General features: G+C 49.9%; 2 protein-coding genes and 1 long non-coding RNA gene across 4 annotated transcripts in view; 2 read left to right on the top strand and 1 right to left on the bottom strand.

The window, feature by feature from the left end:
* Igfbp5 (insulin like growth factor binding protein 5) overlaps window positions 1-14,448 on the top strand; it is a 21,181-nt gene extending 6,733 nt beyond the window's left edge. The window contains exons 2-4 of the mRNA XM_047545620.1: window positions 8,259-8,488; window positions 9,088-9,207; window positions 9,907-14,448. Coding sequence (XP_047401576.1) covers window positions 8,259-8,488; window positions 9,088-9,207; window positions 9,907-10,038 — 482 coding nt within the window. The 3' untranslated portion in view covers window positions 10,039-14,448. The remainder of the gene's footprint in view (window positions 1-8,258; window positions 8,489-9,087; window positions 9,208-9,906) is intronic.
* A 5,112-nt stretch (window positions 14,449-19,560) lies between these two features.
* On the bottom strand, window positions 19,561-44,134 carry Igfbp2 (insulin like growth factor binding protein 2). Its single transcript, XM_047546809.1, has 4 exons — window positions 43,611-44,134; window positions 22,643-22,872; window positions 21,842-21,982; window positions 19,561-20,059 (listed from the first exon to the last, which is right to left on the bottom strand). The coding sequence occupies exons 1-4, from the start codon at window positions 44,029-44,031 to the stop codon at window positions 19,895-19,897; spliced, it is 957 nt and encodes a 318-aa protein (XP_047402765.1). The 5' UTR covers window positions 44,032-44,134; the 3' UTR covers window positions 19,561-19,894.
* LOC124980839 (uncharacterized) lies at window positions 35,336-42,601 on the top strand. 2 transcript variants are annotated; one of them, XR_007107884.1, is made up of 5 exons: window positions 35,336-35,389; window positions 39,360-39,460; window positions 40,990-41,245; window positions 41,803-41,995; window positions 42,490-42,601. It is a non-coding gene; the product is annotated as an uncharacterized LOC124980839 (long non-coding RNA). The 2 variants fall into 2 exon arrangements; XR_007107883.1 differs by having other exon boundaries at window positions 41,803-42,588.
* Window positions 44,135-70,570: the final 26,436 nt, after the last annotated feature.

Raw genomic sequence — 70,570 nt, 5'->3', positions numbered from 1 at the left:
TTGTTTTAAGTCAACATGTTCTAAACATCATTTCAAGATGAACTTAAACAACTAATAATGAGATATTTTACATTCTTTCTTTCATATTTAGTCTTTGAAGTCCAGTGTGTATTTTATATTTACCACATGTCTCAACCCAGACATTAAAGTTTCATTGAAAATACTTAATCTGTATTTGGGTTTCACAAAATTTAGTTGAAAAGAAAGGTAAACATACCCTATTGATCCAAACATACTTAAAACATTTCCAATAACCAAATTGAGTATCGATTTTTAAGTTTAAACTAATTAAACTAGTTGAAATTTAAAAAATCTTAAAATTCAGTTTCTCAGTCCCCCTAGCCATAGTTCAAGTGTTCAGTAGCCACATGTAGCTAGTGGCCACTTAATGGGATAACACAGATGCCACCAGCAAGCTTCTCCCTCACCAGAGAATGGAGTTGCTGCCTCCACTCTCTTTTCTTGACCCCAAAAATCAATCAAGAAGAGTTTGAGTTTTTCTTGACAGACAGGACACCCTAGCAGAATTAGGACTCTCTTGTGGGACCCCTCTGCAAAAGCAAGCTCAGAGTCCAGGGACAGAAGAGTGGGCGCTGCCTGCTCTCTGTTGCCCTCTTCTGGTCATACAGGACTTTTGTAATGTTCTGAATGAGTCCTGAATGGCAGTGTGGTCAAGTCAGAAAAGGCTGTTTGAGGCTTAATGTTAGAAACACTATGAACATTTCTCTGAATATGTTCTTCCTTCCCCAACTCTTAGAATAGTCTGCCTGGTGACTCTCATCTTGGGAATCCTGCGTAAGTGTGTCTCTCCTATATGAATATTTATCACCAACTGCCCCCCACCAGGGACCAACAAATCACATCAAAGTCCTGGCCCTGAATCCTAGTTTGACTTCAGAATGAATGAATAAGTAAATAAATAAATAAATAGCTTTTCTTTACCTCTGGTCCCTGGACAGTGAGGAATTTATAAGTGAGACCTCAGCCAAGTGCAGTGGCACAAGCCTATAATCCCAGTGGCTCGGGAGGCTGAGGCAGGAGGATCACAAGTTCAAAGCCAGCCTCAGCAAAAGCGAGGCACTAAGCAACTCAGTGAGACCCTATCTAAATAAAATACAAAATAGGACTGGGGATGTGGCTCAGTGATTGAGTGCCCCTGAGTTCAATCCCTGGTACCACAGAAAAGAAAAAAAAAGAAAATATAAGTGACACCTCAATCTTCCACTCTGTGGGAAGGAGACCTAGTGCCCTAAATGCAGGATGAGGGAATGAAGTTAGACAGAGGGAAGAACTCCCGGGGTATGTTCTCTAAGTACAGACGGATTCCCAGAGCACAGCTTTCTCACCTGGGGTCGGCAAACCCCTCCCCAGAGATCACTTTCTGCAGTTCCGGGAGCCTTGATCTTGTGGTCTACAATCTGTCCATCAGGTGCTACAGCAACCAGATTTATCCTTGACCGGAATTAGGGAGGCAAGGGACCACGGAGACCTACACAAGCAGAGACCTGTGCCGTGAGTTAATTAGCATGTGTCGACTCACCGAATCCTCATAATCACCCTAGGGAGAAGGGGCTATTAGCATCCTCCCCGCAACTCCCATGAGAGAGGAGAAGAAACTCAGGTCAAAGTAAATCTGACCCCAGATTAACTGCTACAGCCCATTCCTCCTCCCAGGAAGGTGGCTGAAGGTCAAGGGCAGCACAGCTTGATGCAGCTCCTCAGTAGTTCAGCTGGGATTTCAACCCTGGATGTCTGGCTCTGGATTCGAACTGTGCGCCCATAGTACTACAATGGTGTCTGTTTCTCAGGTCAGGATAGAAGGGTTATGGTCCCACCTTGGCCAGTTTTGCATCTCCCTGGCCTGAATGGGGGCTGTTGAAGAGCCCCCACCAGGTAAGCCTCCAGTCCTTGCAATCAGTCACAGGACTCTGGAGTCTCCTGACTCTTACAGTGTGGCCTCCCAGCCTTCCTCCCTTCTTGCGACTGTTCCCTAAGATGACAGCTGTTTGGATCTGTTCCCTTCTTAGAAGGTCAGTACTTGTCTCCTTCTCTGCTCAGAACTCCAGTTAAAAAGAGCTCGGATCACTCGCGTCTGTTACTGACCACAGAGGAAAAGAAAACGGTGTCTCCAGAAAGACTGGAGTCAGCCAGGTGCTGGTCAGAGCTGGGATGGGGAGGAAGAGGGACTTCACAGCTCCTCTGGAAGGCTCCCACCCGGCACCCTATGCCCTTTCTCTTTATGCAAATGCACACACAAGAAATCCAGTTAATTAGCATCCAGAGCTGGGAAACAGTCAGACTTGGGGATGAGACATGTCTTACTCTTTTTTTTTTTTTTTTTTTTAATATAAACAGCGAGCAGCTGATTCCCTCATTCTCTCATAAGCCTTGTGCCATAGCAAAGAGCAGGAGACTACATGTTGGCTGGGAGACAGAGCAAGGGAGGGGGACTGCAGAGCATCCAGCCTGGCTGTGCTATTTTTGTCCTTTCTCAGGCACGGATCAGTGCCCTCGGCCAGCGCTGTCCAGTAGAACTTTCTGTGATGATGAAAGTGTTCTATATCTGCACTGTCCAACATGGTAGCCACCAGCCAGGTGTAATGAAAGAGCCCTTGAAATGGAGCAACTGAGGACTCAATTGCTAATTGGATTTAAATATTTATTAATTGCAATAGCCACATTAGTTGGAGGCTGCCATCTTGGTAAAAAAGAAGCCCAGTAGGCCCAGGGGCAGTGCCCCCTTGCCCACCTTTGTGCTGCCCATCCCCTGCTCCCTGCACCCTTCTGCAGCAGGAGTATCATGCTTCGAGGCAGAGGCTTGGATGAGATGATCTCTCTAGGCATCCACCAAGTTCTGACCTGCCACAGCGTGTTACAGAAATGCTTCCGGACTGCTCTCTGCCTCTCGGGCACATTCATTCATGCATTTAAAGATTATTTATTGAACGCCACCCCACTAGAGAGACAAAGATAAATGACAAAGCTCTGTGCTGAAGAAGCTGACAATTTAAATTTCACAAAAGTAGCTAGAATGAGAACCAGTGGAACCCAGTCCCCATTTCATTCCTTGTAGGGAGATTCTGATTCCACTTTCTTGTCTTCTGACTAGAAAAAGAGACTGGAGAGTCTCCCCAGATGGAGGAGGCTTGGAAAAGCCCTCCCAGGGTGAGAATGCTAAGTATACCTCAGTTTCTGCAATTTCTGTCAAATCACAATATCCGGTTCACCCAGTTTCCTCATATTTTTGAGAATGAGGCCAGGAGAGAGTGGGACACTAACACCAGTACAGGCTCAAGTTGTTAATAGCATCAGGGTGTGACTAAGGGCCCCACTGAAGAAGGTTAGACTTCAGGGAGCAACAGGTGCCCACCTGGATCCATCCATTGCTCTGACCAGGAAGCAAGGTGGGACTGGATCTTCTGAAGTGCTTCCTAGCCTCGGCTGGTGAAGCTCTGTACCCGCGCAACAGAAACGCAGCAGCCAGGGGCTGGGTCAGGAGAAGGTGCTGAGTGTGGCTGCCCACCTTGGCTGCCTCTGAGTCCGTAGAACTGGGCCTATACCCAGGCACCCCCCGTTTTCTGGGTCTTGGAGGATGGCACAGTCAAGCACTTGCCCATGTTGCCCTGGGGAGAATCCAGTGCACCCACATTGCTCTGTGGATGCTACTGCCCCAGTGTGATTGGAGAACTGAACAGGCCACTCTGACATGGATGGAATTGGGGCATTGGACAGCTGGTTGGAAGGACTAGGCTAGAAGCCATAGTAGATTCAGAACCTACTCCAAGGCAACGTCAAGATAATAGGCTTGTTCCCTACTGCCTTGGTCATTGGATCAGATCATGAAATTGAACATCCTGCCTTTGTAGCTTCCATGAGGAAAAGATACCTAGCATTCCGTTTTTCCATCTCTGCAGAATCCTCTCAGCATGGCATCTAGAGGTGGAGGTGTGGGATGTGTCTCTTCCTTCCTGAATCATTTGACAGTTGCTGGACATTATCCCCTCTCTTCCTGCCCCACACCTGCTTTCTTTCTGCACAGCCCTTGCTTTCCATCTCCCTGAAGCTTTAAATGCCTGTTGGAGACACACAAAGAGAGGAAAAGGATTGCTCAGAATGATTATCAGAGAAGTAGAAGGAGATACCCAAATTTCAGATTTTAAAGTTGCTTACAGTCTAGAAATGAGAATAGGTTGTGTAGGCCTCGGCCTCCTACGCCATCTACTGGCCATCTCCAGGTATTGATCAGCTTGCCAAACATTCCAGAGTCCACTGTAAAGCTCCTTTGTCACTGCTCACACACAGCAGCCTTCACCAGGAAGTCCTTCGTCAAATCCCAACTAAATCCCTTCCACAACCTCAATTCATCTCCCTTGATGAAATAGCTCTGGAGTAGCCAATCTACTTGTGCCCTCTTATTTTATCTAAAACTTAAACCTTTTCAAAATTGAAAACCTATTTATGATTCAGCCTCAAAGCAGCTGAGTAGGGTTAGCTGGCTCTGCCATTCCAACTGCAATCTTGCTTTCCAGCCCTTTAATCTTTGTGGCTCTGCACTGGCTCTCCTCCAAGTTTCCACTGTCTCTCTAGAGCCTACAGGTGACCACAAGACCCTGATTAGTATCTTTGACACTCGACTCTCCTGCTGCCTAAGTAATAGGTCCCACGGGGTTAAGTGGCACCAAAAACCAGGAGGCACATCAAAACTTTAAGCCTGCCCTTCAGAAGCAGCCAAAGGGCCTGCAAACTGGGAGGGGGGGGGCACCCTCTCACCTTTGTAAGACCCAAGGTTTGCAAAGTTTTTAAGTGACTTAAAAAAAGATACTGGAGTCTACACTTTGTCTTCTAGTTTCATCATTGTTTAGCTTCTGATCAATACTCGAACACTTTCAAAGACTAACAAAGGTCAAAATAAACTTGCCTACAGTTTATTGAAAAATAGCCCCAAACTCCTCCCAGGAAAGTGACTCAAGGTTAAGGGTGACCCAACGCACTTCTTAGAAAGATCCTCAAAGCATAGGGTCTTGAGAGGGCTGTGAGTACCACAGTTCCACACCTGCCATGGCCTAAGAGAGAACAGACTGAAATTAACTAAGGATGTCTCCAAGAACCACACAGTGCACCATTAAGACTAGTGTGTGTACTTGGATGTGGGGGTGGATTCAGTGGCCTCTTGAAAAGGTTCTGGGAGCTGCTCCAACCAGCCACTGGAGTGTGGCAGCTTCCTGAAGCCCTGCTCTCAAAGAAGCCATTGGTGGGAGCCCACGTCTACCGGGTTCCTGAGGACAGTTTGCCAGCACTCAGGATCAGACTGAGCAGGCCGCTGGTCAGCAGCCAGCCCCCTTATGTTATCTGGTCATATCTCTTCTAGGTATACAGCCCAGCATGTCCCCAGGTCTTTGATGGCAACCCTCCCCTACCCACTTTCCTACTCCCCCAGTGGTCCAGTACTTTTTGAGGACTAGGATATGCCTGGTGATGCCCACAGAGGCTGAGCCAAGTGCCTCACGTTGCTCAGTGAGGTGGCCAGCAGCCCTCCTGTGCCAAGGCTAGCTCTCTCTCTGTCCGTCCACTCCCCCATGACCAAGCCTCAGGTGGGAGCCATCACTCGAAGATGGGATCCTGGCCTTTCCATTTTCAGAGAGTCCCCAGAAACAGCCATGTTCCTCCCCGCATCCCTAACCACAGTCTGATCTCTCCCACGACCAAGAAAATCTGGTTTTATCCCAAGACATTGCTCTTCTAGAGCCCTAGATCACACGCCAGCCTGGCGATTCATCTCACTGCAGTTTGTGACAGAGTAGGGAGGGCACAGGGGAAGAGGGGGTGAGAGGCTGCCAGGGGCACCATGGTCCTGGTGCCAGCTTGGTTTGGGAAAGCCTGCCTTGCTGTGTGCTTTCTCCCCATCATCTTGATACCGCGGTTGATCCATGACGAGTTCTGCTTCCTCATGTTGAAGTTTAAGCATTAGAGAAGCACGTCGAGGCACGCATACAGAGCAGGCTTTATTAAAAGTAGTAACACAGGCTTCTTCCAGGAGGGAGAAGGGGGCCATGGCTGGTATCCTGGTAACCCAAGAAGTGAGAGCGCCTGGTCCCTTTTACACACTAAAGTTTCCTTCGTCCTCCTGCTCTTTCCCCATGTAGCTTTCCCTTCCTGCCTACCTGACTAGGCCCAGGGTATGTTGGTGGGATGGCCAAAAGGTGGAAAGAAGATGGGCAGTGGGCAGGGCCAAATGGAGCGCTCCAGGCAGGAAGCAGGAAGCAGTCCAGGGACATTAATGAACAACTTCCTGTCTGCAGTCTTTGGGGAGAGTTAGTATAGGCAGGTAACCTTGGTAATCACAGGGCTCTGGAGACATCGACATTCCATTTTCCCAGGGGCGATCTCCAACTTCCCAGGTCCAAACTGGCCTCCATTTCCTCAATTTGACCTGATCATCTATCAATCCTAACTGCCTGTCTTTAATTCTAGCTTCAATCTTCCTCTCCAGTGATTATATCCCTTCCTCTCTTGTGAATAAAAACCCAAATCAACTAACCACAATGGCCTCTGCAAACTCCTGGAGGCTCATTCAGGCCAAGAATGTCCCTGTCAGGGCCATATTAAAGAAAGCGTACCTAGTTTATTAAATTCAAAAAGTCAGAGAGAAACAGGCACTTGGATGCTTTCTATCACCTAACCAGGCTTCCAAATGCCCACAAAGCCAGGAGCAATGGTGCACATCTGTAATCCCAGCTACTTGGGAGGCTGAGACAAGAGGATCCCAAGTTCAAGGCCTGCCTGGGCAACTTCGTGAGATCCTGTCTCAAATTTTTAAAAGGAGGTGGGGTGGCTGGGGATGTAGCTCAGTGGTAGAACACCCTGGGTTCAGCTCCCAGTGCCATGAATACCCCTCTGTTCATACCTGAATGTCCTCTGGCTGAGAGGCCAGAGGTCCTGCCCGACACCTGCCACAACAACATACCAAGTGTCTTCCCAACGCCTCTCTTCCTTGTGACTTCCTCTTGTCTCAAGTTCCTTGAGTTCTTCTCCTCTTCTCCCATCCCAGAGGCCTGACTATCACCATTTGGGGGTACTCTGGGGATAGTGGAATACGGTTTATTCCTGCACCCTATTTGTTATTGGGGGTCACACAGAGCCCTGTTACCTTTTTCGAGTATTTAAAAAGAAAAGAGGGCAGTGAAATCAGCACCTCCTATCCTCCACCTGCCCTGGTCACACACCCTGGAAATAGCAAGCTGATGTCTCCCACTCGGGGTCTACTGAGGCTGGGGCGTCCGGTGTCAGGGACCCGAGGACAGAAAGGTATGCACCTCTGAGAGAGGAGTTTACTGGAAATCTGCAGACTGAGAAAGCCTGGGCAGGTGGATTAACAGATCAACAAATACATGAACGAAGTCCTACTTCTCTAAAGGTCATAAGTCAGCTAAGTCTAGACTGTCACCAAGTCACTCCTATATATAACTGCTCTGGTCCCAGCCAGCTGTCGGCCTCTCAGCCTGGAGCTGAGTAATGTCCCAGCTCCCAGGGCCAAGCCCAGGAACATAGAGCCAGTTCAGGGCCAGAGCAGGGAGTGAGGCCCCAGAGTCCATCTGCCCCACACTGTTCCTCTCCTGGTCCCACATTTCTCAGGTCCACTTCTTTGTTCCTCATGATGGTGCCCACCACGCTGCTGCTCCTGCCCCAGGTTCCCCAGGTCCAAATGTCTCTAAATGCCCTGAGGTTTTAAAAGCACAAAGACCCCACTAAGAAAACAGACATGGCTACTCCTCCCCATACCTGGGCTAGTCCATTTTCCTCCATCAGTCCAGATTTCCAGGTTCTTGGACCATGGCCCCCCATTTCATATACTGAGCCCTTGCCCCAGCAAGCTAGCCGCTTCCACAGACCATGGGCCCTTGGGCTGTTCCCCCACCTTCCTGATTCCTTCCTCCTAATGTCTTCTTCCCCTGGTCCCACTTCCCCTCGTGAATCAACAAATCTTTGAAAGGTTCTCCTTGTCCACGAAGTCTTCTTTCCTCCACCTACTCCACTGGATCCCAGCTATGCAGAAGCTTCCCGCCACTTAAGTGAGCTCTGAAATTCTTCTTCCCTAGGTCTTGTTCCCCTGCCCCCACCCCGTCTTCTGGGCTTAGGAAGGCAGAGTCCCCAGCTATCTCAGCCTTCATTACTGTCCCCACTTCAAACCTGCCAGCCCTGGGTTCTGGACATTGTTCCCCAGCCCCTAGAGGCTGACCCCTGGCCCTTTCTCCCCACAGAGAGAGACTCTCGTGAACACGAGGAGCCCACCACCTCCGAGATGGCTGAGGAGACCTACTCCCCCAAGATCTTCCGACCCAAACACACCCGCATCTCCGAGCTGAAGGCCGAGGCCGTGAAGAAGGACCGCAGAAAGAAGCTGACCCAGTCTAAGTTTGTGGGGGGAGCCGAGAACACTGCCCACCCCCGGGTCATCGCTGCACCTGAGATGAGGCAGGAATCTGAACAGGTGGGTCTCAGGGATTCTCTCCCCATCTCTCCCTCTGCCGCCACCCCAACATTTGACATTTTCTTGCATCTACCTGGGCATCTGTGGCAGCAGGAGATACCTAGCAAAGAAACTACTGCTTGCTATGGTAGCTCATTTTAGGATTGGGAGGATAATTTTTGGAACTTGCATTTGGCAGGACCAAGAACTTGTCCAGGTGAGCAGGAATAGAGGCAGTATTCATTTAGCAAAGCACAGCGACCACTGTCCAGGTGTGTGGTCCCCAGAACTAGGTCCATTCCTTCACAGAGGCTGAACATCTGGAGACAGAAACCTCCGGGCTTCGGTATTCAGCAGGGTAGAAAAGCTGAAGGCAGGTGTCCTGGAAGGTGAAAGGGGAAATAGGACTCTGGAACTGCTAAGTGCAGGCTTCTACGCTCCCTGGGCACATGACAGATGACAGGGAGAAAAGGTGTTTGGCAGCAGCTGATTAGAACCAAAGGTGGTAGCTTCACCCCACCGGACCCTTTGGCCCCCCGACCTGAGCGACGTGTCTGTGCTTCTGGGTCCTCTCCAGCTGGGTCCCCTCATGCTACTCGTTCCTCCTGCTATTCACACAGGGCCCCTGCCGCAGACACATGGAAGCCTCCCTGCAGGAGCTCAAAGCCAGCCCGCGCATGGTGCCCCGGGCCGTGTACCTGCCCAACTGTGACCGCAAAGGATTCTACAAGAGAAAGCAGGTATGTCTCCCCAGCTGTGCTCCCAGACTCAGCTGGCTCCTGGCTCCTGGTACCTGCCAGGAAACTACTTCCAGGCAAGTGTCTGAGGTTTCTGCCATTCACTTCCAAGAGCCTCAGAACCACCTCAAGGGCTTGGCAGAAAGCTGATTGCCGGGCCCCCTGGAGTTCCTGATTGGCAGGTCTGGCAAACATCTCAGCCCTACCACTACCCCTCCGCCCCGCCCAGGTGCTTAAAGCCTCTGTGTTTCTGGCCCCTCATGCAAAATGGGGACTACAGAACCTGCTGATGGTGAGGAATAAGAGCTTGATCTTTGTAGGGCTGTAGGGCAGCCCCTACCCTGTGGTGAGTTGAACACTGCGGCGCATGACAAAGCTCACACGGGATGTCCCCTTATTATGACCATCGTCATTGCCCTGGTTATTAGATATGGCTCCTCTCTTGAGGATCCCTGGAGAATACCGGGTTGGAAGACCCCAAATGAGGCACACAAAAGAGATTGCACAAGCTAGCTGAGGGCAGGCTGCCTAAACTGGCTCTGGACTCTGCCATGAAAGGGGGACACCAATCTCCCAGGGTGGGCATGGCCCCCTCAACCCTCTGGGAGCCAGAGCCTCACTTGGGGTGGGGAAGAGGTAGGACAGACAGGAGCAGAGACTGGGGGTGCATCGTCCTCACGGGCCTGTTGCTCCCTTCCCCAGTGCAAGCCTTCCCGTGGTCGCAAGCGCGGCATCTGCTGGTGCGTGGATAAGTACGGGATGAAGCTGCCAGGCATGGAGTACGTGGACGGGGACTTCCAGTGCCACGCCTTCGACAGCAGCAACATTGAGTGACGCGTCCTCTCCCCGTCCTTCCCTCGTCCCCTCCCACTCCCAGCCCCCGCTCCAGCCAGCGCCTCCCTCCACCCCAGGACGCCACTCATTTCATCTCATTTAAGGGAAAATACATATCTATATATTTGAGGAAACTGAGGACCTCGGAATCTCTAGCAAGGGCTCAACTTTGGAAACGGCAACAACAGAGATGCAAAAAGATAAGGAGATCCCCCCTACCCTGAAAATGGTTTTCTTTTTGAGGCAAGTTGAATGGACAGAGAAGGAAAGAGAGAAAGAACCAGATGGAAAGAAGGAGGAAAAGTGTGTAGAAGCGCTGGAAGACAGAAGGGTTATGGAAAGGAAGAGAAGGAAGCTGGGCAGGAAGGAGAGGGCACTGGGCCCAAGGCTGGATCCAGCCCTGACCTGGGCTCAGGAGGGGTTGGGGCACTAGGTGTGACCTGAGATGTGACACCCTTGGAGTTTCCCCAGTTTGGATTGGTCAGTGCCTCTCAGGTCTGTCTCCTCCTCCAGCCAGCAAGGTGGATAGTTTGACCCCCTCCCTCCTCTCCTTTGACCCCAGGAGAGGGTGGTCTTTCCCCATAGACTCACAAGATGAAAGTGCATTCCATTCCCCTGAAAACAAATTTCGTAACTGAGAGCTATTAGATAGGTGTTCCTAAGTAGATACATACATATGAACTACGTGTGCACATTTCACTCCTCATGCAGATTTAATTTTAAAACTCAACACACACCCCCGTATGGGAAAGAATTTTTCTTCCGGGTGACTCAAGATGAGCCGAAACATGGGTTTCCACCCCTTGTTTTTTTCAATTAGCATCTAGCGCAGCAGCCTCTGTGGAGGAGGACAGGCTGGGAAAAAAGTGGGCTTGTATTTATCTACAAGGCTCCGTATAGTCATATATAGGCATATAAATCTTTTTTTTTTTCTTTTTTCTTCCTTCCTCTCTTTCAAGGGTTTGCATTATCTCTTCAAAGTAGTTCCTATGGGGCACTGAGGAGCTTCCTCATTCTGGAAAAACCAGAAAAATCCATATTCTCCTAATACCACCCATGACTCTAGCTTTGCCTGCCTCTGGTCAGCAGTTTCCCATGAGCCACCAGCTCAGCTCTTTGTGGGGCACAGGGTTGGATGATTTCCTGTGTGTGTTCTTAGGGACCCACCAAGCCAGGTGCTGCCAGTACCCCATGGTGCCCATGCTCTGCTGCCCAGCTCACCCCACCTCAGCCTGCAAACCTTCGGTGTGGCCTCTAGACACCACACCAAACGAGCCCAGCAGGTCCAAGTGTGACCTACTGGTCCTGTCCCAGCCTTTTCCTTTTCACCTGGGCAGACCTGCATTTTGAAATCCTCCCTCAGTCTGCCTGCTGGCACAGCAAGAGAAAGACTGACGAGAGAGGGCAAAGAGGGAGAAGCTGGGGGAAGTCTCAAAGGAGGAAAATGGGAGCCGGAGTGGAGAGACAGAGGGCTGAAGCCACAGACAGGGGAAGCCAACAGAACTTTCCTTGGCTGCCCCACTTTATAAGCCTTCTGGGATTCAAAAGGAAGAAGAGAGGAAAATGGAAGAATAGGCTATGAGATAGAAATGAGCCCACGCCAGTCCAAAGAGGCAGGGAAGGTGGGTAATTTTAGGTGGGTTTTAGACCTGAGAAGCTGGATGGGAACCAGGATCAGGTAGACTGGCTGGGCATTGATAGGGACAAGACGTGTGCTCAGATGTCCCACCTGCAGCTCACCAGGAGGGACAATCGAAGAGTCTTTCAAGATCCCGGCTGCTCAGTGGTTCCTCCCTAGAATGGAGGACAGAAGGAAGACCTGGGACAACCTGGGAATTGACACTGTCATTTGTCAGCCAGATTCTGATCCAAGAAAATCCCATTCTCCATTGACTTCCTCAACAAAGGGGTGGCTTTGGGACTGGCCTCTAAGCCTAAAGATAACCTGCCAGGAAAAGGGACTTGGACATTGGTAAAGGAGACCCTTTCTGGCTGTGGACACAGCTCTCCACCCTCTTTCCTGAAGGCATGACACAGAGGAGAACACTCCCAGCACCAAACATGGGGCAACAAAGGGACAGCAAAGAAGCAAATATATTCCAGCTAATGGCAAACTCGTTGCTATGGAACTTGGAGGGGGTCTCCCGCTCCCGGAAGGACAGTTGACTAGGGATGGGAAAGGTGGTCGATCTTCATGAGACAAAGGGCCTGATGGGGCTGGCGGCCGTGAGGACTTGTTGAACCTTTCCGGACAGCACACCCCATCTCTCTGCACAACTGTCCCCAAACCCCCGATTCACACTTCTCTCTACCTTAGGCCAGTATCCTAAAGCTTTTCCATGTCACTCTTCTGCATTCTTTGAATCCTCAGTAGTCATCTGACTGGGATCTGCCAAGGAGATACAGGGGCGCCATCTCCTCTAAGAAAAGACTGAGCCAGGAACTGCCTCCCCTGCCCCATGCCTGGACCTGATTCCTGACAGGGGCTCTCTCTTTACCCCCACTGTTTGCTGGACCTGGAACAGGCTTCTGCCGCTGGCATGATCTCTTTGCTCTCAGCCACAGGTTGCGGGTGATGGCCCAGTTTAACACCAGGACCAGACACTTCAGGTTTTCTGAGTTCACACCTACTAAGCCGAACCTGCAAGTTTCCATGGTTTGCAGGGGTGCCTCTGGGTAGCTGGCCTCTCCCTACAGGAACCTGGACCCACATGGACAGATGGAACTAAACTTCTTAACTGGGAGGTCTGGCTGAGCCCAGGTGGGGAAGACCACAGAAATGGAGTTACTGAGGGCAGAGGGACTATCTTCCCCTTACCACTGGAGTGGGAAAGCAGGTTTGCAATGGTGGGAAGTCCTGAGCAGGGAGTTCTTCGTCCAGCGGTCTGGGCCACTCTCAGTTCCCCTGGAGGCCTTCGTCTGCGGATTATCTGTGGCCCAGGTCTACGTGTGCCTGCCCCCAGCCCACTCCTGCAGGCCCCTTCCCTTGCCCTTTGACTCATACTTCACTCCAGCAGTGGAAAAGATACCTCTGTCTTCCCCCACTATGGCCAGGTAACTGAGGGGGGCCTGGGCAAGACTGAGTCTCCTCCCCCAGCCCGCCCTGACTTACCCAGCAAAGAGGGCACCTGGGGAGGAAGAGACACGAATGTTTCTCTGACAGCCAGGCCTAGCAGACAGGCCTGGGGACATCAGCACCACACTGGGAGGAAGGGAGGCCCAGGAGGCCCTGCGTGGTCCCTCCTCTTCTCCCTCACCCCCTCTTCCCACCACCACCTCTTGTCTCCATAGTAACCCTGCAGGGTTAACCTCCTCTAGGGGAAGTGAACCTCAACCACCCTTCTCCTACCATTGGTTCCTTACAGAGACAGGGCTGCCATGGCAACCGCCAAGCCCCCTGGGGCGGGGCAGCCCCCCACCCCATTTATCCACTCAGACCCTTGAAGGGCTCCAGTTCAGAATGGGAACTTGAGAGAGGAGTGGCCCAAGAAGAAGAGACCCTCTTGTCTCAAAGGAACCTTTGGCTTCCAAGAGAAAACGAGGCCAAGTTATGAAACAGGGTGAGACAAGAGAACAGGGTTTTACCAACCAGCAACCTGGGTGTTGTACTGTCTTTATTTTTAAAAACCACTAAAGTGCAAGAATTATTTTGCACTATTTCTCTACTCCCCCCCCCTTAGGTTTTATTTCTTTTTTTGAAAACATCCTTTCTTGGGTTTCTAATGGAGTTTACAGTTCATCCATTTCATAGACTCTGGCCTCCACTCCTCAAATCCTTTCAGATGGGGAAGGGTGGGTGGGAGGGACAGAGAGGAAGGGGTCCCCGGCCATCCTGTGCTTGTTCACCCCAATTCTCTGGTCCCTGGTCACCAGCCTCAGCCCCATCTCCACCATCACCACCGTCACACAGTAGCCCACACGGATAGCACAGTTATCAGACAAGATTCCTTCAGATTCCGAGTTGCCTACCGGTTGTTTTTGGTTTTTTAGGACAGCAATAACCACAACGCATATTACTGTAGTTCTTTATAGTGTTACATACTATAGACGTACCATAGCTCTGTTCTCTCCTCTTTTTTTTTTCGTTTCAACTTTTTTAAGAAAAAAATAAATGCTCATAATCTTTACTGATGAAAAGGATGGAAAAATAAACCAACAAACAAAACCAGTTTGTGGAAAAAAAAAAAGCAGGAAAAAGATCATCTGAATGCGGAAGAGCTCAGCTCCTGTTTAGCATTTTGTACTTAAGGAAATAAAAAGGAAAAAAAAACAAAAACAGAGAATCTCACGTTTTATTAAGAAGTGAAGATTGCTGTATACTATTTATTCAACTTATAATTTATGTTACTCCTCAATCTTTGTCTCTTGTCATGACAAAGCATTTATTTAATAAAGTTGTGCATTCGGTCAGCCTGCGTCGGCTTCCTCCGGGGGCGCAGGGAAGATAGGCCGAGCGTGAAGCCAGCAGGCCACAAATCAGAGGGAAAGAGAAAGGACCTAGACAGGGTCAGCCCAGGGCCTGCTCCCTCCAGAGGGGACCCCTGAATGGAGGAAGGCTGCTCCCAGCAGACAAGCCCACCCCCCAGAACTGGAGCACCCGCTTCTGCATTTGCCCCAACTCCCTCCACCTCTCCGTGCCTCCCTTTGTGGGGGAACAGAAAGACTCATAAGGCAGCCATGGAGTGTACACAAAGCACTCAGAATTATGGGCATTCAGTACATGTTTGGCTGCTGTTATGTCTGTTACCATTATTATATCATTTCATCTCAGCCATGCTATTAAGTAAAGTGATATCAACCTACCTTAAGCAAATGATAAGCCTTCGCCTTGGAAAAGATGTTAAGAAAGCCATTTCTAGAATGTTCCTCAGTCACTTATTCTGATGCTTCTTAAGCAGTTAGCTCCTGGGAACCTCTGGCCAAGGTGGATCCTACCTCTAAGTTCCATCCAGACCCCAGTGTTGTTTGTACCCAGTGAAGAGGAAAGATATGAAATGGCCCCTCAGATTTCAGCACACACCCTATCTACTGCCTCAGACTCCCAATGACCTCCTTCTTCCCATGCCCCCTTTTCCCCCGAGCTCTTCCCCTGGTTCTCCACAGCCTCTTCACTCACAGAGCTTAGCAGAGCAGGCTGCCTGCCCCTCAGGATCCCTCCAAGGGGGCCCTACAGGCCTCCCAGGCTATCATCACACCTGGGGAGACGGAGGTGGTGGCATCTCCATTTGACCCAGCTCAACGGTTAAAGGCTTCAGGAACCCTGGTGTCTTGCCCTGAGTCATGTGGCGTTATCAGGGGCACCTCTGCCTTGCTGAGGGGACTGGCCCTTCCTTAAGAAAATTATCCTTCTGAGGTCGCTGAAACTCTGCCCTGAGACCTCTCAGTATCAGGTTCCCTCAGGCTCAAGAGGTCAGTCCAGCCAAAAAGGCCCTGCCGGGCAATATGGCAGCTAGTGCCTGGCAGCGGACGTAAGATGGAGGATATATGAAAGGCAGGTGCTGTCGGAGGTGCAGAGAGGGAATAGGCACCTTGAAAGGGGACGGAGGAGGAACCTGTGGGAGGCCTGCCACATGGAGCCACCTCCTGACTGCCTCCTGGAATCTCCCTGGGAATCGGCTGACCCTACTGTCACCCACACTATGCCTGGAGAGGACACGAGCCAGGACACCTCTCCCGGGTCTCACCCTTGGGGCTCCTCTCACCCCCAGCTGTCATGACCTCAGCCCACACCGCCATTCCCCCTTCCTCCACACCGCTTCCGCCCTCTATATCCTTGGTCTTCTGACTCCCTGCACAGTGTGTGGCCATCTAGGGCTTTGACTCTTGGCCACTCCGACTCTTACCCTCCACCTGCACAATTCAGTCTAACTCGAGAGGCACCTTGACAGTCATATGATTCACCTGGGGCTCTTGGAGGCTGAGCTGGGCTTGGGGTCTGCTTGACACCCACCCTCATGCCCAGGGTGTGGTGGCTGGTCCCAGGTCACCAGCTCTGCTACACTCCTTTGAGGGGAAGACAAAGACATCTTCCCACCCAGCGCCCCCCAGGGAACTCAGATTCAGCACATCCACATGAACTCATCCTGCAGCTCAGGTACGCGTCCTCCGTTATCACTGCATCTTACACCACACGAAGTTCAAGTTCAACATCGTCTTCCCTCAAGCCCTCCCTTTCCTTCTTCCCTTCAGCCTCTTTGTTGCCCTGGTCCTGCTCCTCCTCCTGTCTCAGGCAATGGCGCCTCCATCTACCCCGCTGTCTGAGCTGGACCCTCAGGTACCCGTCCTGATGCCTCCCTTAGACCCGCATCCAATATGCTGCCGAGTCCTGGGCTCCAGCTACACATCAGTTCACCTTCTAAACACACCCAACCTGGGTGGGCCTAAATTTCTTCCTTGATGCCTCCCGGCTTCCGCCCGAAGTTTAAAATGCCTCCGCAAGACACCCACTGTCCTTCCTGAGGGGCTCTCTCTGGCTTCCCCTTCAGCCATCAGCAAACAGTCTCAACCACCTGCACATCTCCAGGGTCCTGATGCAGCCCAGGACTGAAGACTTTGCTCCTTGTCTGAACCTTACCCCTTACACACACGCACACCCACAAATTCATACACATGCATACACGCATGCGCACGTGATCCTCTCCCCTAATTTCTGCTTCTTCCTTACAACTCTGCCTCTGCACCCCTCTGAGACGTCTTCCCTGATCACAGACCTGCCCTGCCTGTTCCTCCCAAATGCCTCCAGAGCACCCGCCAGAGAGCACCCCCTCATCACATCGTATCCCATGATGGTCATCACCGATTTATGAAGCTGTTTTGCTCCACTGGAATATCAGCCCTGCGGTGCAAAGGCCAAAGCCTTTTTCATCTACACCCTAACACCCTGTCGCAGAGCCTGGGATACAGTGACAAGTGTGTTTAAGCAGCACCTACTATGTGAGAGAAAAAAATTTCATATTCTCAAAGCTATTCTTTGAGATAGAAATTACCCCAATATTTACAGACGAAAGGAAATGAGGTCCACAGAGGTTAGAAATGTGTCCAAAGTCACATAAGAGTCAGTGACTACAGCAGGGATTCTGCAAATCCAGGAGGCATAAAGAAAGGACCTGCTTCATGGGCTTGCATCTGTGCAGTCGCATAGGGCCCCATGTTGGCTTAATGTTTTTCTGTCACTGTCTTGAAATTCTTAGTGATTTCTAAACACAGGTTTCCATTTTTTCATTTTGCCCTGGGCCCTACAATTTAAGTCTCCAGTCTTACGTACGAATCACTCAGGATTCATATGTAAATGAATATTCCCAGATCCCTTCCTGCTTTCCTAACTCAGGCAATCTGAGAGAGGGTCTAAGATTCCACACTTAAAGAGCATCCCCATTTGACTGCTCCTGGATTCCTGGGGTTGCCTCTCAAGACCCAAGGTAGGCTAAGCTGTAGTTCCTCATACTGCCACACAGTGGCAGTATAGCCCTGGAGTTTGGCATCAGCCAACCTTGAACTTGAGGCAGGTAGTTCAGGTGAGAGATGTGCTGGACACCTTCAAGATCCTTGCCTGGCCAGCTACCTGCCCACATAGATGCAATTAAACTTTCCTCCAGCAAAGGTTTCCTGGTTGCACTATGTTACAGTTAGTGTGGTTCTTGAGGTCATGCAGAGGTGCTGCTTACAACTCAAAGTCCCTCCTTCCTATGGGCAAGGGACATGAAATGGGAAGAATGGCTATGGCATCTCAGGAGCCCTCGGCAGAATGTTACAGAAAGGACCTAAGCAAGGTGGCCACTTTGGAGCCCGGGGCTGGCAGAGGGTTAACCCAGTAACGTCCCATGAGAATTCGTCTCCATCTGGTAGTGCTCCCGTTGTTGAAGCACTTCACACCACCATCTCCCGGGGATACCACCATTCTTCTCTGCCATAGGCAGAGGAGAAAAACTGCAGCTCAAAAACAACGGGACACGGCGATGGGAGCCCAGGGTGGAATCGTCCAAACCAATCATCTCACCTCATCCCTGACTATCCATCAGAACAGCTGGAACCTTGTAAAAGAAAAACACCCCGCCTGACTGTCCCACACGCCCATCAACCCAGCATCTCTGAAGATGAGACCCTGGCATTAGCATTTAAGGGCTCCTGTCCACTCAAGCACAAGCCAAGGCAGAGAATGGCCATGCTCGCCCGAGCAGCAGCCCCATCTGCTGGCTACTTACTCCACTGCAGCTGAAGGGATGGGGGCGCAGGGTGGGGGGAGCACCCATCAGTCCTAACTCCAGAGTGGGGACTGATGACCCGCAGGGCCCAAAACACATTCCAGGCTTTCTCCAAGGGTCATGTCCTACTTCTGCCCACAGGGGGGCAGCATAACTCAGGGCTCAGCAGCAGCCGGCTGTGGCTTTCGGGAACTTCTGAGGACCTTTTCCTCATCGGTTAAGTGAAACTGCTAACAATGCCTTTTTCATGAGTTCATGAGGATTAACGGAATTAATGTACTTCCAGGGCAGCTGGACTCATGCTGGCCTTGGCCTGCTGCAGGCTTCCTGGCAGGGATCTGTTCTCTAGGATTTAGTTTTCTTGCACTCCAACTGAGCTCATGTCACACCTGGCAAGGACCCGTGTCCTCAGCCTCTCCAGGCTTTCTAGACAGAAGGCAGGGAGGTGCCCTGGGCAAGGCCACTAGAGGGGCCTCTCCTACGGCTGGAGGGTCTGACTGCAGACAGGGGCAGGGAGTAACCCAAAAGGTCAAGCCAGCGCCGCGTGCTGGGAAAGGGACAGGGGGCCTTGCAGGGCTTAGCATTCCTCACCACATGGCCCACTGCCAAGCAGGGCGAGGGGAGCCCCCACCCCGGTCTTGGAGGGACCAGAACAAAGGGATAGAGCTCTGACACAGAGCTTAAGAGCTAGCCTCTGCTCCTGTATGCTGCGACTGTTTCCACAATCCCTCAGCCTGTGTTCCCTTACGCAGCACGTACAGTCCTTTGAACCCAGCTGACAGTTGCCGGTCAAGGGGGACAGATATTTGGGCCCCTCAGAGAGCTGCTCCTGAATTGTCAGGGGTTAGACCTTTGCAGATAGGCTGGTCAACAGCAACCCCACTCTTTCCTTGGGGCAGAGTTGAAATGCCTCATCCTGGGGCAGGAGGGACTTCTCCTTCATCTTCGGGGCCCGAGAGCCCCCATTCCAGTGTTTCCAAGCTCCCCACCTCCCACCGCAGTGTGAATGTGGAAGAGAGCAACAGACAGACTTCTGCTCTCTACCTCTCCTCCCAACCACTTGCCCTGCCCCTATAAAGGGTCGCCAGAGGCCCCATGGGGGCAGGAAGCCTCCCCTGAGAGTACCCATAGGAGATAGCAGGGTCCTGGGGCTGCACCCAAGGGTTTGATCTGGATGCAGGAGGCTGCCCTTCCTCCCACCTGCCAAGTCCCACTGGGGGTGCAGTGGGGGGACCGTAGCAGTGCCTTTCCCATTCTCCTGAGGGCGCGACAAGCCTCAGGGTCTCTGTTCCAGGGAGGCCCCAGAGAGTCAGGCAAGACACACTCTTTAATTTTCCTTCCTTTAATCTTAAGCAAAAGAGACACAGGGGTTCAAAAATAAAAATTTCTTTCCCCCACCCCTGCCCAAACCTTGACCCGGCTCCCCCAGCACAACCTCCCTTCCTCCCCAGGGAGAAGCAGGAAGAGGAGGGGGCAAGGGTCTCCAGCCGGGGAGCGGGCAGGCAGAGGGGGATGTGCCGAGCTTGGTGCTGGTCTCTTTCCAAATATAAATACATGTCAAAATGGCTGGAGAATCCCCCACACCCACCACCCAGGCACTCTTCACTTCCGCGGTGTTTGGAGAGGTGGGGGGCCAGGCACCAGCTGACTGTGGCTTACTGTGCCCTCTGGGCATGAGCCCCACCAGCCTCCTGCTGCTCATTGTAGAAGAGATGGCACTCGGGGTCCCCCCGGACGATGGGAGCTCCCTGGATCAGCTTCCCGGTGTTGGGGTTCACACACCAGCACTCCCCACGCTGCCCGTTCAGAGACATCTTGCACTGAGAAGAGACAAGAGGAGACCTTGGAAGACGCCCAGCAGCCACTCACTTTCCTTCCCGTACTTCGGGGGGTTACTGCACGGCTACCCTGAGCTGAGCTAACGCTGCAGGGCGGCAGGTCTCAGCCTCCGAGGTGCGCTGGAAATCCTGAGAATGCAGATCCTCATTCAGTAGGTCTGAGGCAGACCCCAAAGCCTGCCTGGCTCACAAGCTTCAAAGCGAGGCCGAGGCTGCTGGCTGGGGGACCTCTTCTATCAGCCAGGCTGTCTTTTGAGGTTCCCACAGGAAAGACGCAGCTCCCACCACCCTCAAGGAGGTCCCACCAGTGTGAGAATAAAAGTAAGTGTGTGTCACGTGTTATACCACCAGTCACACAATTCTCACAACCACCACCTTGGGAACCAGGTACCATTATTATCCCCACTTTGTAGTCGATGGACTGAAGTATTCTGGCTAAAAAAATTGCCCAGGGTCACACAGCTAGTAAGGAACAGAGCTGAGATTCAAACCCAGCATGCGCCTTCCAGGGTCCCCACTCTAAACCATAAGTTAACTCCTCATGCTGAGGGATCTCTTTAGTCACCCACAGGTACAGCACACAGCCTGTTTTTCATTAGAAGCAATCACTATTTCTCCTGAGCTCCAAATGAAGTAAGAGGCGTACATCTGATGGACAGATATACAAATAGCTCTGAACGCTAGAGTAATGTTTCAAGGGGCGAGATGCCTGTGTGGTGAAGGAAGTGGGGGAGTGAGACCCCCAAGGGATCGGCAGAGCCTTGTACCCCTTCTCCTAGCTCCACACACCCACCCAGGATCACCAAGAGAGCTTTCAAAACCCTGTCTGAGAAAGTATCCCTGGCCCACAGAACCTAAATTTTGGGGGTAAGCCCAGGCATCCATATTTTGCAAGGCTCCTGGAAAATCCCAGTGTGCAGCTGAGAACCTCTGCCTGAAAACGGAATGAGAGCTGCAGACAGCACTGTCTCCCCCTCCCTCTCATCCCTCCAGGAAATGTCTGCATACTCCTCCCTATAAAAGGGATGTGGAGGTGGAAGCCAGGGGTGGGCTCAGTCAACTGACAACTGATCAATGTTTCATCACTATGAAGTGATAAGCCACATATGTGTCTATGTGGAAAACATTTAGAATCTAAGAGGGAAATACTGCAAATACTGCACACTGATCATTTGAATACAGAAAGGGGAAGCCAGGAGGGCAAAGGGCTCCTGGGTAAACTCCCTCCACTTTCTCCAATGTACTTAGAATGATGTTCTGGTACCGTTTTTTGGAAATGTTTTCAATGGTGTTTCTCCATCCCCAATTCTCACCCCTGAGATACCTAAAAACCAGAGCAGCTACTTGGACAAAGGTCTAAATGGACAATTCTGAGAATGTGGTTCACGGACAACCATCAGGATTGCCTGGGAGCATGTAGAAAAGCAAACTCTTGGTCCCCATCCAACACACTGAATCGGTCTCTGGGTGTGGGCCCAGGAATGGGCTTCAGGTGACTGTAAAAACTGAGATGGGTCCTTTAAGCCCTCCCCACCTGGACACCAAGCACCACTGGCTGGTGGCTGGGAGAGTGGAGTCAGCCCCACACTCCCTGGTCTGGCAGCTGGCACTGCCATCGCCATCCCCATGGTTACAGAAGCCTGTGTCATCTCAACTCAGCTCTCAGACCTCAAAGGATTATGGGTAGATGGGGCAGGAACCAGGCCTGCCAGGGCCCCTAGCTGAGAAGCAGCCTCTCTGGCCCAGGTTAGCACTCGCACTCACCTGTTTGAGGTTATACAGGCCATGCTTGTCACAGTTGGGGATGTGCAAAGAGTAGAGGTGCTCCAGGGGGCCCCGGTCGTCTGGAAGGCGCATGGTGGCGATCCGCTCCAGGACCTGGTCCAACTCCTGCTGGCAGGGGGTCTGCAGGCAGGTGAGCACAGAGCGCACTCGGAGTGAGAAGAACGGGCACGCAAACCCCAGCCCTGGACGTGGTCTCCAGAGCAATGCGTCCACAGGGCGGAGACTCCCAAGGCCACCAGGCTAGTAAGTCCGGCCAATGACGACCCATCCAGTGACCTCACTATGCCCAACCCATCCCTAAAGAAAGTCACATGCATGTGATTTGCACTCCTCCACTGCTTTTCTCCATCTGATAATGACATTAACAGGTCAAAATGGGCCCTCCTGCCACGTCCAGAGTGTCCACACCAAACCCACGGCCCAAGTGTCTCTCCTTGCTATAAATCCAACCAGGGCCCAGACCTGAGACGGCAAGACTCAGATAGAAAGAGGAAAGAGACACTGCAGCAAGGGTGAGCAAGCTTCACCATCCCTGGACTCAATTTTCTTCACCTATGTCCCAAAGCCAAGCAGAAATGCAGAGGTTTTAGAAGCAAGAAACTTCAAGAAACCCTGCTGAGTCCATTTTACAGCCCAAAGGTCACTAAATACATTAGAGGCATGGGAACAAAGGTGCTCTGCCAACAGGTGCTCAGCATGTGGGTCAGCATGGGTGCCCTCCCCAGCCGTGAGACTCCCTTTCCACGCCCTCCCCCTCAGCCAGACTTGACCCCCGCTGACCCGGGCAGGTGGTGGCCGAAGCTTCTTGGGCTCCTCCAGGCCGAGGTGGTGCTTTCCTCCTTTGCCCATCTGCCGGTGCTGCTCAGTGACCTTCTCCCGGAACACAGCCAGCTCCTTCATGCCTGACTTGAGGGGCTTCCTGCCGGCTCCGCCTCCACCTCCCAGCATGTTCATGGTCCCGTCCACGTGGTTCTCCACTGGGCCGCCCTCGGAGTGCTCATCTCCATTGTCTGCAGAGAGAGGAAGGGAGGAAGAGCCCTAGGTACAATCTCCCCGGGAGCCAGGCCTTCCTGGACCCTAACAACAAGGAGAATGGAGATCAGCAACACCTCATGAGTGCCACCCACATCCCACGGCCCATGCTTGGCAATCCACGTGGACTCTCCACGTGTTTCACGGGACCCTTGGTGGTCCTATTGGCACCTCCCCAGCTGCTACAGATGGAGAAGTTGAGGTTCACAAAGGCCAGTTACCTGACTAAGATCCTAAACCTGCTAAGTGATGGATCTAGGACTTGAACCCAGGCTGTGTGGCTCCAGAAATGTAACAGGGACCCCTCCTACTCTGTTCTGCCTCCCTCCTAGGAGACCTGGATAGAGCAGAGGAGCACAGCAAGGACGAACACATCCAAGGCTGGAATCAGGTCCTTTCTGGAGTCCATCAGAACTCCCCACATTCACCCACCACGAACCCCAAGTTTCAGTTCTTCGTCACTTACAGTCTGAGAGGTACTGATTAAAAACTCATGCCATAAAGATGACTGGGCATGTCCAGCACAGGAGTGTAAGGTCAGCCAGAACCAGTTCCAGGCATTCCATTCCATCTCCCTGCCAAGAAGTTCCCATAACGCTCTGCTCCTAGGCTGCCACAGCATTGCCCTACTGACTCTTTTGTTTCCAAGTCTGTGCACTGTACCCCAACCCCATCACAGTGGAAGCCCCAAGAACAGGCACTATGACTTCCTGGACTTGGAAGTAGCAGCTTGTCACAGGGCATAAGTCCTCACCAAGATGTCCGTCCAGGGAACATCAAGTCTCTTCAGACTTTCTTAAACCTACTGTGTGCACAGCCGGGGTAGAGGGGACCTTGAGTGTAGCCCCCAGCTATCACAGTCTCACTCTGGCTGAGGAGGGTAAGAGGAACAGAATTGAATGGAGTTGTAACCAAGGAAACAAGTTCCAGCATGCTCTACAAGGGCAGGGAGTCCACAACCCAGCCCCAGCCCCTTGTAGACACATAAAGAACAAACAGCCTGGACCAAGCGGCCCAGAGCCTAAGTCTGCAGGTCCCAGCAAGATCCAGGTGGGTGCAAAGGGCGTGTTTTTCAACAAATATTACTTTTTCTCTCCCCCTCTAATGTGCCTTATAAAACTTAAGAGTCCTAGTCACAAAACAGAATGGCTCTCAAAGTATTTCTACACAAGAATTTGAGATGAGGCATGGAATGCATGGAGGTGCCTTTAGAATTCAGCCCGGGTCCCTCCTGGGCAGTGCTGCATGGTGAAAAGAGCCACCAAATGGGAGTCGTACTGCCCTCTGAATTGCCGTGAATTGTGTTCAGCCAAGGGACGGTCGCCTCTTTCACACCAGCTGCAGCGCCAGGTACCAGGGATACAAAAGCACTTGGTGAAGGGTCCTGCATGGTCTCTAAGATCCAGGAACATTAAAGGCACTGGACCCAGCCCTTCCCTCCCCTTCCTTCCCTACAGAGAGAGACTCTGGGTTCTCACTGACCGGCCCAGCATCCTCAGCAGCTGCACTGACGAGGTGGGCTACTCAGGTTAAAGCCCAGTTCTGCCACTTTCTCTATCATGTTTCCCCTGCACATAGCTGCTCTGTGCCTCCGCTTTCTTAACTCAGAATGGCTCGATAATAATAGTTCTTTCTTTAGAACTACTGCAAGAATGTTGTAGGTAAAGCAGTTAAAACTGCTTGGGACAGAAACACTGCGTTGCTCGTGCTTATCGCTTTGATGGTGATGGAGACTGCCCCTGTTACCTGCTGCCTCGGCCACATGGAACCCGACCAAGAACCAGGAAGCAAAGGAAAACATGACTCTGAGCACCAAAAGAGCTCTCGCTACGTCCGAGCGTTTTAAAGTCTTGGCATTTTCCACATGACCTGAGCAGAACCATCACAGGAAGACCTTGAAGCCTGTCTTCTGGATGTCTGCCGTCCAAGTTCACCAGACTAAAATCAATGAAATTCAAAAGAGGAAGAGGGAATATGTGCAGACAGTGACAAGCGGTATCCAAAGACAGGAGGGGAAAAGGACACTCAAAAACCAACAGGCCAGGCACAGTGGCACATGACTTTAATCTCCACAACTCAGAAGGCTGAGGCAGGAGGATCACAAATTTGAGGCTAGCCTCAGCAACTTGGTAAGGCCCTGTCTCAAAATAAAAAATAAAAAGGGATGTAGCTCAGGGGTAGAGAGCCCCTGGGTTCAATCCCAGGAACCCAAAAACAAACAGACATAAGAAGGACTTTGTGAGTATGTCACGCACAGCAAACAATCTCGCACCCATTGATCACCCATGGGGATCTCTATGTTTTCTAGCCCCAAACAAAAACTCTATTGATGATAATGACCTTGGGATATCACCAAAGGGGAGAGAGTTCAGTGCTCAGCATTAAAAAAGATTTTTATCCAAAATTGTTAAGCTTTAGAAAGGCAGAACTTGAAATATCTAAACTATGCAAACCCAAACCTAGACACTTTTTCCATCTAGAAGGGCTATTTCTCCAGGGATTCTGGAGAGTCCAAATAGCACCAGAAATCATACAAGATTAAATCCCACTCCATCAGCCCCTGCGCCACCACAGGGGAAGGCTGAGGACTTAGTGTTTGCACCTAGGCTGACGAGAATCATGTTCCACCCTGGTTCAATCAGACCCAGCAGCTGGCCCCAAACTCCCCTCTTCCATCCCATCTTCCCCTTTCTGGGCTTCAAGGTAGACAGCAGCAGAAATCCAAGGTCCCAGAAGCAGGTTGGGTTTTCCTGCTCAGCTGCCTGCCAGGTGGCCCAGAATGGAGACACCCAGTCACCCCGTCATGCTGCAGAGGAGAGGTCTCCTCTGTACCGCAGGTCTGCACAGGGTCACCCTCTGGGATTAGGCCATGCAGCAAGGGTCAACAATTAAGACTGCCCCTGATTTCCTCAGGTGGACACAGAGGTGGTGGACAGAAGGCTGAGGGAGAGCACCTGGGCAGGCCTAAGATGAGCCTTCCTGGAAGGTAGGAATGCACTTCCACAGAGAAGTCTCCATCTCCTTAAAACTAACTGCGGAAGCGCCAGGCAGATGCTGCCATGGCGGGGGACTCAGCACCCGCCTCACTGCTCCCACTACCAGACCAGCTTCTCTACCTGGATTTGGCTAAGGATCTCGAGCTTCCTACCTCTCCCCACTACAGACAGTGGGGACACAGGAGGAAGAGAACAAGGTGGCTAGGAAAGTCCCACCTACACGGCCGCTTCCCAGCCACCCTCACCCAAGCCTTTGCTCCCAAGATCTCCCTCAGTACCACCACTCCTCAGAGTCCTGTCCAGCTGGCGTCCTCTCTTCCGGAGACCTCCACACCATTTCCAGACTGGACACCACGGAATTAAAGAAGACCAGGGCTCTGGGAATCTGCTGGGACAACATAGTTTCACCACTTCTGGAAACTTCTACTCTGGGCTCTAGGCCTATGACTCACAAGTTCACCTGGCTCCACCCTCTGGGGAAGAGGCCCACCTTGAGGACTGGGCCAAGGAGGCCAGTCTCCAAGATGGCTGTAGTTGCATATTCTTTGGCTAAAGAAAGAAAAGGCAGCTATCTCACCTGCAGCGTCTGAGGAGCAGCTCCCCTCACCCAATCCCACTGCCACTGCCTGCAGCGTCCTTTGGGATTGAGGTCTCAACAGCAGCAGCGACAGTTCCAGATAATTCTTTGTCATAGGGTCTGGCCCGTGCATTGCAGAATGTTGAGCAGTGTCCCTAGTCTCTAGCACACAGATGCCAGTAGCACCCTCTCAAGTTGGAACAACCAAAACCGTCTTCGAACATTGCCAAATGGCACCTGGGAATCACAAACTGACTCCAGGTCCAGAATCACTGGAGTCAACCTGAATTCAAATCCAAAGGCCAGGAAGCTCCTAGCCCTGGGATGACTCCAGGGCCCACACTTGGCACATCTAGCTCCACGATGTTCTCCTACAATGGCTAAGACCCTCCATCCCCAGCCACTCTAGTCCACAGCAGGGTTCGAGGCCTTCCCTGAGCATCCCAGGGTACTCTGCCTGCTGCTCCCTCTTCCCCAAACCCTCCTGAGAGCTGGTACCACAGACAGTGGTCAAAGAAGCATCCCTCGGCTGAGTCCCAGAGATCAACCCAACAATCAACGCCAGAAAGCTCCCATCCACCTCTGGAAACGTTTGAAGAGAGGCGCACAGAGAGACAAATGTGAGCTCAGGCCTGGAGGCCGGGGGACTTATCCATCAGGCAAAGCAAGCACAGTGCTGGGGTGCCTAAAAGTGTTTTAATTTATTTTAAAATCAGAAGGAAAAAAATAAACTTTTTAATCAAAAAGTCTTAATATCTCATATTGATACGCTGGCATTTAGAAAAATGATCATAAAATGATCTTAAAATGCTTCCCTGGAAGAAGGGGCACACAAAGACAAAAATGTCCGGGGCCCATGAATACCATAACCAGACCCTGGCTCTAGGTCCCCGAAGACAGGCGTCAACTGGGAAGTTCTCTCCTGGCAGGACAGAGTTGGCATCCTGTCCTAACGTGTCCCCAATCTCTCTGAGGTGAAGGTCAGTTTGTCCACCCTCACAGGGGCCACCTGGCTTCAAGGGTATGTTTCGTTCCATTTCATATCGATCTCGCCCCTGCCGACAAACACGCCCACACGATGAGGAAATCCACGCGCCGGTTTGCTGACGCAGGCTCTCTCAGAAGGCGGCCCGGCACCGCTTCTCCAGGGAACAAGCTTCAGGACCCGAGTCCAGTGACCAGCTCGGAACGCATCTTGAAGTAGGAGTCCAGGGAAGAGAAATTAAACGTCTCCTGGGAGAGCAGAACAGACCAGAGGCTGAGAAAAACCCTGCCATCTTGTTACTGGTCTCAGCCAAGGAGTTCCAAGAATTTAGGCCCCAAAGTCTGAACTGCAGCTTTTCCATGCAGCTCTGCAGTCCCAGACAAGCTACTGAAGCTCTCCGTGCCTCCCCTGCTCGTCTGTAACATAAGACAGTGGCATCCAGCTCAGGGGACTACTGCGAGGACCCAGGAGACACTGCATGCCAGTGCTGTGGCTGCGGGGATGGGAAGGAGCACTGGGGTCGGCTGCCAGCTGCTTCCATTTTCTCCCCGCCAGGCCTCCACCTCAGTCTGACAAGGGCATGGTCACATCTACGAAGTTCCTCCCATACATTCTCTTCTAGAAGCAAACTGCAGGAAAACATTCCAGATGCGGAGTTCCAGCTAAAGATGGAATTTTCCCTTGGAACAAAAATACCAAGTTGCATTTTTTTGCTGCCTAAGAGAGTTAGGTCCAGAATAATATTTATTAAACAACCACTTATTTATGCAGCTCTGCAGGCTATGGTGCAGAGGCCACCATAAGACATGATTCTTGGCAACCCAAATGACATCAGTGGAAAAAGGTTTCGGGCTTAAAGATAACTAATAGGGACTTCTGTGGCCCCTGAAGAGCCTTTGAGTTTCTCCCTAAGGATTGGTAAGCCTGAGGCCCCCCAACTGTCCTCTGACCCACCCCAAGGAGGCCCACTGGAAGCTCATACCCAGCAGAAGGAGCTTTATGTCCACCTCTATGCATTAATACAATGGTGCTCAAACTTAATTTGGCATATCCCTTTTTCCCCCAATGTAATCCTGTTTGGTTGTAGCATCAGTGACCTTATTCAATGAATCAAACTCCTTTGTGTAGACAAGAGGTTCCCAAGTTCAAGACCAGTCTCAGCAACTTAGTGAGACCCTAAGTGATTTAGCAAGATCCTGTCTCAAAATAAAAAATAAAAAGGGCTGGGGATGTAGCTCAGTAGTGAAGCACCTCCGAGTTAAATCTCCAGTACTAAAAACAAACAAACGAAAAAAAACAAATTAACAACAAAAAACTCTTGTGTCTTATAGAGCTTCATCTTCTCCAAGTGCTATACTGTGACCTCAAAGCTTCACTTGGAAGTTCCTCTTTCCTCATCTACAGAAGACCTTAAAGCACTCTCAGGAAAAGAGGCCCCAAGAATCGAAAACCAGCCTTCTTGTTTGGAGTGTGTGGCATTGGTCCTTATCCAGGCCTGGTGAGAAAATGAGCCATTTCCCCCTATACATCATGCATCTTCCAAACAGATCAACGTATTTCCCTTTCTTTTAATTATTTTGAAGAAATCCTAACCATCCTCCAACCTTTTCCTACTGCATGGCTGTCCTGAAACCTAAGAGCTGCGGCAGTGTAATGCTCTCATCCAGCCCTGGACCTGCCCTGCCTCCAGGGCACTCACCTCCTGCTGCAGGTAATGGTATCTGAAGCCCTTCAAGGACTGCTCCTGAGTGCTGGGCCAGAGGAGTGAAATGCTGCTGGCTGCTTTCCTGGTTCCACCCTGGTAGAGAACTCACGAGGCTCCTTCTTTATTAACTTCTCCCAAAATGCACTTAACCTTGACATATACTGGGCAAAAGAATATATTCTAACCATAATTTTCCTCTTCCTCCCCAGGCAACTTGTCCATTAACATCAACAGCAAGGCTGGGATGCAGATCAGTGATAGAGCTCTTGCCCGCCACCGCAAGGCTCTGGGTTGATCTCCAGTACTGGAAAAAATATATTTACGTGTGTAAATATCCATGGCGTGGGCAATTCATTAACAAACTCAAATGGGCCAAGAACATCAGGAACCAAGCACCCCAAATTCCAGCTTTGCTACCCACCATTCCCCCACTATTTTGGCCAAACCATTTAATCTATTTGAGCTCGAATTTCTCAAGTCTGAAAAACGGGACTAATATTTCTGCTTAAATGATGGTTACCATTTAAGCAGGATACACTTTTATTCTTATCCTCACCTAAACCATCATTGGGGACAAGATCAAGTTTTAGAAAAAGTGAACAAATGATCTATTTGTCAAATGGATAAACGAAAAGTATATCTGCTCCGTACAGGGATGAGTTGATGATACCTCACCTGCAGAACCCCCAAATGCAAGGAAAACAATGAGTTAGAGTTTTCAAAACTATTCGGATCTTCTTTCTTCTTTTTCTTTATTTCTTTTTTTTCTTTTCAGAGGGGGCCGATGCTGGGGATTGAACCCAAGACCTTTCTTAAAGAGTGCTAGGCAAGTTCTCTGCTGCTGAGGCTATTATATCCCCAGTTCTGGATATTTCTTCTAAAACTTAATTTTGTTAGTTGTTTGAATTCTGCTTTTTAGTACTTCAGGGAGAGTTTCTTCTGTGCTATGTCTGTTATCTTGTCACTTGTTTTCCCAAGGTCTGGGGGAGGGGGGATCCTACTTTTTATTTGCATTTCTTTATTTCTATGATTTTTTGCAGTGCTAGGGATGGAACCCAGGGCCTCACACGTGCTAGGCAGGCACTGTAGCAATGACACAGAACCCTGGCCCTGCCCTTGCTTCTTAATGGCTCTGGGAGTGGGACCCAGGGTCTTCGGATGCTAAGCACATGCTCTGCCACTCGGCCACAACCCCAGTCCAGTTCTTATAAACTCTATGGTGCTGAATATCAGAGCTCTCTACCATTTGATGGAAATCCTTGGGCAAAATTGGATTTGCCTAAATTAACTTTATTTACAGAATTTAGGGGAAAGTAAGGAAGAGAATGAAAAGGAGGGGAAGGGTCAGTGGCTCCTAACTGCCACGCCTGCGAGGGGACACTGGCCAACACACACAGGAAATGGGTTTTGTTGGAGGGAACACGAAGCCGATCCCTTTGGATGGCTGATTACAGTCACCAATTCCACCTATGAGGCCACCGTGTTCTGCAACACAGTCCACCGACGGGCTGGGACTCGTCATTCAGGCCACGCTGCAGGTGGGGAAGGAGGCAGAGGTTAGAAAGAGGGTCCTGTTTGTTATTTTTTGAGCTAAAGTTTAACCTGAGGACCTTAGTCTCTCTGGGTGAGTGACACTGTTTATGTGTCTTCCCCTCCTTTTTTTCAAAAGGTCAGAGGCAACAGGCAGCAGCGGCCTCTCACACTAGTTCTGCACAATGCATGGGATGTCTGTCCTGGTGCCGACTCGCCCCCAGGGCACACTGCAGCTCAGTTATGGACCTTCTCCCACTTGGTGGATCCACCTACCCACTGCCGACACCCAGCTTCATTTCATTCCAAACTCCCTTCCCATCCTTTCCCACCCCCTGGGCCCAGTGTCCTGCAAGGGAGCCAGCCAAGCAAAGCCTGGCGTCTCAGACACCACCACGTTCTAGGAAAACTCCTCCTTGGCCAGCAGACCAGTCACTGCATAATAGGTGGCACCTCCTCCTAAGTCCCCCTCGTGGGAGGAAACGGCTTTGTGAATGTGGGGTATCCACATGTCCCCTCAGCTACTAATCAGGGCCCAGCTCCCAGCTCCCACAGACCACCGTCATTAAGCTGAGGGTTGAAGAGCTCAGAAAACTGCTGAGCAGAGCCAGAGACACGAGCGCCACCCTTGTGTAGTGGGGGACCGCCTAGAGCACAGGACGCAGCACCCGCCCCCTGGCCGAGCAGTCCCCTCCCTGCCTGAACTCTGGTGAATTTCCCTGGAACACTGACTCAGGTTCAAAGCCTGGGCCAAACAGTTCTAGAAGGGCAGGAAGGGCGCCACTGCCCGACAGCCAGAGAATCAAGCTTCTGACTGTGACTCCACCATCCCAGGACGCTGACTGGTGCCAGGCAGTGCTGAACTGGGGTTGGCTCTGGCACGTTCTCTGTAAGTTCAGGGAGTGAGACTAGGTCAGTGGCTTCCAAATGAAGCTGTCCACCAGAAATCATCTGAAGAACTTGCCAAAAATCTCCCTGGACCCAAACCTAGAGATCCAGAGACGGCAAACCTGGGCAAGGGCCAAGGGACCCATATTTTGAACTCTGGCCTTTCCAGGGCCCTCATTCCTTTGTGATTCTCTCTGATCTGGGTTTCCTGAAGACCTTGGTGAGGGGAGAAAGATGCCTCTTCTTTCAAAAGCTTTTGCCTCACGTACACACTTCACAAAGACCCGACCTCAAAAGTTCTTTCCACACACTTGCTCATGGTTTGTAAACAGACACATGTGTTTGCTTGGACACACAGAGAGGCCCTTCTTGGCCAGGTGTCATGGAGATTTCTAGAGCATGCCCTCACACTGCCGTCTCATCTCGGGCTCCCCGAGTGAACAGAGAAGGCAGGGCCTCTCCAGAGCCTCCCTGCCTGTGCACACTCTAAAGGATTGCTTTACAAACACCAGGGTCATTCCTGGAATCTCAAAGACCTGGGGAGGGTCAGGGCTGAGGCAGACAGTTTGAGAAAACAAAAGCATGCTCAAAATTCAGCCAAGGTCCTCTGAGGCTGTGCAAGCTGCGCTGTCCTTGAAGAGCCAGAGAAACTGATATCAAGATGGCAAACAGCACTATCAGCTTTCACTCTTTCCCATGGGTCCCGAACATTTCTCCTCGGACTCAAGCCATCTGGGAACCTGGCAAGGTGGCCTAGTTGGTGAAGGCCCAAGAGAGTAGAGTGCACATTGGTACAAACTTGAACCAGAGATGATGAGAAGAGGAAGCACGCCCCTGACAAAGCACATGCACAAAAATGATCATTACAGCATTATTTGTAGTTGCAAAGAACTATCAGCAACCTGACCAGAAAGTCTTTTAATAGGTGAATGAATAAATGCAATGAATAGAGTAAAGCAATGGAGCAACACCAGCTCCATCCTTGGGTGCCAACAAGTCGATCTCGGAATCTTAATGTGAACAGGGAAAATGAAACCCTGCAAGTGCATTTTCAACTTATTTTCGGAGAACAACCAACCTGAATGTTGGCCATCCATCATCTGTGTGTATGCCTTATATATATGTGCATGTATGCAAATATGTGATATCGACCATCCATCAGATGTCATGCGAATCTGTCAAGCTCAGAAAAATAAAAGCTGAGCATTCATGCCAGTAGACAAAATAGTCACTGCTTGCAGTTCTAGGTGGTAGATTGGTATTATTATGTTGTTCTTGGTACTTTTCTACATTTTCAAAAAGGCCCCTTGCAGCTGGGGATGTAGAGTGTAGCTCTCGCCCACCACATGTGGGAGCCTAGGCTTGATTCCCAGCACTGCAAACATAAATCAATAAATATACAAAGTCACTTCTCAGGCCGTCCATCCCTCGCCTTCCTTGTCAAGTATTAAACGGGAAGTGCCCCTGGAAGAGGGCCTTACAATGGTGACACGGCGACTTCAACACAACTTTCACCGGCTAATGCAATGTTACCAGGTCACTTGACCACAAATCAGAGCTTGTCATGGGTTCCTGGCTATGTCTCTGTGCCACGAAAAACTGGGAAATGAGTCAAGGCAAAGACCCATAAAGAGCAGAAGAGGGTCACTGAATTAAGAGAACAGAGAGGAAGGACTCAAGATGGCTCATGCCAGAAAATGGACATGGGATGGGCTCAGAGCAGCCCCAAGGGACTGGGGGAGGGGGGGACACTCACAGGGTGACAGAGTGGTGGAGATGCCCAAGAGCCAGTAACACTCAACAGGAAGGAGATGGTTGTTCTGTCTCCCAGAACACCAGAGAGAAAAAGCTTCAACTAAAATAAGAGAGATCCAGGTTAGAAACCATTTAAGATTCATGAGAAAAAAACAAAAACAAATTGTAGACAGGAAAAAAATCATAGACTTTTTCTGGTATAGTTTCAGGAGCCTTTTGAGAAGTAAGGGGGATGGACAACGTGGTCAGCAAGCGTCCAAGGTCCACTTGATGGTCAATGAAAGGCATCACTGGCCAGCACATCCTAGGAATTCAACTCTGCTTCCTTGCAGAATTTTATCCCGAGTCTCTTGGTGGAAAGCAGCAAGTCTCTGATTTCCCTGTCTCCTCTGAAAGATGGAAGCTTCTTGAATACTCAAGCTGGGTCTTAGCTTCCACAGAGCTTTAAAAAATTCTACTTAACCAAAGGAGGGCAGGTGGGGAGACAGTGCATGTGCTCAATCTGCTCTTCTGGGAGGAAGTGACTATGCTTCCTTCTTCCAATATCTAGCAAACTCGATTCCCTTTCTTTTGTGACTTTATTCATCCCAAAAGAATCTCATAATTTAACATCAAGATCGTCCCAGGCCCTAGCCAAAAGGCTCAGAGTCACCTGTTTATTTGCATCTGAGGAATAGACAATCTCTTTTGACATGGATTCTTCTTAGATTATATTTGACTTTTCAGAACGCTTTTTTTGTCCCCTTCTAGCAAGACAACTGCTTTCTACAGTTGGTCCGCTAGCTTGCATGTAGGATGTATGCAATCCCAGTTTAAACATTAGAAAAGCCAGGAGCATCCCACCTCTAAGTGTACCTTGTGACATTATTCTTTTTCTCCTTTTTCTGGCCTCTCCCTCACCATGCAGACCCCACAGCAGCAAGAATAGAGAGATAAAGAAAAGCAGTGAGCATGCAGAAGCCTGAGATAGGACACTTGCCTCTCCCAGGACCACTGTCCCTTACACTTTCTTTTTGGCAATACTGGGCATGGAGCCCAGGACCTTACACAAGCCAGGTGAGCACTCCACCAACCACCGAGCTACAAGCTACATCTCTAGCCCTCCTACACTTGGTTCGGATGATGTGACCCCTCAGCCCAGCTCCCAGAGAGCAACACAGACTGAGCCTCCCCGGCAACTCCTGTCTCCTCCACCCTCCTCTTCTGTGAGCCTCTTCTGCTAACACTGCTCCTAGGTATGCCAACCTGACAAACCGAACAAAAAGGAATTTAAAATCTGCAAAGATGTCCAGGACTGCCGGCCACACTCTCAAACCAGCACAAGAAGTGTCCTGAATATAAATAAGTGTCTTTAAATAGGTCACCATGCTTTTCTCTTTCTTTGACTAAAAGTTCACTGATTGTGTCTGATCTGACGCAGTATCACATCCGTCGCCCTTCTTGGCTCCGCTGTCTTGGTTTAAAAAGCAGCAAACCAAATCAGAGATGACCAGCAGAGCTTCCATGAGAATGCTCACTACTGGGGTGTAAATGGACCATGGTTTGGCCATCAAGCTCTTGGTAAAACCATAAGAAAAGACAACGTCAACGGCCATGACCACCCAGTGGAAACCCCTCAGCCTTGGACTGTGCACTCTGGATTCAATGACAACTTTCCTAAACAAATACAGCTATCTGGGTAGCCACACCCCACGACAGGATTCCCAAGATGACCCATCAGAAAACATGTGCACAGGCCTTGGTCCTTCTCCTGCTACGTCAAGCTCAGGGAGAGAAGGAAGGGAGGGTCAGAATGTGTACAGTGTCATCTAATTGTGACTTTCTATGCTCCTTGGTTTGTATATACAACGTCGTTGCATTGTCAAGTAATCACGTGACATTGATAACTTCTTATCCCCTCTCACGCTTGATAAAGTCATGGAGTTGGAAGCCAACTGCACAGAGTCACGTAGTCAGTGACAGAGCCAAAACCAAACTGGGGTTGTTTAGTTTCACAGCTCTCAACCAACTCGAAGGGCATCCGGTCACTGACACCATCAGACAGACTCTACCAAGCCCGGTAAGCCCAACACTTCGGTGCTGTTGCTCTCCCTCTCTCCAGGGCCCCCGTCTTCCCAGGGAAGAAGGCTGTCAATCAACTGGCAGCTGGTCCCACCCAAATTCAAAAGCCTTTATGCCCCATAAACCCAGCCCACTCCCCACTGCGTCCTGCCCAGCACACCCTCCCTGCCACCCGGGGTTTTCAGAGTCACAGGGCTGGGCACAGGGTACAGGGGAATGGCCATTCTCATTTTTTTCTTGGCCTTCAGCATTTCAAAAAGCAAGTGTCCCATTCAGAGGCCCCCTGGCCTCTCTGTCCAGAAGTAAAGACAACAAATCTAAAAGAGACTCCCTGCAGAGCTGCATAAAGAAACACTCTGAGAAGTCAGGCCTTAATTACTGCCTCCCGGGAAAAGGGGTTTTTCCAAGAAGCAATATAGGATTCCCCGCTTTTGTGCAAGTGGAGTTGGGGGGGAATAGAGCCCTGGGGTGAGAATGCAGAGACCCGTGCCTGTCCCGGCACTTGGACCTGAATGCAGCCTGCCTTGATTTCTTCATCTGACAAGTGGGGAGAATTTGAGGCTACAATGGAGCTGAGGGGAAAAAAAAAATCAAACAATGGCCACTTTGGTAGAAGCAGATGGCCAGAACAAAGCAACTTCAATTATTGTCTTATCTGCTCCGTGAGATGGCACCCTTCACGTACTGCCAGCAGCTCTGCACCCCCACAACCTAACCTGGGTCCCTCCAGCTGGAAGAACCCCATCTCAGTTCATCAGGGCAAACACAGTGAAGACCGCTTGCCTCCCCACCCCCAACTTATCAGGGCCTGGAGTGGGGGCAGTCTCCCGCCCATCCTCACTTCCTGGCTCACTCAGTTCCTTGAATGAACACAGGCTGACACACCTACACCCGCCACTAATTAGAACCTCCCCAGGCTTCGCTCCAGGCCAGCTTCACGGGGCCCTGTGGGCCAATGCCTCTGCCGGGCAGCTGGAGACTGGCCAGCCCCTGCCCCCTTCTCCCCAATCTTCAGTCCTGCCCTGCTTCCCAACCACCAGGCAGAGATGTGGGGCTGGAAGCCAGAAGGGCTCCCAGGGTTTCAAACCCCCCACCCCCACCACCAAAAAAAAAAAAGGTAGGGGGGGAGGAAAAAATTCCTGACTACAGTTGACTGTATTTCTTTCCGGGGGAGCCAGCTTTTGAACAGTCTCCCTGAATCTTGACTGACACCCAGGGCTGAGCCAGCCCAGATCTTCCTTGGCTTTGTTAAGGAACAGGAGTGGCTAAAGCAGGGAAAGAAAGGGGGACCAGGAGCCAAGGAGGAAGAGGGCCGTGGGGGATGGTCCACTCATCCTGCTCACTGTGGAGGCGGGGTTACTCCAGACCAGAAAACCAACTTGCTTCTCTAGATCTACCACCCCACCTGAAATGAGCTCTTCCATGAAGTCCCCCGGAGAGTCTAAGGAGACTATCCATCCCAAATTCCCAACGGCAAATCCTATGCTGTCTCCACTGGACTGGACTTCACCCTAAGTATATGTTGACCCCAAAGATTCCTGCATCTACCTTTTCTGTTATCCTGGGCCACTGCCTCCATTGGATGCTTGAATACCTACAGACCCCCGCACACTGGGCTTTCTGGAATCCAACCTTAGAAAGGCCCCCAGCCCTCAGCAAACATTCCCCAACCCAGCTTTCCTGAAGAGAACCCCTCAGCTCCCGCAAAATGAGATGCTGCTCCCCCTCTCAGCAGTGAGGTCAACTCTGGAGTCGATGTAGTGAGAAAACGTCATTCTGGAAAGAACATCCGATTCCTTTGCCAGGATCACGTTCAACTTTCTGGCACCCTAGGCTCAGAGAGGCCGGATTTGAAAGGCCCATTTTCCTGGAGCAGGAAGCAGGCTCCACAAGACCCTCACTGGCTTTGAGCACACCCTGGAACGTCGTGTATGCCTGAAGTGTGTTAGGGCCACCTGGATTGTACCTGACCCCATTATTCTGAAGCCAGGGAACGAGCAGATTTCTTTGAGAGGGCCACCTACAGGGAAAGGGCCTTCCCCACCTGTACTGCCCCAGACCCAGAGGTGCCTCAGATATCTCCAGTCTTCTGGATGCTGGCAGATGGAGAGCTGGGTCCCTGGGATGGCTGGCCAGGAGAAGGTAAGAATTGACCCTCTGTCATTTGCTTATGAGCAGCACAGCTGGCACAAGAACCGAGGTGTCCAAGTTCTGGGTCATCTCTGTCCCTCCCACCTCTATTCTGGGCACTAAAGTGAAGTACAAACTTCATTCCAAGAATGGTCAGTCCAGACATTAGGATGTAGGCCCCAGAGTGTTTGCTGCCTAACTCACCAATAAAAAATGCAAGCCTGCTACCCTGAAACCTTTTATTTATTATCAACTGGTTTTATATTGTACTTAAAATACAGTTTCATTATCCTTTCCATAAAGGACCTCACTACAACCTATAAAAGTGGGTCAGAGAGGTGTGGACAGTCGCACTCTATAGTGGAAGAGATGGCAATCAAGGGACTCATTACCAAAATCAGGGGCTCGGGCTTTGTGGGTGCAGGTGCCAATTAACCAAAGTGACAGAGAGGGTTACTTGCCAAGATCAAGGCTGCTAATGTGTGGAAGAACCTAATGTGTGCCAGGCACTTTCCACTGTCACAGTTTATGCCCCTGAAGGGGAAAATATCATCCCCACTTCACCAGTCCTCGCATCCTGACACCAGGTCAATCCGATAGTAAAGGCCAGGCTGCCTTCCCTTCTGCTGCCTACCAACTCTTCTTTCTCTCCAGAGACTTCCATGACCACTCTGTCTTTCTTATCTAGCAGCTGCACACTATCAACTTAACATTTTTGAAGTTCCCTGGGTTTCGGACTTGAGCCTCTCAAAACAGTCAAGAAAATGCAAATCATCAAAATCCAGCAGACATACCATGGCTTGTCGGTACCACCTGCACATGGCAGGTGTCCAGGATCAACTTCTGGCCCATAGGCTCAAAGGCTTTTTGCTGCCAAGAGCCCAGCCCCTTACTGGGCCACGGAGGCAGAGGGGCCTGGAGGAATGTAGCCAGGTTAGTCTCTCAGCTCCTGTCCCTCAGTTGAGCCTGTGTTCACACCTATGAGATGGAAGGACCGATGCCAGAATGCATGAGGCCCTGGGTTCAATTTTTAGCACCACAGAAAGACAGAGAGATGGAGGAAGCAAAGCTTCCCTCGCCTCACAGGAATGAAAGGAGACAGGAGACAAAGCAGGCATGAAGGACAGATGTGCGGACAGTCTCCTGATGGCTGGCTGCCACCTCAGGAAAACACTGGCCAGAGATAACAGGAGAAGCAGAGGGCCTGGAACATCTGCCAACCAGATCCCCAGCTCCCCTGGTGAAGCAAAGTGCAGTTCCAACTGTGCCTTGGCTTTAGCAGAAGCAGCACTAGTACTGACCCCCTTCGCAGGAAAGTGCCATGTCCCCTGCCCAGCCAGTCAACAAGCCTCATTCAAGTCCCTGAGTTTTTTCCAATACTCCAATCTCTAGTCATCTTTGTGGTCTAACCTCTGACAGGATCTGAGGAAGTGTAGGGCCAACATATTTTCATGCCACTTTGAAGCCTATCCACTTAGCCCAGAGCACATATTTCAGCATGGGGAGGGAGAGGTGAATGGTCCAGAGGGACTGAAAGAGCAGGAGGCAGAAGGCAAGGGAGGGAAGGGAGATCCAGGAACACAAAGAGAGGCTGAAGCCTGCATGAGGTCTCCTTTAAAAAAAAAAAAAAAAAAATGCTAGGCTTTCTTTTCTCTTGTACCCTGTGAGAGGACCAACCATAAAACCAAATGAAGATGTAGCCTGGTGCTTTCTGCTCCTCCCTCATTCCCTTCAGCAGCCAGGCCCTTCCCTTCCAGATGGGTACTTCCATGAGCTCCAAGAACTTTCAAAACTTCCTCTATCCGTTTTGAGAACAATTTGTCCCATTTCCATGGCAGAGAGTGGTCATGCTGATTGCCGGGCTGGAGAACAGGGATTCTCAAGGGAAACCAGCAAACGTCTGAAGATGTGTAACCAGATATTCTCCGGGAGCTCCCAGGTAATCCATGGCACTTTTACTGGACTAATTTCCGTGACTCCCTAACTTAAAGGAAGGAAGTGCCTGAAATTTTTATTTTGAAGCGCAAGGTTAAGGTGGGCTCACAGTGAGAGTCTTTCTTCCCTTTGCCTGCCAGGAAAGTCAGTAGTCCAATATGGCAAAAGAACACTGTGTAGATACACGCTCATGACACCAACCAGGAAGTTCTTCTCTCTAGACTCTCCCATCTATCCTAGCCTTGTCCTTCAGCCCTGTTTTTGTAAGGGGCTTTAACACTGCTATGCAGGATTTTTTTGTCCTCAAATATCTGGTCTAAGGAATCGGGTCATTATTACTACACAAAGGGAATGATACAGCGAGCATTTGGGGAAGGTAAGTAGGGAAACTTCAAGAAGATTCCTCCCAGGCACGCAGTCCTAACAACTTGGGAGGCTGAGACAGGAAGATTACAAGTTCGAAGCCAGCCTTGGTCATTTAGTGAGGCCCTTAGCAACTGAGCGAGACCATGTCTCAAAATGAAAAATAAAAAGGTCTGGACATGTAGCTCAGTGGTAGAGTACCCTGGGTTCAGTTCAATCCCCAACACCAAAAACAAAATAAAATAAAATGAAGAGAACTCTTGATGCAAAAGCTTCAAGTCCCAGCCTACTCTGGCCACTGAGAGGATACCCCAGCATGCCTCACACAGCCCTCAACCACCCAACCACCTGACCACCTGGCAGATAGGCCCTGCCTCCAAGTCTTGGGTGCACAGAGCCATGCCCGGCCTGGTCTCTTAACCAAGGAACTTCAGAGTCCAGAGACAGGACCCTGGAGCTGCTGTCCTCAACTCCCCCAATACCTTCTTCCACAGCCTGGCCCAGTGGTGACTGAGGGGAGCAGCTCAGCAGAGCTGGTTCAGGAAGTTCTGTCCAGAAGGGGGGAGGGGAGGCGGGAGGTAGTGGTGTTAACAATCAGTGACAGTGGGTCCCACTCATTCCCAAGTCTATTTTACGACTTTGAACTCGGTATGCAAATTTATGCAAGACGAGATGCAAAGCAGTGCTCTGAGCCAGAAGTCCCGTTGCTTTCTCCCCCCCCATTTTTGAAGCTGCACTGAACCACTGTAAATCAGTGCCTGCCTCTCTCCGGGTTCCTCTCCCCCAGAAACTGCAGATGCAGAGGCTTCCCTGCTACCTCACTCATTCACCCTCGTGGGTCTGCCTGCCTGTTGGCCCAGAACTTGGAATGACCACGCATTTCTATAGCACCTTCATATGTGCAGAGGGCCAGACGGCCACTTGGGCAGCCCCGCCCCTCAACATAATCCCCTTCATTGTACCCGGCAGGGATGGAGGCTGGGGATGCAGAGAACCAGCCAGGCCTAAATTCTGAAGGGCCTGGCCCGGCTCAAGTCTGCCCGCCAACTCCCACCCCACTCAGACTTTTTTCTAGGCATCTCTGCCCACTCCACCACCTTCCACACTCACATAGTTTCAAAGTCTGAACTTCAGGCAGACCTCAGGATGTCCTTTTCATTTTTCTCCCAGGTCTCTCCACCCCTACCCACCCCCCAGCGTCTGACTTCTCAGTTTCGGTGAACCAACAAGTCCCAGGCCATTATCCTCCAGGGTGGGATGCAGGCTCACCAGCACCCACTTCTGCTGCCGATGTGCCCACCCCCACCCCCTGCATCCCTGCCATCCCCAGGAAGCCAGCAATACAGCCCCTGAGTCCCGGGAACAAAGACAAAAGAGCTAACAGTAAAGCCGGAACTGCTGGGGTTTGCTGCCTCGAAATAAGAGGGTATGTTTAAAATTCTCAAAAGCAACCTGCTCAAAGAGGAATGCAGGCTGGGGGTGGGGGGCTCCTTCTTCAGAGGCGGGAGAAGGAGATGGGAGATGCAGAGTAGGAGGCAGCAGACTCAGGGGTAAGATCTCTGTACATGCAGCCCCACCCTGCCCACACAGGGACCCTAGTCCCTGCCCCAGCCCGAGACCCTCTCTCCCAGGCACAGAAGCCTCCATTCTTGCCCCCTCTTTTCCCTGCACCCCTCCAGCCCAGGTTTCTCCCCATAGGGCCCCCTCCCCAGCCCTACTCCTGGCTCAGCCACTCCAGCTGTCAGTCACCTACTCAGCTTCCATCCCCAGCCCATACCCCTACCCCTCTACCCCCACCTTCCCATACTGGAGCACAGGAGAAAAATGTAGAAGGCATCAGGCACCGAGAGAAGGCTGAGGAGGCAGCTGGGACAAGCTGGCGGAAAGAGTCCCATAACCAGGCAGAAAATCCAGAGTGACATTCTTCCCATGAACTCACCCCATTGTCCCTGGGCTCCCCTGACAACCTCCGCCCCCTTTCAGGATACAAGAAGTGGAGTGGGGACCTCCCTCCTGCATCTGTTGAGGGCTGAAGACCCCCACCTGCTTCATGGATCTAGGAAGCAGGAGAAGTGGAGTTCAAGTTCAGCAAGACAAACGAAGAGTGGAAAAAATATTAAAACGGCGAGGAAGAAAACACACCACACGCTTTGTTAAAACAGTCAAAATCCAAAAGGTTCGATGAGGCCTTTGGAAAAGTTCGCCCTGCTGAGGAAGATGTTTAGTTTGAGCTCAGCTCAGAAATTGCAGAAAACCTCCTGGGTGGACTCCGGGGTGCCAGAGGTTATGGGGGAGGACTGGTCTCAGGACTGGGGGACGGTGTCCCACAGGGAGAGGACTTCACTCTCTTTTTTCTTTTATTATTACTAAGAGAAGCAGGAGGGAAGGGTTAATTTCAAGGCAGACTGGGAGAAGAAAGGAACAGAGGGGTTCCACTTAGAGGGAGCCCTACCTTACTCAGTACTCAAGGTCAAAATGTGCCAGAGAAATAGAAGAAAGATTTCAAACTCTGACCCCTAATTCCATTCTCAAGGAGAAGAGGGGGAAAAACAATAGCAAGCCAGAGGAAGGAGGCCGCGGTGTGCGTGGAGGGAGGGGGCCTTAGAAAGACGCTGAGAAGCAAGAAGGAATGTTCGCACTTTTTCTCCCCCAGCCCCCACTTTTTTTCAGTTTGAAAAACTTGGTCAGACTCGCTTGCTTTTTAAACAGCAGCGGAGAGTGGACACATATCACCACGATCTCCAAAAGGAAAGAAAGAATTACAGCTTCCTCCAGACCACGGGGCAGATGCCTTTTGTAAATTAAAAAAAAAAAAAAAAAAACAAAAAAAAAAAAACAAAACTCCTGATGGCCTGGTTGAGTCCTTCAAGTAACTTTGTGCAAGGGATGAGGGCCCCTTAACAAAGAGCCCCAGGTTCCTCATCCTATAGGATAAAAGAGTTCCCTCGACTGGAGGGGGCATCACACCGCTCACGTAACAGTCGTTCCCCCACCCAGGCTCCTCCCGCCTCCCCACCCGCTGCCCAGATGCTTAAACGCACATCCTGGCTGCCCGGGTCCTGGGAATGCAGCCGGCGATCCGGCTTAAGTTACATGGATTCAACTGCCGGGGTCTCCTCCACGCCTCCCTAATACGCCCCCCTCCCGTTTTACTTTTCCATCCAACATAGCCCCCTTCATTCTGTTTAAGACAGCAGCGTTCTCTTTAACTGCTCTCCGCAACTCACCCTACAAAAAGCACCAAATCCTTTCTTCCCACCTCAAAACCCCAAAGGAAGGAAGGGTCTCTCAGTGCGCCGGTGCCTCCTCCCCTCCTCACCCGAGGTCTCCGATGTCACCAGCATCCGGTGGCTTGGGCCTCCCAGTAGCGTTCCCACCGGGATCCTTTGATTGGCGGTCACCCACTCAAGCTGTGCCCCAAATAAGCTCCAAGTTCCTACTCCCACGGGTCTGACCGACACCCTCCTCCCCAGTAAATCCCCCCTCCAGAATAAAAGTGAGGGTACGGCCCACCCGGGGAAGGCTGTGGCAACTACCTTGCCTTTCCTCTCCCAATTTATCCCCACTGAATTAGTAGCCAGGACTCCTCCGCTTGTCCACCTCCAGTCCCCCACTCCGGGCCTGACTTTCGGGTTCCCGCCCTCAACGGTCGCCCCAGATCTGGCCACGGACTCAGCGCTGGCTCCACCAGTCTCTGAGGTCCTGCCGCACACTCCTCTCCTAACGGCCGCCGGCCGACCGCCCCGCTGCCCTCCGAGCTTCTCCCAACTACTTGCCCCACTCCGCGTTACCTGCAACCTGCTCCGGGCTGACGCCGTACTTGGCGTCCCGGCCCTTTCCGCAAGTGCCCACGCCCATGACCAGCGACTGCAGGGGCAGCTCGGAGCCGGGGTTGGGGTAGCAGCGTAGCCCCTGGCCGCAGCGTGGGGTGTAGACGCCGCACGCCTCGCCCTCCAGCCGGGCGCACACCGAACAGCAGCCGCAGCCCGGCTCCCGGACCAGCTCAGCGCAGGTCCCGCGGGCGCCGCCGGCCGACCGGGACACCGCGTCCGGCGGGGGCCCGCAGGCGGCCAAGCGCTCTGGCGTGCAGGGCGGGCAGCGGAACAGCACCTCAGCGCGCACTCCGCGGCCACCGCCGCCCGCGCCCAGCAACAGCAGCAGCAGCGACGGCAGGAGCAGCGGCAGCGCGGGGCCGCCCAGTCTCAGCAGCATGTTGGCGGTGGGGAGCGCGACAGCAGCGAGCGAGCGGGCAGGTGGCACGGCCCTGCGAGCGCGGGAGCCGCCTCCTCCGCTTCTTTCTCCTTCGCCGCCGCAGCCGGGTCCTAAAAAGCCTGCTTCTCCCCGCCCCCTGCCTTCTCCCCTCCCCCTTTCGGAGACCACCCCCTTCCCCCAGCACTCCTGCGCGCCGGCACGTGCGTGCGCACACGCCCCCTCGCCCACCCCGCCTAGGTTCCCTGCTTCTAGGGTCCCGTTTGTCCCCGATCCTGTCGCTCCTGATTCTTCTAGCCGAGGCTCGCTGGCTCCGGAGAGTAAGAATAACTTACGAGCCTGGGTAGGACAGGCGTGCGAGTGGGGAAGAGCCGGTGCTTTTGTCACCGTTTGGTGCAGTTTGAAAGGACTTAAGTTTGCGCGCATCCCTTACGGCCCGCAGTGAACTAACCGTTAGGGAAACACAAAGGCACGATTTTGACCTTCAAGTAGATTCCGGTGCTTGCATCAACTCCCTCCATCCTCGGGGTATCACCCCCTCCTGACACGTTGCTCAGAACCATGACCTTGGGTGCGTCCTGAGGAGTTCAGACCCCTCTAGACTAGGATGTCCCCAAACAGCCCCTCTTAGCGTCCGTTGCAGTTACCCAATCAGGAACTCATGGCTACAATATGTAAGAACCCGAAAAGCGATTTTTAGATCCCGAGAACCCTTCTCCCTTCCTCTCACCCAACCCCCTCCTCTTAATGATTTCTTAGAGACGCGACCACCTTCCACAAATCCGGAGGCATTTGCTTCTGGAGATACGCCCTGCCACCGGGGTCTTGGAAAGGTCGGATCAGACCCCTAGGTGTAAGAGAAAGCCCTGACATAGAACCAATTAAAACTCTCTCCAATAATGCAGATGGACGAGCATAGCGTATATTGTTCTGTTTGGTTTACTGAGTCACTAACCAAGCTGCCCCGCAAGTCCCTGTCATTCCAGGGTGGACTCAGCCTTAATTATTCACCCATCTCCTGGGACGTGACCCTTGCCAGACAGAGTGTCTCCAGAGGGATGGACCACTATGCTAGCTTCCTTGAGTCCAGGTTTAATTTTCCAGTACCTCCCATGCCATTCTTCCTCCCCAGACTCCAGCACTCCACTCCAACTTCAGTACTCAGCCTATTTGATCCAGTTCAGCAGCTAATCATGTGGCACCTGGCCCTGAAGGTGAGTTAGATACCTCCAGGAAGGCAAGTTCCTGATCTTAAGGAACCAAGAGGGGAAGAGTTGTGGGGATGAATTTGGTAAAACTGGTTGGCTTTGAGAAAGAACTGTTCAGGTGAAGAGGTGATTCCGGAATGAGAGGACAGTTTCCTGGGTGAGGCAGAATTGGAGCTTGGAAATCTTATCAGCGGAAATGAAGGGGTAGCAACAGCACCCTAAGCGTAGGGACCAGCCAAAGCAAGGACACTGAAACAGGAAAGTGAGGTTAGACATTGGAAAGTCGGTCCACTTCCTCCAGAGAGCTGATGCCTGAAGGAGCCTTAAGGGATTGGCAGGAAATCCAGTTGACTCATGTGGAGGTTTGGCTTCATTGGTTCGGCAGCAGGGATGCAGCCTGCACGTTTGAGTACAGGAGCAAAATAGACAAAGCTGGACCTCTGGCGATCACTAGAGCTATGTAGAGTACAGATTGTACATAAGAAACTACACATGGGCTCAGGGAGCCACCTGGTCACCTCACTCCATGTACCCCTGTGTCTTGCGCCTGCTTGGTAACATGCATCCACTGATCACATCCACCGAGTTCCTTCTGAGTAAAAACAGCTATGGCCCCATACTTCCCGATAGAAATCTAATGTAAACTCCAAGTGTGAGACACGTGTACAATTTAAAAATTTTCTAGAAGCCACGTTTAAAACATAGCAAAAAAAAAAAAAAAAGTGATTTTTTCCCCCGCCCGGTACTGGGAATTGAACTTAGGTTCTCATGTATGTTCAGCAAATGCTCTACCACTGAGCTACTTCCCCAACCCTTCTTTCTTAAATTTTATTTTGAGACAAGAATCTCTCTAAATTGCCCAGGCTACCCTCAAATCTGTGATCCTCCTGCCTCAACTGGGATTACAGGCTATATCCATTTTAAAATATATATACTTTAGCTCAATATGTCCCAAATAATATTTTACTGAGTCAACACTAAAAATCATTGAGAGATAAAACATTTTTTTCATACTAAATCCTCATTTTCTGATATGCCTTACCCTTATAGCACATTTCAACATTCAGTTTGAATTAGCCAAAATTCAAATGCTCAGTAACAGATATGGCTAGTAGCTACCAAAATGACCAACCCAGGGGTCTAAAATATAGTGCCTAGCTGGGCGTGGTGGCACAATCCTGCAGTCCCAACTACCCAGGGGGCTGAGGCAGGAGGATCACAAATTCAAGGTCAGCCTGGGCAATTTAGAAACATCTTGTGGCACCTAGTAGACTCTCAGTGTTTGTTGAATGAATAAAAACTACTGATTCTAAAAATAACCTTGGTAGACCCCTTTTCCTTTTTTTTTTTTTTTTTTTTTTTTTTTGGCACTGGGGATTGAACCCAGGGACACTTTATCCCCAGTCCTTTTTTTTCTTTTTCTTTTCTTTTATTTTGACACAGTTTCACTGCACTGTTGAAAGTAGCTTTGACCTTCCCATCCTCCTGTCTCAGCCTTCCACATTGATGGGGTTGCAGGTGTGCACCACCCTGCCATAGAAATTCTCTTTCTGCAATGTCCAGCATCTGGGATGAAAGGTAGTGATAAATTTCTTGGGAGGCTGAGAGAGACATTCATTCAATCTTTTAGCTTCTGACTTATCTTTTGAGATTCACTCTTCTTTCACCTTCCTTTAAAGTTCTTGATCTCTTAGCCAAGTACTGTAGAGATGAGCAGGCAGAGAAATGCTGACTTAACAAAAGTACTCAAAATGGTTTTCTCTAATGAGTCTGAAGACCACACCCTAATTCTTCTCTGCTAGTTCCCAAGTTAATAGCCAATTTTACCCTCCTCACACCTAACACACACAGGCACACCTACCTCAACAACCTCTTCTCTTTAAATTCTTTCTTTACCCCCATGAGCCTCAAGTCCCACTCCAGAAAGGCCTCCTACCACTAAGTCCTGAGCTCATCACATCTTCTCTGAATTGAAAGAAAAATCACAATGAAAGCAACATTAAAAGAGCTTTTCCTCAAAATGGAGTGAGGGGTGCTTTACAGAGGTGGAACCTTTGCACATCTCAGGCTGCTGCCTGAGAATGTGAACTTGGGTCACCTCCACATTTTGACCACAGGCATAGTGAGGGACAAGACAGTGACATTGTGTGTTTCAAGAGGACGCATGTGTTACGGACATATTGTACTCAGTATATGCATTCTTTTCTTTATCTGCTGTTGTTCACATTCGTGGTCATGGGCTGGTCATGGTCACAGGTTGATCACATAGCCCCTGTTTTTGCTCATCATTCAGGGATTTGTATAAACACCCCCTTTTTCTACCTTCCTCCAAATACTGATTCAGAGCTCTCTGAACCTATCTCCCGAATTACAATTCCTAAGGCCTAAATGAAGTCATTTTTATTCTTATAGTTTCTGTGTTTGAATTGGTCGAGGGCTGGGGAGATAGCTCAGCTGGTAGAGTGCTTGCCTTGCAAGCACAAGGTCCTGAGTTCGATCCCCAGTACCGAAGAAAAAAAAAAAAAAGAAAAGAAATGGTCGAGACTTCAATCAACCAAGGCCTAGAGAAGTGGAGAGACATGGCCACAGCCCCAGATCTGGTTACCAGCTGGCCGGGGACTTGTAGGCCCCACGGCACGGGGATGTTAATGAACATTTGTCCAGTGAACCCAAGATCTCTGCTAGTCTCTTGCTTTGCTCATTGTTCCTTTAAATTTCTTAAGAGTCCTCTGTAAAGGTTATGTCCCTAGGCTTGAGAGCCTGACTCTGTCGGGCAGTGTGGGCTGGTTGAGAGATGGGACAGGCTGAGACCGGTTTTCTCCCTTCTCCCTAATCCCTCCTTTTTTCCATTTGAACGATATTGCACAAACTCCACCCTCGAATGGTTTACCATAACTAAGTACCACCTGTACTATTATTTACATAATTGTTTAATATGAGTCAATTCACTTTTTTTTTATTTCTTTTTAACTTGAGGCCATTTTAAAAATGAAACTTTATATCACTACCATAAATGGAATCCCAGTATGGATGGTCATATACAGATGGTAACCATAAAAATAAACACAATAAAAACAAAACAGTGATATTTGATTCAAGCTGGATACTGTTGCTTTGCTGAAGCCTTCGAGCCTGTTTCACCCTCCTCTGTTCAAAAGAGATGAGCCAGACTGAAAGAAATGCTAAAGGGCAGCCAGACCCAAGCTGCAATTTTCTCTGCTAAGTCATCAGAAAAATAAGAATATTTTTAAATGTTTTATTCTAATGTAATATACATGCAAAAAAAGTATGCGAATCAAAAACTTGATAAATATCCACAAATTGGTCATACCATTTAAGAGGCAAGCAGATCAAGAAAAAGAATATCATCAGTATGCACGAGACCCCTCCATACAACCTCCAGCATTACCTCCACTCTCCACAGGGTAAACGTCACCTGTACTTCTGCTAGCAAGGATGAATTATACCCATTTTGCATTTTATACAAGTGAAAATATACAATCTGAATTCTTTTGTCTCTGGTCTTTTTTCTTTTTTCTTTGTTCTGCATTGTGAAGGTGAGATTTAGCCATATTCTTGCAGGTAGTTGTAAACCAATGTTTCCCATTAGCCAGGAGCATTTCAGGGTATGAATTTACATTCACTCAATTTACTTTTCATTCTGCTGTTGATGGACATGTGGATAGTTTACATTCTGAACCCAGCTGCTATAAACTTCCCAGAACATGTCATTTATGGAGCATGTGCACACATTTCTATTGAATCTACACCTAGATATGGAATTAGAGGAGATGTATTTTCAACTTCAGTAGCTTTATAGCCAACAAGTGTTGCCAAGTAAATGTATTAAATTTATACTCTTGTCAGCAGGGCATAATGTTTCCACTTGCTCTCTGTCCTTGCCACCAATTGGCATTTTTTTCCAGTTTTTTCTCTTGTTTACCTGTTCCGGTGGCTATGTAGTTGTATCCTCATTGTGCTATTATTCTGATGACAAATGAAGATGAGCATCTTTCTTTCTTTTTTCTTTGTTAATACTGGGGATTGAATCTCAGGCAAGTGCTGTACTACTGAGCTATACTCCCAGCCCAAGCATCTTTTTATATGGTAGAATCAGAACAGGAAGAATTTTTCAAAGAAAGTAACATCACACAATATTATATAATGTCATGCCATGTATCATAATTGAATCTCTTGAGTAGTACATAAAATTATCTTGCATGCACAAGTTATATGCTTTTTTATTGTTGGAATTTTTGCTTTAGTTTGAGTTGTTATTGTTTTAGAAAGAAGGAAAGAGGCACTAAAGGATAAGAGCATGCCTTGAGCGGAGGCAGTGTTCTCTAGTCTCCACATATTCCCCTGGAATTGGCCATAGACCAGCACGCCCTCCTCCTTGGTGAGTCCTGAAACACAATGAACAGGGTGAGGATCTACGGTCTTTCTGACTTCAGTGCTTGGTTAGAAACTCCATAATGGAAGTCTGAGGAGCATCACTATGAAAAAGATTATGAATGGAAGAAGGGCTAAGGCCAAGGCTGTACACTTGATGGTGATTTATTTATTATTATTATTATTATTATTGTACTGGGGATTGAACCCAGGACCCAGGGATACTTTGCTACATGAGCTACATCCTCAGCCTTCTCTTTTTATTTTATTTTTTTTAACTTTTGAAACAGAGTCTCACTAAATTGCTGAGGGTCTCATAAAGTTGCTGTGACTAGCCTCAAACTTGAGATCCTGCTGCCCCTGCCTCTCAAGTTGCTGGGCTTACAGGTGTGCACCTCTGTGCCCAGTGGAAGTGATTTTCTTAACAAGCCTCTAGTGCCAGGCCAACTATTTGATGTGACAACGATCTTCATCTTTGTCTTCAGAAACTCTTAGCCAATCTTCTTCCCAGATGCTAGGTCAGGCTTTTGTCTGACTCTGCCCTCTAGACGCTGCTAAATCAGGTTGGATGACTCCAAAGTGGCCAGATGAAGAAGATACAAAAGAAAAAAGGAAAAATCAGAATATGAGCCCTGGAAGTTACAGCAGGGTTAGAAGAAAGGACTTTGGGGCCAGACTGCCTGGATTCATGTCCAACCTGGAGCCTTAGTTTCCTCATCTGTGATAAGAGGAGAGCAATACTAGTGCCTCTTTCAGAGGGTTATTGCAAAGAGTATATGAAACAATAAATGTGAAGAAGTCCTGCTTGCAACACGACCTTCGACCAAAGATAACTGTGCAATTCTTCTTACCCTCTGCATGTGCGGAGGGACCCCGGTCCTTTGCACTGTGCAAGAGTGGAACATGAAGTCGAGAGTTTCTCGGGATGAGGTCAGGAAAGCGCCATACCCTTCCCTCTAAAGAAACTTGGAAGATGTGTGCAGAGGAGGAAGGAACCGAGGAACTGCGTGGTGGGAAGAGTGGAATTGTTCCCAGTATATACTGAGGCACACGTGACTGGATGCACACAACTTCCAGCCAAAGTGTGAAGAACGACAAGAAAGCAGTCAGAGCCCACTGGTCCCCAGAGGCCTGGAAGAAGGCATGGAAACTGGCCCTCCAGAATCTTCTCCCCACTCTAAGGTGATCTGTAGCACCATAGTAACAGGTAGTGAAGTGCAGTGACAAGAAAGGAACAAAAGTAACAGCCTGTGCAGACACTTTTACAGATATTATTTAATTTTATTCTCCTAAGTGTTGAAGGAGCTCAGAGAGGTTAAATGACCTGTCTGTGGTCACCCAACTAGTATGTCAAAACCTTACACTTCCACCACTCCAGGGGAACAAGAAACAAATTCAAGATCTGCTGCCAGCTTCGGGGCGTGTGGCCTTGAGCGCAGTGTGATGCTTTACTGCAAGTTCTTCTGAAGGAAGGGGGGGTGGGACTGGATGTTCTTAGGCACTGGTTGGAAGAAAGGATGACTTACCGAGGCTTGCTAGTATGATGAAGAATGTGGATTCTGTAGCCACACTACCTCAGCTCAAGTCTCGGCCCAAACTGCTGTGGTGGAGATTACTAACGTCCACGCATATCTTGTTCTCCTTCCCTTCCTGAGCACTCAGAGGCCCAACTTGGACAGAATTAGTCACATATGATTAGTTCTGCATTGAGTGACGTATGTCACTTCTAGGCTGAGGCACTTTAAAAAGCCTACAGAACTCCCCAAGTTCTGCCTTCCTTGTCCTCTAAACGGTGAGGCCACAGTGTGGTGAAATGGAGAAGGGAGCCTCCCACCAGCTACCTCATATGGATAATGAGTATGAGTATGGTTGTATTAAGCCACTGAGATTTGGGAGGGATTTTTGTTATTGAGGTATAGGCTACCCTATCCTGACTAATGCAACCCTTACCAGCTCTGTGAATTACTGCAAGTTACGTAATCTCTATGTGCCTCAGTTTCCTCAACTGTAGAATGGAAATACCAGTAATATCTCCCTTAGAGGGTTGTGAGCATATAAATATCTTAACATTTTAGGCGCTTGAAAATTAAAAACAATGCCGAAAACATTGCAAATACTATTATTTAATAAGTATTATTAGACCTTTTATTTAGTGGCATTATTATCCCAGTAGTGTTAGGAGCTGTCAGTTTCAAGTAAGGTCAGAGCATGCACTAGAGATCTAAGTGTACATCCTGACTTTGACACTTGCTCGATGGGTGGTTCTGACCTGGTTGTCTAACTCTTTTGAGCCTTTATCTCCTTATCTTTGACATGGTCAATAATGCCCACCTCATGAGAGGCTGCAAGGATTCTTTGAGCTCAGCACGTGGTATATGTTGCAGGTTCAAAAAAGAAATCCTTGCTTGATTTATATGTTGTAGTTAGGGAGTGGGTGGTGATTCTTCTCTAAAAAGGAGATACCAAAGCACAGAGGGGAACGGCCCCAAACTCCCACAATTAAAGGACGCTTTCCAGCCCAGGGTAATTGAACCCCAGAGGGAACTAACAACCTGCGCTGTCTCTCACAGACCACACTGTGATTGCCTTGTCAGTCATCTCTCATGATGTCACAGGTGGTGTAGTCATGTGTTGAAGGCCTGGTCCTCAGGGCACAATGCTCAGACCATGAGACTCTGACCTCATCAGCGCATTGGTCAAGAGATCAATGGATTCATAGCTGAATGACCTATTGGCAGGTGGTGGAAACTATAGTAGGTGGGGCCTAGTGAAGGCACTTGGTCCTTGGAGGTGTTCCTTTGGGGACAGTATTTTATTGCCAGTTCATTCTGCCTTCTCTTTCTTTCTTTCTGCTTCCTGGCTGCCATGATATGAATAGTTTTTCTCCACTACACCCTTCTTCCATGATGTTTCTGCCTCACCTCAAACCCAAAGCAATGAAGTCAGCCAACCACAGACTGAGATTTCTGAAACCATGAACCAAAATAAATCTTTTCCCATTTCATTTGACCTTCTCAGGTATTTTGTCACAGTGACCAAGAGCTAACACACACAGCAGCTCAAGATTTAAGTTTTAAAACAACCATTTTCTTTGTCTCTTGTGAACCTGGGATTGACTGGACCTAGTTGGGAATTTTCATGTGGCTGTAGTAGAGAGTACCCGGGACTGGAGCCAGCTGAAGACCCGCTAAGCTGACATCCACAAGGGCCACTTGCTCCCTTGGCTGGCAGTTGATGCTGACTGCTGGCTGGGAGCTGAGCTGAACGGGCAACAACAGCACCTACATATGTCTTCTCCCCGTGGTTTGGGCTTCTCAGAGCATGGTGGCTGGGTTTCGAGAGGGAGTGTCCCAAGAGGGAGTGCTCCAAGAGACCAGATGGAAATTGCAAGGCATCTTGGCATCCAGAAGTCCCACAGCATCACTTCCTCCGCATCCTACTGTTCTAACAGTCACAAGACCAGTCCATGTTGAAGGGGGTGGAGAAATAGCGTGTGGGACAGAGGATATTGTGGAGTCCATCTTTGGAAAGCAAAAGTGGCTCAGCCTCCACATCCTCCCCACTGTTGAGAACATCTGTATGTTTGCCAGGCCTTTATCTGATGAGTCAAAGAGTCACTCCACACACCCTCTGCTTCTCACACTGCTGGCCATTCTCTGGGGATCAAGGGGTGACTGCTGCTCTCCAGAGGCAGGCCAATCTGACTAAGTGAGTCAGCCCTTCCCAGACCACCACTCCCTCCCAGCCTCGGAGGTTCACAGTCTCACAGAGCACCAGAGAGCTCCCGGCCTGGGGTAGGGGATCTACCTGGTAAGCAAATGACAGTTTCCCCTCCACTTTAAGAAGCTTGTTGGGGTCAAGCAGTTGTGGAGGTTCATGATGGGTTCAGGAGCTTGGGGCCCCTCGTACTGAAGAAGGGAGGTGTTGATCGAAGCATCCATTGGCCAGAATTCTCTAGATGAGAAGCTGGCCAACTTTTTCCCTTTTTTTTTTTTTTTTTTTTAAGGGCCCTGTGGTAAGTAGTTTAAGCTTTGCAGGCTTCATATGCTCTCTGTTGCAACGTTTCAACTCTGTCATTATACTGCAGAAACTGCCAAGGATAATATTCAAACAAATGAACATGGCTGTGTTCCAATAAAATTTTATTTACAGGAACAGATGGAGGCCAGAACTGACCCACAGACTGCGGTGGGCTGACCCTGCTCGGGGGCCTCTCCACTTAGAGAGAATCCCAGAGACTCTCACGTCCTGGAGAAAATACAGAGCCTGAAGTGTCACCGCCCACTACGCCCGAGGGAGAGCACCCCTGCACATGACCCCGAGGAGCAACAGGATGCCTGTCGGAAAGACCAGCTCGGTAAGTGTCAGGTTGTTCACCAGGGACCCCACTCCCTCCCAAAGTTTCACAGCAAGGTGTCTGGAGTCGCGAGCACCACAAGTGGAGAATCCCAGCCCAACCTGGCAACTGGCCGGGGCCTGACAGTTTCCTCTCTTCATTGAGGACAGGTCTGGGCGCAGGAAAGGACCCTCCCTGGGTCTTCTTGGGGGGAAGGAAATGGAGACAGGTGGCAGAAGGAGGCAGGGCAGATGCCCCACATTCAAGCAGGAAAGAACTGGCTTCCCTAGACAGGTTTCAAGCAGGGCACAGCATCTGTGAAAAATTTAATTAACAAGCCTCTGGTTGCTGGGTCTGCCCCCTCCTCCCAACCACCGCCTGGCCTTTCTTTCGAGGAACAAGACTACATCTGTTTGGTGATTATCTGGAGTTGCCAAATAAACCTTTCAGGCCCTGGCAAACTTTAGCCCATCTTATTTCGACAGGGAAGCTCCTGTAACACAGAGGACTTCTGAATCCTGCATCTGTCTGCCCCACACCAGCCCCTGGCCTTGGATCTGGAGAGCTTGCACCCAGTGGCCACCCAGGGCCCTTCTCCACGCCTGGTTCTTGCTTGCAGTCTTCACGTTCACATTCAGCCTTGCACTTGGTTTCTCCCCACCCCCTTTCTTCCCAGGGGGTCTTTCTGTCTCTTTTTCTCTTTCCTGCTTGCTCAATGAGTCTGAGCCACACAATACTGTCTGAGCAAACTTGTTCAGGCCCCCACAATTATCTCATCTCCCCTTTACCCTCACTCTCACCCTCTTGGGGCCACTGAGAAGCGGCTAAGCTAAACAAATAAAGGGTGGGAAGCAACCCAGCAGCGTTTCCAAGGCCCTGGCAATGTGAAGCCACAGGCTCACTTCTCAGCTTGCCTTCTGCTCTCCCCAGGCACCAGCCTCCCTGTAGACACACACACACACACACACACACACACACACACACACTGCGGAGCCCTTCCTACAGCTGCAACCCAAGCCCACCACAGAGGCAGGTTGTAATGCAGGCCATAGCATCTGTGTGTCCAGCTGCACAGAATTCTCCCCTTTCCTGGCCCTCAACTCCTTCCCTCATCAGAGCTGACACCCTGCCCTAACTCTGCTCTCCAAGCAATCCTTTGCCTCAGCAGAGAGCCATGGAAAGCAAGAAGCTGCTATAGGACATTCGATCTCTGATAAGATCACTGCCGAGCGGTGGTAGAAAATGAGTTTGAACTGCACATCTACCCTCCCGTCTGGGAGAAGGATGCATTGGCTGTGTGATGACTTCACAGGCAGACCTGGCTTCTCCATTGGTCTACAGTTAAACTGCAGCCTCTCTCAACCAGTCAGAAGTCAGCAAGAGAGAGACTGAGAGGGAAGGGAGGGAAACGGTAACAGGAGGAGATGAAGAAATAGACCAGTTTGGAAACAGGGCCACTAGGGAATGGAGTGGGGAAAGAATCATCTTCTATGGGAAAAGTATTGCACTGGCTGGGCATGGTCTACACACCTGTAATCTCACTCCTCAGGAGGCTGAGGCAGAAGGATCCCAAGTTCCTGGGCAACTTAATGAGATCCTGTCTCAAAATAAAAATTTTAAAAGGGGCTGGAAATATAGCTCAGTGGTATAGCACCCCTGGGTTCAATACCAAGAAAAAAAGAGAAAGAGAAAGAAAGAAAGAAAGAAAGAAAGAAAGAAAGAAAGAAAGAAGAAAGAAAGAAAGAAAGAAAGAAAGAAAGAAAAAGAAAGAAAGAAAGAAAGAGAAGGAAGGAAGGAAGGAAGGAAGGAAGGAAGGAAGGAGGGAGGGAGGGAGGGAGGGAGGGAGGGAGAGAGAGAGAGAGAGAGAAAGAAAGAAAGAAAGAAAGAAAGAAAGAAAGAAAGAAAGAAAAAAAGAAAGAAAGAAAGGAGGAAGGGAGGGAGGGAGGGAGGGAGGGGAGGGGAGGTAAAGTAGGACTCTCGATTTGTTGATCCATGTAGGCCAGTTTGAGGACATGGATGCTCCCTGTGGGCGGAAGGCCCTCTTGGCCCAGCTCTTGCAGAACTTCCTGAAGCTGAGGCAAACCGCATGTATCCCCATCCACTGCTCCTAACACCAGAAACAGAGCATGTCCCTGGAAGCTGTCCTAAGATCAGGGCTTACGCCCTTCATATTTCTTTGTTTCTCCTTGTGCCTTAGCTCCATCTCCTCAACCTCCTGATACCACTGAAAGTTTATCGAGGGCAGGGACTGGTCCCGCCATCCTCCTCCCCACAAGGCCCCTGCCTGGCTTTGGCTCCATTCTCCCAGCATGCCATGGGAACAGCCTCCTAACTTCCTTTGCATAAATGAAAGAACTGCAGCCTGAAGAAAGGAAGTTCCTTGCTCAAGGTTATTGGACAAACCAGCAGGCACTCCCAGAGTAACTGGCACTCCGACCAGCTGCCCCTGGCTGTGGTCAGGGAATAAAACACCATTGGCAGAGCACCACTGTGTACCCAGCTGACACTAAGCTGAGTTGCCTAAGCATCGACCATTAAGAACCTCCTCCTAATTTTGGCCATACCTTTGAGTCACCTCAATGACTCACTAAGTTGCTGAGGCTCGCCTCAAACTTGCAATCCTCCTGCCTCAGCCTCCTAAGTCACTGGGATTATAAGTAGGTGACACCATGCCTGGTCAATATTTATGCTTAAAACAACTCACTTCTTTTATTTAAATAAAATATTGCAAGCAATAATACCCCTGAAATTACAGGTTTAATATATTATTTTTCCTTTTGCACATGACAACAAAATATATTACTAAGCACATGACAACAAAATATATTACTAAGATACTCCTTGGGCTGTGGTAGCACATGTCTATAATTCCAGCTATTCAGGAAGCTGAGGCAGGAGGAACATAAGTTCAAGGCCAATGTGAACAACTTAGTGAGAACTGTATTAAAATAAAAAAGGGCTGGGGATATAGCTCAGTGGTAAAGCACCCCTGGGTTCAATCCCCAGTTCCACCAAAACAAAAAAACAAACAATAAAAAGATATTTCTTGGAAAACTATCTAGAATCTAGTGTCCTATGTGAGAGATATTTTAACCTTTCAGTCAGGTTAAGTGATTTATGCCTGTCTCTGAGGCTCAGTCCCTTCATCTAAAAAATGGGAACCACCATGCCTATTCTGTCTTCATGACATAATAAATACCCCACGAGGGACAATGGACCGTATACGGAGCTATCAGGTAGGAAGACAATCTTTAATAAAAGACATGGGCAGCAGAAGAGCATGAAACTTCATAAACATGGGTAATTTTAAAACATGCACATTAATTGCTAAAGGAGAAACAGGAGAGAGACCGCACATACTCCAAAGAACAGGAGCTCTGCACCAGATGCAAAGGAGATAAAACAGAAATAGAGACGTGCACAGACTATTAAAAGAAACAATGCACGCCCACATAAAAAACACAAATAAAGGAGCCATAGAGGATGGTAGGCCTGATTCTAGTGCTACAGAGCTGTGAATCCACAGCAAGGAGACTGTGAGCCTCTAGAAGAATCCTGGGGACCTCTGGAGCCTACGTAGTGGGCTGGGAGGGCTTCCTGGAGGTGGTGTTGGAAAGCAACTTTCTCCTCAGTTATGAGGATGTTTCTGGAATCTTTTTGCTCTCTGCCACATCTCCAGACTCCCCCTGGGTTTTAGCCATGGACAACAGGTGCCATTGGAAACTGCTTTTCTGGAGACCGCTGGAGGAGAGCGAGGCACCAAAGTCATGGGAGGCTGCCCCGCTGTGTCTCTGGGATGTCACCAAGCACCCACTGCTGCTCCGAGTCCTCTCTTCAGTCCCCCACGCACCTGCTCTGTCCATAGCCTTCCGGGGTACACGGCCTTCTCCCTTCAGGTCTCTCTGATGCTTCCTCTGCTGAAAATCCTGTTCTTTGTTCTGTGAAGGATCCTCCCTCTCCTCTCTGCCAATGGCACTTCACTCTCCGTTGACCTTCTCGGACACTGTAGCTTATAACGGGGCCGTCTCACTTCTCTGTTCTCAGGCTCTTTTCCCTCCATCATGGCTATCTTCTTCATGAAGAAGGCCAGTTTTCATACTCCCCTTCCTCCTCAAAATGTTACGTTTCACCATCCACCCACCCAACACGGGATCAAAGGCCTGTAGCTATGACCCAGCCCGTTGCTTCTGTAGAGAGGAGTTTGGTTGTTTTTGTTTTTGTTTAGGAGACACTGGGAATTGAACCTAGGGGCACTTTACCACTGAGCTATATATATCCCCAGCCCTGTTTTACTTTATTATAATTTTAAGACAGAGTGTCCCTCAATTGTGGAGGCTGGCCTCAAACTTGCAGTCCTCCTGCCTCAGCCTCCTGAGTCACTGGGATTACAGGTCTGTGCCACCACGATCAGCTAGAGAGAAGCCTTGATTACTATATTGTAGTGATAATCAGTGACCAAGAGACTATAAGGTGGCATTGTCTGGAGATTGGGCAGAAGAGAAAGTTAAGAGAGTCACAATGAATCCTCAACTAAGATTCAATGCGTACACACACACACACACACACACACACACTGTGTGGCTGGGTTGCAGCATTGGGCATCTTGTCAATACTTTCCAAATTGTGGCTCCTGCCCAGAAGCCAGGATGGAGAATCAATAATTATTTCCATCCAATCTTTACAACATAATAAACAACCCAGAGACTCAGCCAAGCCAACGACCTCAGTCCCTGCTCTTTGTTCTGAATCCTGTTCTCTGGACTTTCAGGGCGTAAAGGGGTGTTTGAATTGTAACACAAACGAACACATTGCTTGAAACAACAAGCCCAACACCCTTCCAGGGTAGTAATTTGGGGGTTCCATTTCCGGTTCTGCCAGGTAACACAATGTGACCTTTTTTTGTAAGTCACCAAACTGCTTGGAGCCTCAGTTTCCTCACCTGGAAAATGAGGTTGGATGGCCTGGCACACCGGGCTTTATGAGGACCGAATAGAATTACTCATGAAGGTGTCTGGACCAAAGAGGGGTTGGCTTCAGTGCATACCAAACCTGAGGCTGGCTCTTGAAATGGGGCGCTGGCCCCTTGAAGCTGTCCTCTAAGAGCCGCGAAACTATGGAAACCATGAGCCAGAATACGAGGTGCCTGGTGTTCTTGGCTCACTTGTTGGCACCCTGGTTCCCTTCTCTCCTTTCCCGGCTCTGACAAATCCAAGGAGACCCACCAAGGCCGAGCAGTGCCCTTGCGTGGACACCTTTGCTTTGCTGGTTGCCATCTGTCACCTGGCTGTCTGGAACAGGACCTTCTCTCTGGGAGAAAATATTATTGTGGGGTTTTATCTTTTTTTTTTTTTTTGCCACTTATTTGAGCCTTCAGAGTCAATATTTGCAGAGATAAGCTCAGTGTGATGGAGCCAGTGGGGTTGTTTATGACCATTCCATTGGGTTCTGGTCCTTTCTAGGCCACAGTGTGAGCAGAGTGGGTGCATTTCAACAGCGGTCAGTACTGGTATACAGTCTGCCTCGGAAGGCTGTGCGGAGGCCCTGGAGTCACTTTGCTCCTGTTCCCTGAGGTGTGTATGAATGCCAGGCAGGAAGTTATGGCCTGCTCAGGAGCTGGCATCTGGACTTCCGTCCCCACCGCACCCCCAGGGCTTTCTGGCAACACAAGTCCCAGACCTGCTTAGGTCTTCTCTATCAGGTAGTAAGGGTCAGGGGAGGTCAGTCTATTAAAATATGATGTTTCTGTGACCACTGCACATTAAAAATGGCTAGAGGGATTATCCCCCCCAGATGGGAGGAATTATATCAAAAGACATGACTTCAAATATTGGCTATGAGGGGTACGCAAAGCTCCCCCGAAGCCGTCTGCAGAGGACAGCACACCAATGGCTGGGTGGGGACTGTTCTCCCCATCGGTTATTCACCAGTGGGACACAACACAAGGCTGGAGTGGCATCCGATTAGGAGAGGCTCACTGCACGTCCTGAGCCATGGAGGACAGAGAAAACAGAGACTCCTTAAACCCAAAGTCACGAGGCCACACAGTCCAGAGTTGCAATTGAGCTGCTTCCTATGTGGGCAACACTACAGACTCCTAAGGGAGATAAGTTAGTCATCTTTCTGTCACTATAACAAAAGCCAGAGATAATTAACTTACAAGGAGAAAAGGCTGGTTTGAGAGGTTTTAGAGGTTCTAGCACATGATCCCTTGGCCCCGTTGTTTTTGGGCCGGTGGCAAGGCAGCCCTTCGTGGTGCGAGCGTGTAGCTGAGTGAAGCCACTCATCCCATGGACAGAGGCAAAGCATAAAGGAGTGAGGTAGGACAGAAGAAATCGAAGGCAGGTAGAAAGGAGGCAAAGGCAGGACAAGGAGATGATATTTTAATTCAGAAGCTCCACGTGCTTTTCCAGGCCTGTCTCTCCCCAGCCAGCCTCTTTTCCAGGTCTCTTACTCCCATTCCTGGGAAATCTCTTAATCCATCTGTGCACTCTTAGTTAACCCCCAATACATCAATTAAGCAGCAAGAGATACAATATTTTGAGAAACCTATAATTTAGGGGACTTTCCAATGCTATCTACAGATCAGATAAGGAAGACCATGTCAACCTAAAGATCCAGAGATTGTCCAGACCACCAGAAACTATCTCAAGATCACCAGACTGTATCATTCTACACACCTTCCCACACCCACCCAACAAGTTTCCTTTACAAGAATTTCTGGGGATCCCCCAAAAGGCATCTCTTACTCTAGATAGCCCGTGTTCTTCCTCGTATGTGAATCTGTTTTCCTAAACACCAGGTCTCTGCCTGGCATGTACTGACTGTCTTTTCCCTCATGCATGCCAGTTACCCCACTGGTCCTGAATCAAGTTCCCCCTTTTCTCTGGGAACTCCTCAGACCCTTCTTCAGAGAAACTTCTTCTCCGTGGCAAGAAGAGGCCCAGGAGCTTTTAGTCCACTTCAAGGGCATGCCTAATGACCTAAAGTTCTCCCTCTAGGCTCCGCCCCCATTTTTTAAAGTGCTGTGTATGGACAGAACCTCATGCATGTTGGCCAAGTCCTCTATCACTCAACCACAGGCCCAGCCCCAGGCCCACCTCTAAAAGGCTTCACTTCTTAAAGGTCCCACCTCCCCCAGCCCTTTTTATATTTTAAAAATAAAGGGACCAAGTCTTTAACACATGGGCCTTTGGGACATTCAACTTCCGAACTGCAGCAGAAGCAGGAATGAATTTATTTAACCACTAATATTTATTTATTTATTTATATTTTAGAGAAAGAGGAAGCCAGCTGGCTAACAATAAGAGAATAGGAAGAAGGAGGAGAAACAAAGGACAGAGGCATAACTCAGTGGTTCACCAAATGCCAGTCTCTTAGCACAGTGATTTACAAAAGTCATCATTTTGAATTCTCACAAAAACTCTACAAAGCAGTTCCTATCATTCCCACTTTTCAGATGAAGAAAGTGAGGCTCTGAGAAGTTAAAGTGATTTACACAAGGTCATAGAGCTTACCAAAAGCAGCTGAGAGCAAATGAGACATCACTTGCCTTGAGGAACGACCTCCAAACAGATCCTGTGTGGGACTCGTTGCTTGCTTGTTCCTTTGTTTTGCAGTGCTGGGATTGAACACAGGACTGCTCTGCCACTAAGCTACATTCAGAGACCTTCTTAAATTTTTTTTAAATTTTTGAGACAAGGTCTTCTAAGTTGTCCAGGGTGGCTTTGAACTTGCAATCCTCTTGTCTCTTGGGCTAAAGAGATGTTCCTGTCTCAGCCTTCTGAGTGGCTGGGACTGTAGGTGTCATCACTGCACCCAACTCTCAACAGTTCCATTGATTGTGAACTTGTCATTCTATACTGTAGACAGCCAAGCCCTTACTGTTATTCGGTATTTGCCACTTCCTAGATTACTGTCTTTCTCCCCTTTGAGACAAGTGGGTCCTCTGTATCCTTCTCATCAGCACTTATTGGTGGTTCCAATATAAGTTGGCCAAATGATTCAAGATAACAGATGCCTTCCTTAGCCAACCTAGGATCAGAGATTGACATAAAAACTTGGGAATTTTTAAGGCATCCAAGCAGTTGCTGTGAGCCAGACAGAATGATAGTCGTTTGGGAAAGATCGATGACCCAGACAACTCCCCCAGCCCTGGTGGAGCTGCCATGGGGGGCTGACACCACAAGAGAATCTTCAGTGCCTTCACATTAAGAAAACAAGCCCAGTGAGGTGGTGCACATGAGTAATCCCAGTGGCTCCGGAGGCTGAGACAGGAGGATCACAAGTTTAAGACCAGTTTGGGAACACTTAGTGAGACCCTGTCTCAAAATTAAAAATAAAAAGAACTGGGGGTGTAGTTCAGTGGTAGAATGCCCCCTGGGTTCAATCTCTAGCACCAAAAAAAAGCGACGGGGTAGGGGATCACTTTTTAGGATTTCAAAGTTTAACCAGAGTTTCACTTAAATCTGCAAATTCAAATGTGCATATGTACGAGAAAAAAACATAAATGAATTAGACAAGTAGAAGACCAAACGATCAGGACATGTGCCATTGGACAAGGTCATCCACTGCTCAGTTCCAACTGGCCATGCACAAGGCCATCTATTGCTCAGCTCCAACTGGCCATGGCCTCATAGGAATAAGGGTCTAAGGTAGTTGGTTTTCATAGCAAAACCAGTTCTCCAGACTTTTACACAAATCCTCCCTATTTGAAAATATCAGGAAGTAATTCAAAGTTTAGGAAAGAGAAATCTGGCACAAAGCAAACCTGGGCTACTTATAAACTTGATATGAGTTTAGGACCGGTAGGCAAGGCCCAGGTAGACGCTTCCTCCAGCAGCAGAGCCAGACAAAGGAAAGGCAGAGACGGAGTGCGCCATAAGAGTGCGACCAGGACACAGGGGGTTTGCCCCGAGGCCAGGAGACTTGCCTAGTGCTACCAAGTGAAAAGGTGCCATTTAGAGCAAGAGAACAGATGTGATGATGACTCTCTTCCACCACGTGACAGCATCTGCCAGACATCCCTTCCTGAAGTGAGGAGACACGTGAAGGTGTGGACGGGGTACCAGACACCAGAGAGCATCCCGGCATTCTCGGGCATGAGCAGAAGGGATCTGCCCGACCTCTAAAGAAAGCTGCATGGGCCAGATCATCTGCTGGAATTATGCCACCCGAGTCCACAATTATTTCTAATGGTCCATCCTCTGCTGCCCTTGTGTAGTCCCCTCCTCCTCAAACCCCTGTAGCTGCCCTTGACTTCCTCTGCAGCTCCATCTGGGTCTCCCCCGGTGTTGTCCCCAGTGTTGAACTCTCTGCTTGGGTCTAACCCAGAATCCCCATGTTTCATCTTGCAGGTCCTATGGTTCACACCAGAAGGGGAGATGGAAATGCTGACATGTGTCAAAGAACAAAATTTCAACACATTGGGTTTAAAGATCTAATTGTTTCTATTGTTGATTCATGAATTGGGCAGCATCCCATCTATAAAAATAATTAGGGCTGGGGGTGTAGCTGGGTGGTAGACCTCATGCTCAGTGTAGGAGGGACCCCGGTTTTAGTCCCCAGCATATGTGTGTGTGGCGGGGGAATGGACAGTGCTCCAGTGAGCTGAGCGGAGGGGGGTAACTTTGTAGCAGAAGAGGGCTTGGGGAGAGCAGCCATGAGGAACGAAAAGCAGATCGCTTGTTTACAAGGTTAAAACACCGGGACTTCCTCATGCTGGTTCAGGTATGATTGCTGCAAATCTGGTTTTTAAGATGAACTGGCTCGTTTTAAAGCCAATTTGATTATATGGCAGCTGGCATAAGTACCCCATTCTGGTTTGATGGGGCCTAGTATTGAAGCTCAGTCCAAAACAATGGGCCCTCGTAAACTGTTTCACACATGGAAAGGAGAGAAATTTAGGATCAGTAATTGCTATGCCAGAAAACAAGGAACAGGACTAGCCGTGTCCTCAGAAATTCCCCAGAACCGGTCTCTGTGGTTCAGTCAACTCAACTCAAGAAGCATCCAGGAGTGATAATGGCCGTCACGCATGCCTGTCACTGAGCACCAGGCACCCCTCAGTGCTGATGATGTGAGCTCCAGCTCCTAGGATTCCCACAGCATCCCAAGAGGCAGGAGCCATTATCATACTTACAGGGGACAGACAGATGGAAGTGGTGGGAACAGGAAATTAGGGGAATAATTCTAGAAAATGGGCCCACTGTGCTGACCCCCACATGCTTTCTTTTCCTAGAAGCAATTCACCTGCAGCCCTGCCTGGCTTCAGTGGACAGGACATGTCACATTCCTCAGCAAGCTACTTGTTAACTGCAGGGGAAACGCAGGCCTGAAATAATGTCAATAAGAGAAATCCAAGTTACCCTGAAGGGGGAGACCGGTGATCCCTCGCACAGTCCAGATCCCAAAACTCAGGGAGACAAGAATTCCTCCCAATCATAAAATCTGTAAGAATTTATGGTTAAGAATCCAATTAGAACCAGCCAGCATGGGCCAAAGTGACCTAGAGTTGACAGTAGGGACTTGAAAGCCTCATGTCGCCTGGCTGTCAGTGAAAAGTCAAGAGGTGGACCTGGGTGGGACACTCTGGAAACTTCTCTGGAACCCTAATAAAGCTGGAGTGCAGGAAGCACGTTGTCCCTCACCTCTCTGAGAGGACCCACTCTCTCCCTTCTAGTGAACCCATTGCCTGTTACTCTGAGTGACACATCTGAAATCTTTCTAACTTGATCACAAGAATTGAGGTTTGAAGTGTTGGGGGGAGGGTGTCCTCATTCTGCCTTGGTTTCCTGGAAAACCCCAGCCCTATAACAATAGCCAAAAGAGGAGACACTGAGCTACAGAGAGGCTAACTTCCCTCAACACGTTTTCTTTTCACACCAACAGTGCTAGGATTTGTGCTGTATGTTCTGGTGGGCTGAGGCTGGAGCTCAGTGGTAAGAGCACTGGACTTGCATGGAGGTACCATGTGGGTTCAATCCCCAGGACTGCCAAAAAAAAAAAAAGTACAAGTTACCCCCTGGTGTAGGGCCACTTTGCCTCCCTTACTTAACACAGACCAGCACTTTCACAAAATGCAATCATACAATGAAATACTAGGAAAAAACAATCAGGGGCTGGAAAGAGGCACCAATGCCGAATTGTCTAGAGGTTTCTAAATGCTTACTCACCTCCCGGTGGTGATGCCCTAACCACAGTACCCAGGCAGCCCGGGCCACACACTGGTAGCGCCATGCCAATCCACCTGCCTGGGGGCTGAGGAGGTAAAGCACCCGGTCGCGGGGTGAAAGAGATCTCTTGTCTGGATTTCAGGGGCTGAACTGTTGGCCACTCCCTCCCCCCGCCCCGCACCCCACCGCTCTTTCCAACCTCAAGGGTTGCTGAGAGGCTCCTGCACTGTGTTCTGGTTTTGGTGATTTAGGGAGAGGCCCCTGTATTGTACAGGAGTGAGTTGATTAGGTCGCTCCAAAAGTCCCTCCCCAAGTGCCCAGATTCCATCTCCTTTTACAATCCCCCAGCTGGGCAGGAATGTTTGCAGGGCCAGCTGTTTTCCTTCATGCATTCATTAATAAAAGTCGTGAATGCGGCGAGAGCCACCCTTTTCTTTCCTTTGTCTTGTCTGAAAGGGGGCAGGGAGGGGGCAGGAGAGCCCGCAGACGTAGGGGACGTGTCAGACGTGCCACAGGAAGGGCTCGGCGAGAGGAGGAGCTGGGAGGGAGGAGGGCAGGTGGGCGGGTGGTGGGCGGAGGGGCGGGGGACCCTGTGACCCGGGCAGACAGACACGTGGAACCAATCACCCCAGCAGGGAGTGGGGGCTGCACCTGAGACTGAAAACGACACTTGGCCTGCTGGCGGCAGCAGCGGAGGATAAAGGGCTGATGATAGGAAGGGGCTGGGGGAGATGGCGGAGAACCCCGAGACTTGCATAGCCAACTCGGGGTCCTTATTTTGATATCTGGGTACTTGGTAATTGAGGAGTAGATATTTCTCATTGTTTGCATCAGTCAGGGAAGTGGGGGGGGGGGCGGACTCTGTAGATCTTTTTAAATTTTATTTTAATTTTTTGCCAATGCTGGGGATGAACCAGGGCCTCTTGCATGCTAGGCGAGCCTCTACCACTAAGCCACACCCCCAGCCTTTGGTCTTTTTTTCCCCCAGAACCTTGAATGAAAGAAATTGGTAACCGAGGTGCTAGAAAATCCCCCTCAGACTTGAGGGACCACAGAAAAGATGTCCTTAGCGGAGTCGAAGTCTCCAGTGAGGGTTGCCACCTAAAATGCAGGACACCAGTTAAATATGCGTCTCCATAAGTAACAAATACTTTCTAGTATCAAAAAAAAAAAAAGCACAGAATAAATTAAATGACACAGAATAGTCTGCTTTAAAATGGTTTGCATGGTGAAAATCGCTATGCTATGTTTATGGAATTTGATCATAATCAAAAATTTCATGTAAAAAAAAAAAAAAAAAAAACTAGGTTTATCTGCAGTTCAGATGTAACTGGTGCCCCGTTTTTCAATTATTAAATCTGGCCCCCTCTCCATCCAGCAGGATGGCTGAGGTTGCCCTGAGGGAACTGGGGCCATAGAAGGAGACACAGCTGCTGCCCCAGACGGCAGGAAGTGGAGGGACTAGGGGGGGAGGAATGACCTGCCCCTCCCCCCGGAGGCCCTCCCAGATCTGCCAGTTCCTCCAATCAGCCATTGTTACCTAGAAGCAAGACGGGGAAGGAACCAAAGAAATACAGGGGCAGGGCAAGGATCCAAGAGCAAGCCTGGATCCAGGAAGGCCAGGCTTATCTCGACTGATGGCCATTTTATCCATAAACTGAAATGAAGCCACAAGGCTCAGCCCTCTGAAGTGCTTGCTCCTGGCTTCCCAATCCATGGGCATGGAGTTACTGGCCGTTGCCAGGGAAGCAGAGTCTGTGTACAAAGCTCTGAGGTAGGAATTGAGAAGCAGCATTTGCATTGGCAAGTTTAGGATGTTGCCCCACGTCTGAGCCTTCATTCGTTCATGTCTGTTTATTAGGTAGGAGCTGTCCATGGCAATTCAGTCGATGGGAGTAAATGAAATACACACTCTATATTCTCAAGTTGCTTACGGGTCTAGTTGGTTGGGGAGATATCAAATGCCATGAGTGTTATCTAAAATGCAAGATGTAAATGACAAATGCAAAAAAAAAAGTCTAGCGGAGAAAGGACACGGTAGCTCACAATGAAAAGAAAGTGAACCGTCTCCACGATGCCTGCAGTTGGTGCAGTGTGCCCAGCTGGTGCCAGGTGGTGGGGGACGGCAGGATGGAACTGAACATATGCCCTCTTCTCTTTTCAGGAGCTCATGATGTTGCTCACAAGAATCTCCAGAAGGCAACCACAAATATTTGTCCAATCTTAGCTTCTTACAACCGCTGCAGGGAGGGTCTTGGAGGAAGGAGAACAGATTTGGTTGCCGAGAGCTCTTGGGTTTCTGCCAGGCCCAACTTCCAGCTCATTGGATCCTGGGGCCTCAGTTGCCTGTCCGTGAAGTGCAGGGCAGCCTCGGTGACATCTATCCCACTCCGTGGTTCCCTGGGTCCTTGCGTGTCCATACCTGCTCCCTCGTCACCGCAGATAGCCCTTTGAGAAGTAGCAGGAGTTTAGTCATGTGTAGCCCCAGAGCACAGAGCTTAAAGCTTTGAACAAATGACTCCAAGAACAGGTCTGATCACTGGTGCGGGACATGGAACATGGCTCTGATGTCAGGTGGCCAGGGTTGCATCTTGGTTCTGCCACTTTCTAGCTTGAGCAAAAATCGTGTAAACTCTCATTATGCCCATTGCTTTTTTTGTAAAATAAGAACAATAATAGTACCTTGTGGATTTGTAATATTGAATAGAACAGTGCATACGAAAGTGCTTAGACCCGTGTATGTGTACTATCATTATTTACTACTACCATTATCCATCCTTCGACCTTTAGAGATTTAGAAGCCAATAATAAATTCACTCCCCATGAGCTACACTCAGGTCATTGTTGGTACAACCTGTGTGTTATGAACCGCTAGTGGGTTGTTTAGTCATTTTAATAAGTATATTATCCATGTTTAATAATTATTTATTATAATTATATAAGAAAAAACAAGCATATAAACAAGGAAGAAGATAATAGAGAATAGGAGTATTAAGAGAGAAAGGGTAAGTCCGTGAACTTGAGTCTCTGCTGTCTGTGTATGTGTGTCCACACCTGCGCAGTGTGGTGTCTTGTGCTGTGATGTAAAATGTTTTTTCCTGTGCTCCAAAAATATTGCAACCCTCGCTTTGGGTTTCACCGTTCCCCGTGACAAGGATTCATCGCTTGGCCAGGCTTTGATCAAGTTCCTGAAGCTTCGTCTAGGCACATCTGGGCACATCTTCGTAAAATCCACGTTTATCAAAAAACTCTGCCAAATCCATTTAGCAAGGTCCTCCACATCTCACGCTCTCCCGCTCCCCAGGTGGAATCTGATCACCGGGGCCTGTCTCCAGCGATTCCTGTGAGGTTGGTTTGGCCAGGAGCCCCCTCATCCGGATATTTCTTAGTAATTCTCCATCCACTGTCCCCAGTCTGCGCCCTGAGCCACCTGCCCAGGCTGTACTCAGGTTGAGCCCAATCTCGCTCCCACCCTACCAGACCCCTCGCTGTGGTCCCTGTAGCTATCACTGTCCTCCTGAGTCTTCCTTGTTGTACTTTAACAAGTATCATTGAATTTTTTTTTTTTCTTTTAACACCAGCATTTCTACCCCTCACACTTTTCCATCCCCGGGATCCCTCTGACCCTCAAGTAAACATGGCTTCCTCTCCTCCCTTTTTCACCTCCTCTTCTTACTCCTCTTCCTCTTTCCCCCCTTCTCATTCCACCTTCATCCTTTCCCTTCCTCCATCCTCTGAATCACAGACCTCAGCCTTTCTGTCCCTCCCTGACCCCAATGTGCCCAGCTCCCCCTCCAGGCCCCTCCCACAGTAGGATACCAAAAAGGTGCCTTGGCTGCCAGAGTAGTGGGAGACAGGAGCGCTGGTGGCCTCTGGGCTGGCTGGAAAGAAGGAAGGCAGCCGAGAAGGGGATGGAGAAGGGGATCGATGGCGTGGAGAGGGGACTGAAGGGAGAGGTTTGGGCCCAGTGAAGTTAGGGGCCTGGGTCAATTCTGAGGGGAAGGCATTCCTGAGGGGGGAGAGGGATTAAGCTGGTGAGAGGATAGAGGCTGGAGAAGGAACTGGAAAGATCACCTGGAGGGGGAGTCCTGAAACAGTCAGGCGTCAGAGGTGTGTTCTTCCTGGCAAGCTGCAGAAGAGAGGTGGCAGGGGCAGGGGAAGCGGGGACAGAAGGGCTGAGGACAGTGTGCCCCAGGGCAGGACCCCCGTGTGGCTGGCCACTGCTCATCTTGGGGTGCTCCTCCTTCTCCTGAGGGAACCCTTAGAAGGCTCATGAAGTAAATAGCCCAGGTTGCTCAGAGTTAAGGCGACTTAGCAGTGGCCTTGGTCACTTGAGCCAGAGCCTTCCTGCTTCAGCTAACGTCTGGGGGGTGCCAGCTTTTCGTGATAAAGCCTGATATCTGGGCCCCTCTTCAGCACAGTCCCCTCCCACTGTCCCTTGTCACATTGAGCAGAAAAAAGTGAATGGATCTTCAGGAGCTTGCCAGCCCTCTCCTCACATGCAAATGTCCAGGCAAAAGGAAAATGGTGTCAATTGGCCAAAGTCACCCTTGAAAATAGCTCAGTGGTGAGCATTGGAGTCCTGGGTTGGTTTGGCTTGCTGAGGATGCTGAACAGTTCTAATTCTCTGGGCCCCCCTCTTCCTCTTGGTTCCCCCAAGACAATGGGTGTGGGAGTCACATCACCTGGGATCTGTGGGGGCTTGGACAGTCCAGGCAACCAAACCACCTCCCTCTGGAACTTTGCACCCTTGTCTAGGCCAGTGAGGGCTTCTAGTAAACAAAATCCAGCCCCTTAGACTGACATGACCCTGTAACAGCTGATGCAAGATCCAGACAGGTAAAGAGAATGAGTGACGCAGGCCAGGCAGAACACAACAGGAAGCAGCAGCTCGCAGCTCCTTCCCTGGGTCTCAAAGGGCAGGTTCACCTGCATGCCAGCCAGCAGAGCCACCAGGAAGCTATAATTCCATGTCAGATCTCCAGATGCTAACACCTGATTTCAAAATTTTCAGCCATCACAAAGGCCAGGCCCGACTCGGCCTGCAGGTTACTTTTCCATCTCATCCTAGTGGTTCTCGAATTTGTGCATCAGCATAATCCAAAAAGTCTGCTATAACTCAGGCCGCAGACCTTGGGTGTAACTCAGTGGTAGAGCACTTGCCTAGCATGCGTGAGGCACTGGGTTCAATTGCCAGTACTGCAAAAAACAAAACACAAACACAAATCCACAGATGGTTGGACCCACCATAGTTTCTGATTTCATAGTTCTGGAGTGGGACCTGAGAAGTGGTCATAAACTCCCAGGTGACGCTGATGCGGCTGGCCTCAGGAACTTGAGACCCATGGCTCTGCCTCTGGGAATACCACCAGGACCCTAGGTAATTCTCTACATAATGCCCAAGTAGCTTCTCATGAGGCATCGTTAAGATTCTA

Source organism: Sciurus carolinensis, chromosome 3 (genome assembly GCF_902686445.1).
Source record: "Sciurus carolinensis chromosome 3, mSciCar1.2, whole genome shotgun sequence".
Lineage (NCBI taxonomy): Eukaryota > Metazoa > Chordata > Mammalia > Rodentia > Sciuridae > Sciurus > Sciurus carolinensis.
The sequence above is the reverse complement of the archived record's forward strand: the minus strand, read 5'-3'. Positions and strand labels throughout refer to the sequence as shown.

Coding starts and splice junctions, on each gene's coding strand:
- Igfbp2 (XM_047546809.1), bottom strand. CDS start 44,031: ATGCTGCTGAGACTGGGCGGCCCCGCGCTGCCGCTGCTCCTGCCGTCG. Junction 21,983..22,642: donor TTCGGCCACCACCTGCCCGG/GTCAGCGGGGGT, acceptor ACCTGCCTGCAG/ACCCCCTGCCAGCAGGAGTT. Junction 20,060..21,841: donor GCCTGTATAACCTCAAACAG/GTGAGTGCGAGT, acceptor GTCTCTTCTCAG/TGCAAGATGTCTCTGAACGG.